Source organism: Calypte anna, chromosome 4B, assembly GCF_003957555.1.
Source record: "Calypte anna isolate BGI_N300 chromosome 4B, bCalAnn1_v1.p, whole genome shotgun sequence".
Taxonomy (NCBI): Eukaryota; Metazoa; Chordata; class Aves; order Apodiformes; family Trochilidae; genus Calypte; species Calypte anna.
Window position 1 is genome coordinate 13,739,274 of NC_044249.1, and position 72,089 is coordinate 13,811,362.

At 40.8% G+C, this 72,089-nt stretch overlaps 1 protein-coding gene across 2 annotated transcripts; it reads left to right on the plus strand.

Annotated features, from left to right (window-relative positions):
* Window positions 1–5,642: 5,642 nt before the first annotated feature.
* On the plus strand, window positions 5,643–31,269 carry HTRA3 (HtrA serine peptidase 3). Of its 2 annotated transcripts, XM_008501878.2 has the most exons (9): window positions 5,643–6,503; window positions 16,061–16,160; window positions 17,813–18,035; window positions 18,736–18,930; window positions 22,369–22,401; window positions 23,065–23,179; window positions 27,527–27,575; window positions 29,346–29,441; window positions 30,323–31,269. In XM_008501878.2, the coding sequence occupies exons 1-9, from the start codon at window positions 6,080–6,082 to the stop codon at window positions 30,486–30,488; spliced, it is 1,401 nt and encodes a 466-aa protein (XP_008500100.2). In that variant the 5' UTR covers window positions 5,643–6,079; the 3' UTR covers window positions 30,489–31,269. The 2 variants fall into 2 exon arrangements, with proteins under 2 accessions (XP_008500100.2, XP_030306702.1); XM_030450842.1 differs by lacking the exon at window positions 18,736–18,930.
* Window positions 31,270–72,089: the final 40,820 nt, after the last annotated feature.

Consider the following 72,089-nt stretch of genomic DNA (forward strand, 5'->3'; position numbering starts at 1 on the left):
CTGGCAACTTGTATGCAGAACCCAGAAAAGAATGGTTTGAACTGAAGGAAATTTCTTTTCATATAGCCCCACACACACATACTGAACTGATACCAGTTGCTCTCACAAGATCTCTCTTTGGAGAGCTAATAGGAGGTAAGAAATAGCACAGCAGTGCTGTTAAAGAACTGCAAATTCAGACATCATAGTCCACCTAATCCTTCTCAGCAGCACAGTGAGCTTGTGTTTTGCAGCTTCAGCCCTGGTAGCTCTTGCCAAATGGCCCTTTACACAGTATCTGTGATCAGTTAATGGAATGGCATGGAAGTCCCTACAGGAGACTGAATCTGAAGCAGGAAATCTGAATACGACAATGAGTTTGATGTTTCTTGTCTTGCTTCTGCACAAAACTAAGGCTTCCAACAAATTATATAAGAAAAGTGAATTTTCCAGAGCAGACACAGTATCTATATTCAACACCGTAACATCAAAGCCAAGTCCCTGCTCTAGACCAGAAGATCAGGAAATTGAACTTGAGTCTTCAACAGAACGAAGTACCAAAATTTTGGTTCTTGGATCTCATGGAGCAGAAAAACAAAGCAGTCTTTTCTTTCCCACTTCCATTCTTCCCTCTTCAAACACATTTTGACCAGATCTACCCGTCTCTTTATACATGAGCTCATAGATCAAACAGCTCTTCCAAAAACAAGTTGTCATGTTTTGTTCCTTGGGGTCCCTTTCTTTTTTATGAATCATTATTTTCTAATTAAAGAAAAAAAAAACAACTATTTTCTTTCTTGTTTCCAAACACCTGCTCAAATATACAGATATCTTTTCACTACAGGACTTATATTGAATCATAAAGCTGGAGATACAATTCCCCCTTCTACAGCTAGAAAAAGGCCTGTTAAGATCATGACAGAATTCAGAGCATATGATTTCTTGGCCAGTTATTATTAACAGTCTGAATTTCCTTCCCTGAAACTTACCAACACAAACTGATATTTTGGCTAGAAATAGAGGAAAGGACAGAGCAGGCTGTGGCATTTCCTTTAGGGCATCCCATCTCTGTGACAAAAGGCTTTCTTCCCTTGCACCAAATGCAATGAGTTCAGAGGAGCTGTGTCTCACATTAGAAAAGAAAAAGCTCTGGATTTTTTTTATTTATTTCAGTAAACTGTGAGAATATTTCTTGAATACATTTTTTGACTCATTAACACTTCCTAAAATCATTTATTGGCATCAGTTTGAACAGAACAGGAGAAGAAAAATGACCCCTGCTTGTCAACTACTGTTAGGGGATGGCAGAAAGTGTTATTTCTAAGGCACAGCTTGCCCTGTTTATGAAGGCAGCCACGAAAATTCTTGTTTGTTTGAACTGATGTGTGTGTGCAAGTCTTACTTCTCCTCCTACCCCTTCTTTTCTTCTGCAATGTCCAGTCTTGAAAAAAAAATTACAGATGTTCTCTTGGATCAGGTTGTGAGACTTGCCATGTCAGGAGTGCAAACAGACTAGCTGTTTAGTTCAGGATATGAGATGCAGACAATCTGATAAATAAACTCTGCTTATTACTCCAGTTTAAAGTGTGCTTTGGATTTCTTTTCAAAATACTCCTACGAGGAACTGAGGATGAATATTAAACATGTGCTCCTAATTTAGAGACCTCAATGCTGAGGTAAGAGTGATCTTTCACTTAACACAATTAGTATATCGAGGTTGTAAAAGTGAATGTTTCTGAACTTCAACCATAATAAAGAAACAACAACAAGAAATTTGAATTACATAGGAATTCACTACCAAGAAACTTGAAAGACCTATGAATATACATCAATTAATTAGAATAATAGGACTTAGAAAAGTGTGTGAATTAGAATACTTTGTTATTTAAACTGAGAAACAGATGTAAAGCAGCTGATACATAACTTCCCAGTTTGGACTGTGAAAAGACAGAGTAGAAAATATTCTTATAGTCAGGCAAATAAGTATGCATGTAAATGGCTATGGTGTCATAAATTTTGGTTTATACATCATCCAAATGGCACTTCTTTTACCAATAGCATATAGATCCCTAGTGCAGCACTAAGGCATCATTTCACTATTAATTCTGTGCAGTAGTGACCACCCTACTTCTCTGTCATGGCTATGGAGACTACACAGACCAGAAAAGACCACAGCTCTGACAATACCTGTGCAGCCAGGCAGAAGCAGGAACAGCTGGGGACTACAAACCTGCCCTGCAGGTACATCAGGAGATGCAAATGAATGGGAAAACCAAGACAATTCATTTCACAAAAAGCCAGCAAGGACAATTGTCCTGTTCTGAGAAAGGAAATAGAGTTTAAAATGCATTAGGTAAATTGTGGAGCAAACTGATACAGTCCTAAGGGTATGGTGGCTACATACTTCACTGTCCTTTGGGACTTGCATAAATCACAATTTGACCCTCAAGAGAGAAGACTGAGACTCACTGAGTCACCAGCAACATTTCCTGCATTGCTTTGAATTTCTCTGGAGGCATCTCCCTTCAAGCTATGCAGTAAGCATCATTTCCACCAGACAGAGGTGATTCAGAACCCACAAAACAGTCATTTTTTCAAGTGATGGAGAACTATTACTGAATGTTTTATCATTTGAATAACTTTTGAATTTTGAATTCACTCAAATTCTAGTGAAAGTTGCCCAACACCTTGTAGCACCAAGCCATCAATGTTCTTGTTGTTCCCAAGTCACCAATACTTCCATTTTTCCCTAAACTGGCTCTCTGCATCACTCTCTTTTTTGTAGAATTATGAAAGAAAAAAATTATTGCAGATACTGAAGTCCCTTATATTTCTTAATTTTATTTTTTATAATAAACAGGAGCCTGATAGGGACCCCTCAGAATGCAATTAATACAGAGTCCTAGCAGTTGTAGGTTTCTTTATCGTCCTGAATTAATGAGATGAAGACTGATAGGCAATTATGAAAGATTTTGTGAAACCCCTTACACTCATCCCAGATTCCAAACTCTTCAGTCAAGATCACTCTATTTATCTGTCCATATTTGTCTTTCTATAACCTGTTGGAAGTCTCCAAGTGTGAATACAGAAAAGATAACTAGGAGGAGTGAAAGATTCTGTCATTTAACAGCAGTAGCTTACAGACTGCTATTTGTAATTTGAAACATTTTCCACAACCTCTTCCTTGTAACTGAGCTCACCATAAATAATGAAATTATTCACATTGCATACACACAGAACTCTTGTTTCTTTCTGACCCATGTTTCAGACCTAGCACTTTTCATTTTTATTCATCTCCTATTTCCTTAAAGGACAAGTTTGTATGAAAATATACTTTCTGCATTTTAGACATTGCTCTATAAGTAAAATTACTTAGTAAATCTTACCTTTCACAAAAGTGACAAGATGTGTTCTACAGAAAAATATTTCAGTTTTTTCACCACAAGAAGTGTATAGTCCTTAGCTATCACGTATACCTTCTTTTTCCATAAGTGAGACTGAAGAGTCTGAAGAATCCAGTCTTGGACCAACTGTGTCCCTACAACAGAGGAAACAACAGAACGCTAACTACACAGGGAATTCTGGCTGCTGCCTAGTGCATTGGAGGACATGAACATGCAATGTTCCTGCAATGCAGGAAGCAGTCCGTATCCTGGTCTGCATCCAAAGAAGCATGGCCATCAGGTCAAGGGAGTTGATTCTCTTCCTCTGCACTCATGAGAGCCCACCTGCAGTGCTGTGTCAAGTTCTAGAGCCTCAGGATGTGGTGATGTTGAAGGAAGTCCAGAGGAGGGCCATAACGATGATCAGAGGGCTGGAGCACCTCTCCTGTGAAGACAGGCTGAGAGAGTTGGGGCTGCTCAGCTTGGAGAAGAGAAGGCTCCAAGGAGACCTTATAGCAGCCTTCCAGTACCATGAAAGAGGATAGATTTAGCTTAGACATTAGGAAGAAATTCTTCACTATGCAGGTGGTGAGACACTGGAATAAGGGAGGTTGTGGATGCCCCCTGCCTGAAAGTGTTCAAGACCAGGTTGGATGAGGCTTGGAGCAGCCTAGTCTCATGGCAGATGTCCCTGCCCACGCAGGGGGAATCTTTAAGGTCCCTTTCAACTCAAACCAGTGTATGATTCTATGATCATAAGTTCCTTTTTGTTTTGTTTTTTTTAATGACCCTACATCCAGATTCAGCTGTTGAGCATGTAGTGCCTACTTAAACCTGCATTTTTGGATCCCATCCAGAGAAAGCCTGAGATAGTACTTCGCAGGACTGCATGAGTTTTATCCCTTGCATGTGAAAGAGTGAAGGGGGAACTGCAGGCAGAAGTCAACATTGGAAATATCATGTGCAATAAGAGTTTCCGAGTTTGGCATAGCATCCGGGTGAGCTACGTCAGAAGTACTTCTCCTTAAAGTCATCTTAACTTTTGGAAGCCAACTCCAGACATACCTAGATTAATTAATTCAAAAACTTCTGACTAGTAGCTAACTCAGATCAAATGTGAGTTTTGTTGAAAAGGATTGTAAAAATGGGCACTCATTCTGCACATTGTGAAGTCTGTGGGGATGAGTAGTTAACAGAGCTTGCCAGCTGCTGTTACACCTAAAAGGGTTACTGAATACTTTGGGATTAATAATAGGTTAAAAAACCAAAACAAACAGCGCCTAGAGTTAAGGCTTTGGCAATGCCTTCAATTAATATTATGTAGATGCTACTAAATTGTTTGTTGAAATAAACAACACTGGGGAGTCCAGTGGATGCCTGTAGCAAGACGAACCTCTTTTAGGGCACAGTGCTTCAAGGTCCAACCAGGTGTTCCAGCAGAGATTCAAGAACAGTGCTCCGAGCCTATAGCCTCAGGGTTGACTAGCCTGGATCAGTGGTGTTGCTCCAAGAACAACTGACCTCTCTGCTGGCTAGCTCAGGACTGAGCTTGGCCTGTGTCTTAGGCCTCACCTTTTATTGGCCCCCTGCTCCTGCTCATGCGCAGTGGGGGCCCACCCTAATCAGGCACAGGTGGGCTTGACACAAGCTCACACCCACTACCTGGCAATTAGTGGCACGTGGTTGCCTCATTTCACTACAGATGCCCTTTGGCTGCTGGAAAGTGGTGCCATGTATGAGGCTGGTGGATACCAGTAGTATGTTCAGCTCCGTGTGTCTCAGCTTCATCATCTGCAAAGACTGATGTCCAAGAGTCCTTGTGTTTAACATCACAAGAGGGGCCCAACCCAGTTAGCCTTTGGGTAGTGTGGACAAATGTCCTCATTAACACTGACAATGTCAATGAAGAGCATGAGGGAAGAAAAAACGCCTTCCAGCTTTCTGCCCCCAGCTCTTACAGAGGTCACAACTGCCCTCTTCACGTAACTTTTCTTACATCTATATATTTGCCTTTTCAGCCCACCTCGCTCACCCATAGCTGCTGGCGCCGAGTGTCCCACCGGACCGGGCTCCCCCGCCGCCTTTCCCCCCTTCGGGCTGCTTTGCCAGCAGGCGGGCGGCACCTGCCCCGTATGAGACCGCCTCGCCCTGCCCGCCCCTAAGGAGTCCGCCCGGCCCGGCCCAGGGCTCCCCTTCGGGCGGGCTCTCCCCAGCCCCTCGGCCCGCCCGCGGGGAGCCGTCCGTCCCCGGCCGGGGTGGGGCCTGGCCGTCGTGGCCGCCACGGAGCTCCGGCGGCGGTCCCGGGCACCTCCCCCATATAATGCTGCCGCTCCGCTCGGCCGTGGCCTCTCAGCTTCTCGCGGCCGACGGGAGACGGCGCTCACCTTTGGCGGCAGCGTGGCCATGACTCGGCGCCTGAGCCCCGCCAGCTAGTGCCGGGAAGCCGCTGAGCTGCCTCGCCTCGGACAGACTGAGCTGGCTTTGACTCCGCGGCTTTATCCTCCAGCCACCTTCCTTCCAGCCGCTGCTCTTCCCCGCTCGGCCTGCATAACCTCTGCTCGGGGGTAGACGACACTTTCCCGACCGTGTGTGCATAAAGCCCGACGACTTTCCTGCCCCTCTCTTCCCCGCAACCGCACCTTCCCCGCCTCCTCCTCTGGCGCCGGGCGGACCCGCAGCCCTTCTCCGCCGTCGTCCCTGCCAGCATCCCGCCGAGGATGCGGCTGTCGCTGCTGAGCCCGTTGCTCCTTCTCTCCTTCGGCTGCAGCTCAGGGGCCGCGGAGCTCTCGGCCTCCCGAGCCAAGTGCCCGACCCGCTGCGATGTCTCCAAGTGCCCCAGCCCCAGCTGTCCCAGCGGATACGTCCCCGACCGCTGCAACTGCTGCCTCATCTGCGCCGCGGGTGAGGGGGACTCCTGCGGCCGCAAGGAAGACCCACCCTGCGGGGACAGCCTCGACTGCCGCTACCCCATGGGCAAGCGCTTCGCTAAGGGGGTCTGTCAGTGCAAGCTCAGCGCCCCGGTATGCGGCAGCGACGGGCGAACCTACGATAACATCTGCCAGCTGAAGGCGGTGAGCCGCAAGGCGCTGCAGCACGGCCTGCCCGGTATCGCCCAGGTCCAGAAGGGAGCCTGCGAATCGGGTAGGAGCATGGTGGGGGCTGCCCATAGGGCAGAGGGCGGCGGGTGGACAGCGCAGGGGCGAGCCGGGGTCCAGCCTGAGGAAAGTCACTGTTTTCAGTGACCTGGGAAGACTGGGTGGCTCCGGGGACTTTTGAGAGGCTACGAGGTCGAGGCACCTCACCCGGCTGCTAGCGATCGCTTTGGTGCGGGGAAGGGGTGGCAGGGCTTTTCTAAACGGCAAAAAACTTATTGATCTGGAGGCGTCGGACAGAGGTTCGGGAAGGTTACCCCTCCGTAGTGAGGGTGTGAATGATTCGACGTCATGCATGTCACTGCTGAGGCACTCCCATGAGCAGGAGGAGATGGCACTTGAGAGCATGGAAGCGAGCTCGGTGGAGGGTGTTGGGCTGGCAGGGCAGGGGTCACCTCCTCAGCTGTTACCCCTTGACCAGCTTGCTCTCCTCCTGCCAGCTGCTGTGTTTGTTTCATAAGGTGGGCACTCACGGCATCACCTGCTCAGGCTGAGCTGCAGAGCCGTGGTGCCAGGACCTGAGCAGGCAGAGCCAGGACCTGGCGATGTTTCAGCTCTAGGGACTTCCCCGGTGGTGGGTGGGAGGTCAGCTGGATTCACCTGACAGGCAGCTCTGGGCAGAAAATGCCTCTGAAAGCCATATAGTTGAAACAATAAAGAAGAGGAACCAACTAGTATATGAAATATATAGATAATCTTTTGCATGTTTTGTTTTCATTCACAGTAATGTTGGTGATCTTGTGGAGTTTAAAGTGGGAGAAACTGCCTGTGAACTATCGATACAGTTTAAAATATTGACACTCAGGGTTAGCAAATGGTCTGTTTGCAGTAATGTACTAAGGCTCAGATATTGTGGTATGCTATGTCAACTTCAGGCTTGATGGTTTAATCTCAGAAAGTTTCATAATCACTTAAGTTGGTAATTATTTTTTTTACTATTAAACTGGACCAATTTATAGAAGTTTCAATGCTGCTAATATCATTTGACATCGTTTCTGATATGTTATTTGAAGGATTTGCTTCTAATGTCTCTCTCTGGAAAGAAGTTATTAATGAAGTAATGGAGTTTTAAATCGTACAGTCCTGTTTTCCATTATGTCAGGTGAACCACTATCCTGTTTATGCACAGACAGGAAACTTTCAAAATTATTGGGGATGGTGCTGGGTGGGGGGGGATGCGCCAGAAGGAAAAGGGCTACAGTTGTAGCCTTTCTGTGAATAGGGAACCTTTCATATATCCTGCTCTTAAGGAGAAGTAATATGTGACCTAGAGAGGGAAGAGGTCAAATGATATTTCTAGAGTTCCTTTAGGAGTATTTTATCAGAGCCAAGAATTGCTCCAGATGCCAGTCTGGAGCTGCAATGATCAGTCTCTCTAGTATTTTGCAGTTGTAAAGTGCCATTTGCCTGTTCCTTTTCACATCAGTATCCATTAGCTCCAGTACTCCTAATACTTGGTTGGAACTGATCCATGTGAAATAATCAGAATGTTTAACCAAGATGAGGATGATAACCTGCATCTAAGGGCTTACTGAGTGCTTGGGGTTCGGTATATATGACATTTTCTTTAGGAGTCTTCCTGAATCTACTGTTAATAGGCTTAGGAATTTGGAGCTATGAGGTAGTGGTAACTGTTTGAGTGTTAACTTTATTTTGGCTTTATTTTTTGTCTCAGAAAACCTCAGCTTAGATAAAGCATCTGGTTCTCTGTTAAGTTTTAATTTTGTTGTTGTTGTTGTTGAATTCTACAGCTGCACAAACTGAAACTCAAAGAATCCGAAGTGCCTTGCCCAAGGTCAGAGTGAGTTGATGGTTGAGCCAGGAATAGAACTCAATTATGATGGGGCTTTGGGGGGGGGGGGGTATGTGCTTTGTTTTTTTTTAATAGTAACATGCAATGGCTGTAATGAGAGGTTTAGAAATAAATCAGCAGTTTAAAATTACTGTCAAGTTTCTCTCTTTTCCCTGTTCTTGAAAGAAATCTGGCCTCAGCTGACTCAGAGTTTGAAGGGCTAAGCTAGTTATAAATTAAAACCAGTTTTACCATACATATATTAAAACAATCTTAGATAACAGTAGCCTTATATAGTGTGACCTAGGCCATTTTCAGAACATGAGATGAGCCTGAGGAGCAGCTTTTGGGAATGTCTGCTCCTGTCCTTTTGCAGTTGCTTATGTTGATACTAAGTTAGGTTCTGGTTCTGATAAAGATAGGTGGAGAAAACTTAGCTGTGGATTCCTGATGACAAGCCTGGTGAATACGAAGTAGTGTAGCAAAGAACAGTAGAGGGTGCAGAAAGGAAGGAAGGAAACAGGTGAATGATAATTCCAAAATTGACAGAATTTAAACTAGTTTTTCCTTGTTGAAGACCTGGATTAGCTTGAAGAACCCCATACCAAATGAAAAATTGGAATACTAAAGGGGTTGTGTACTGCATGGAGATACAGGAACTTTATCATTGATGTTCTTCAGTATGCCTATGCCCTGAAAACTGTTACTCGTATAGTAAGCCTGATGCACCTGAGGAGACCCATGGACTTTTCTGAGATACAAATAGGAGCAGTCTGCAGAACTCCTAGGCAGATTTAAACTATAGTCTACCAGGACGATATTTTCCCCCTCTTCCAACACTAGATACCTTTGCATACAGGGGTTTTCTGAAGCAGATAGTGTTTTCTTGCTTTCTGTCAACCTACTGTGAGAAAGATGAGCTGTTACAGGCTTGTGTGTAAGTAATGGCATAAACGTAGAGAAGACAACCCCCTCTTACAGAGCCCTGTTTCTCACTGCAGCAAACTTAAGTGTGAACAATGCTACATCTCAATCTAAGTGTCTCACTCCTCATTCAAAAGATTCACCAGGTGACCTGTAATCTATACCCAGCCAATTTGTCAGGCCCTTTCTTGCAGAAAGGGCTGTTTATGACCTCTCAGTACATTTGTATTTTCTCACCTAGGATGCAGAAGCAAAAATTTATTTTGTTTTTAAAGGAAGGATGCTATTTTCTCATCACAATAAGAAAAAAAATAGACACTTGATTAGAAAACCTTTGAGGAAGAAGTTCCAGCAAACAAGTACATTTGCAGGGTTCTGCCTGAGAATGTCTGTCCTGTGAATTTTTTCATTGAGTCACTCAGAATGAGGTCATGATCTAAAGCCTTGCCCATGTCAATCAAACCTCTGTAAGATATGAGCCTAAACATTCAATTTCCTAAAATAAACTTTTGAAATACAGTTAATGCAAGAATAGAGTCATTGCACATAGTTCTATGTGGGATGTTTGGAGTGTGTAACTGTACATAACCTTGAAAATACAGAGGAAGAGCAGAGCATATCATTACTTACATGTCTGAGAAGTTATCCCATAAAGAGATACTGAATTCTCCTGCTGGTTTTAGTGTCCTCAAAGCCTTACAGCTGACACCAGCTGCATTTAGGGAAAAGAACTGCAGGGTTTTGGCTGGAAACACAATCTCCAGTCACATTTCTTTACTGTTTGTTTTTCTTATGTCTGAGTTTGTTTTGATTTCCTGCAGGTGAGGATGAATATTATAGAGTATTTGGTAAATATTCAGAGAGTAGTACTTCACTGCTTTGAGTAGCATGGCTAACAGAAAAGAGAAGTTCTCACTGTGTCTTCTGATGAGAGTCACTGGGGAAGGAGGAACAACCAGCATCTGAAGTCAGTGAGGTGTGTGTGATGGGAGGCTTGTGCCAATCTGTCTTCTACTGGCTGTTGTGATTGCTGCACTGCACACAAGAGCCACTTTGGTGTTGGTTCACCAAATTGCTTTCATCTGTGCACGGGAGACATCCATTGTATAAACAAGTTGTCTGAACTATAATGTGCCATTGAACTCACCAAGGCTTTATGGTCAGTGCACAGCTATGCAACTTGATCTTAATGCTGAATTCATCAGAAAAGCTGCCCATGAACCTATGTTTCCAGCAGATATTTCTGTTTTTTAAGCAGAGACATTATAATCTTTTACTTGTCTTTCATTTCTTTCCATGAAAGCGCAGTAGGGACAGTGTTTATCCCTGGTGATCAGATCTGCTAGGTTGCAGTCCTCCCTTAGACATAATAATTTTGCTGAACACACAGATCTTTTCTGAAGCTGCTTTTAAAAGGGGAGCAAGGGACATACTTACCAGAAGGAGTTTCCCAGGCTCACAAAATCTTAATGTGTATAAAATTGTGGATTTTAATACAATGTATTGCCTTTAAGAAAGTATTGAATGTGAGGTGATTTAATACTACAGTGAATAAGCTGGCAGATATTCAGAAACTTTGTCTTCTGCAAATGTAAATGCTTTACTGTCCACAGTGGGAGTGTAGCAATTAATTTCTACTGAATGTTTTTCAGTTCTCTTTGTTCTAGGCTAACTACAAATTAGTTGGAGTTGCTTCTGATTTACAGAAGTGTTAATGAGATTGGAGTGGGTCTATTGTCTCTGAAAAAAAAATAAATACAACACTATTAAATGAACTCATAGCTTGGAGAGGACACTACTATGTAGGAAAAGTCTTAAGCTGATAATGAGGATACTCCTACCTAACAGACACTCAGCTTTAGCCATGAAAATCCAATGTAGTAGAAGCCCATAGAACTGGAAATGTAAGATCTGATGTTACAAAAATGGATGAGCATCTTTAACTCCAGTTTATGCACTTACATCCAAGTCTCTGTTGGAGTGCTCTGTGAGAGGAACTGGAGAGCTTCTGAAGATCTAATGATTTAAATGATTTAAATGATAGGATGGGAGTTCAGATCTGCTGAAAATGTGGTTGATTTTTGGCTGTGGAGCAGATTGAGTAAGAAATATGTGGACAGCTACAGACTCACACAGTACACAGTTGTTTTGGTTTCAAGGTGGTTGCAGCACCTTTGATATTTTTGGTTATACAACAGATAGTTGCATTAAATGATGGCTCTCTTCCAAGATAAATTGGCTTTGATTAGTGTGAGATGATGTTGAACATACACTAATACCATGGAAAATAATGAATGTTATTGAGAGACCTTTGAAAAAATATATGGCAAGTATCAGTAGGTCAATAGGTCAAAGCACACAAAGCTGCTGTAAACTTGGATCTTTTACATTCAGAGTCCAGCAGAGGTCTGAGAGCTGCCTGAAACTCTGAATGACAGCAAGAGGATCTTGGGCTGGGGGTGGGAGAATCAAGAAAGACAAATACATGGTTTTAATTTTAGTAAGAAAAGTAGCAGCAGCTACTGTCTTCCAACTAATGCAAATTACAGGATAGATTGAAGGTCTGACATAAACCCTGACTCTACTACTACAGTTAAAACACTTGTTTTCTGGGTGACAACACAATGTTGTGGGGCCCAAGCTACTTGGCTCGAGTCCAGTTTAAATTTTGACTAAATTGCCTGAACAGTTTGAATTCCAACTACAGTGAAAGAATGGCTTTCCTGAGCTGGAATCAGACCTTGTTCTTTGGAAATTTCACAGGGTTGGAGATTAAACCAATCGTGCCGTACCTTTGGTATTTAGGGTATGCAATCTGTCTTTTCGCAGCTGGAATTGCTGCTGCTATGTGGGTTTTCGTTCGTAAGAGTTGCTTAAGAACCATCATTGCAATATTGTCCTCAATACTGGTGTATATCATGGTGCATGGTGCAGTAGTGTTTCATACAGAGATAAAAAACTTGGTTGGTAATTACACTCCCAGTTTTAATTTGGAAAATTATACCATTCCATCGTATTTTGGGCTGACTCCACCTGATTTTAGTAACAGTAGCATTTCATCTCTCAATCTTTTAGTGGGTGTTGTTAATTTCTCTCATATATTGGTGAGGAGTAACACAAAAACCACAGTAATGAGATTGAGTATGCCTTTTCGGAGGCCGAGAGTTGCTGTTCGGAGAGTGAGAGCTGCTCCTCGTACAGAGAGCACCCCCACTCCTGCCTCCCCAGCCGCTTTTCGCCCCCCCTCACGCAAGGGCACAACTCAGATAAGGCCGGCCAGCATCGCCAGTGTTTCTGCTTCAGCTCCAGTTGCTGTGTCTACTCCCACAGACACTGCTGCTGCTCAGAAAGCAAGCCCTGCTGCTGCCACTGCTGCAGATGCCTCTTAATGTTAAATGTTACTTCAATCTCCAGTTTCTCAGGCTACAATTCCTCTCCCTAAAAGTATATTGATAACTTCTGATGAAAACCAGCAGTTTAAAAATTGCACACTAAACATTACTAATAGTACTATCATTTCAGTTCCCTTAAGTAGGGCTGCATCTGTGAGTAAATGATACTTTGCTGTTAATATTCCAGGTCCACAGTTCAAGCTCCTGTGATGTCTTGTAATGTGATTAAAGGTTCCTATCACTACCAGCTTTCAGAAAATGATTCAAAACAGATTAGTTTCTATGAAGACATCTCAGCTTCATAAGTCAGTTTTCACCAGTATTTACTCTTCAGCAGACACAAATAAGAAGAGCTTGTGTATAATCAGACCTTCAGATACACCTGTCTTATAAAGGTTTCATATGTGTTATTCTTGATCCTCCTTTGTTTCAAGTTTCCACTTATGGTGCAGATTTGGATTCACCTTCAATTTTGAGTATTCTTGTCTTCTGACCCCGGCAGAGAGCTTCTGGACTTTGGCTTCAGACTGAGAAAGGCTTTCAGTATGGTTTGGAAAGAAGTTTCAGTATGATAGGGAAAGAAGACAATCTTTGCTTCAGTTTTACAGTCTCCTCTCTGCATTGCTACATTTTTTTTTTTTTTTTTTTTTTATTCTCTGCATTGTTATGTTAATCCGCTACCTTTTTCAGAGTTTTTCTCTCTGAATGCCCTAAATCTCACCTGGAAAACCACTGCCACTTATGCTTCCTTGGTGGCTCTTCAGGTGTGGTGCAGAACTGAGTTCTTTAACAGGCATCCTTCTCTGCTTTTGCTCATGTGTAATTCTGGGACAATTTGGCATGGGCAGAACAGTTCAGCACTCGGCAGATTCAAAAGAATTTAGTTGCCCTGACTCACATAGAGCTATGCTGATTTACACCAACTGACAGCCTGCAGTCATCATGCTTTTCCTCTGCTCCCCAATTCTATCCTAGTTCATCAGCTGAGGCTCTAGCCAGATGTCTTTCATAGATGTATAGTCATTTCTATTAAGATAAATGTGACAATAATGTGATATCCCATCAGTGAACAGTGATGTGAGTGCAAGGACTCAAAATCATGTTAATAGACCTCAAAGGATACAACTGCATTATCAGGCAAGCTGCTTGTGAACTGAAAGTAAAATAAATCTTCAGTGACCCAGTAAGCAAAATTAGTAACAGTATGTTGTGCTTAAATATGACTGTCTTCTGTTATTCCAGTTTGCAGTGTCTCTTAAACTAGTAAACAAGCATATTTAATTAGAGAGATTTTACAGAGTCCATGAGAATATGCATAACAATAATAGACCAAATCCAGTCCTGCCAAGTTGTGCCTTCAGTTTATACTGCATCATATAAATTGAGCTTGCTAAATGTAAGCATGATTCCTTTCCCCTCAAAAGTAAATCCCATGTCCAGTAACAGGAAAAAGAACTCACAGAGTCCTATGGAGTAATGCCTAATTGTCTTGATCTGGTCTCATCAGTATTTTCTGCCTTGGTACCTAATGTTGGGTCCATTCCATAAGTTCCTGTCTTTGCTTCAAGTATTTGATTACTGTGGTAATGTAAGGCTTTCACATTGTGACTTTGTAGGTCCTGTAACACTTTATTGTGAAAGCTTTCTGAGAGACTGTAGAACTATAACATCTAGTTTATGATGGCTCCTACCTACTTTTCTTGCAGGTACAAGCTAATTTATCTTGGAAGACTTGGGTAACAAGCAGCTGATGAAAGAAAAGTGCATACTTCCAAAAGACAGAATGTATATCTGGACCCACTGTATGTGGGTATAGGAATAGGCAAATCTAGAATCCTTAAAATTATATGTTGACTTGGTATGCAAGAACTACTCTGGAGTTCACCATGAACTGAACTTAAGAGCAAATCATGATAGCGCAAAGCATCATTTGTGAAGAGCTGATACATTTAAGAAATTAGAATTTAGAGCCTCTTCCTCCTGTCTAAAAGGCACAAAAATAATTAAATTTCCTGAAATAAATAGTGTGCTGTTGCATCAGATTTGAAAAAAGCCCAAAATGTTATTGCTGTATCTGATTACAACTCATCTACTCCCTTCTCTACATCCCACTGTTAATTTTAGCCTATCAGGCTGCAGACACCAAAGTTTTCTATTTGAATGTAGTGATATGTTCCCTAGAATATGTTTAGCATAGATGGTGATATGCCCCCATGTGCTTGGGATTGCAGATAAATGCATTCTCTCACAAGCAGTATTATTACTTTGTGATGTTACGATGTTAGAATACAGGATATTGTGACATTAGAAGCCAGGTTGCTTTTTTCTCTCCCTTCAAAGATCTAAGATCTAATTCTACAGAATTAGATTCAGAATTCACAAATGTTTGGTATAGTGCTGTTAAACATAGCATTACATGGGTTGTTTTTTTTTTCAAAGTGCTTAGTATTTGGTAATCTAGTACTATGCCCAGCTGCTTGTGACAGAGTAAATGTGAATTTCTAAACCTTATAGGTGCGAAGGTTATAATTTACAGCAGGTTTATAATGTGCCTACTTCAAAAAAATTCTAACTGATATTCTAAATGCAGTTCCCAAATGCTGCAGAGATATTACTTGGCACTTGTTAGACCACATCTAGAACACTGCATCCAGTTTTGGATTCTTTGCTACAAGAAAGACACTGACAAAGTGGAGTGAGTTCTGGAGAGAGTCATGATGATGGCTGAGGGGGTTGGACATATCTTCTATGAGAAGCTGAGGGAACTGGGTTTGTTCAGCCTGGAGAAGAGAGCTTCAGGAGGTCTCAACAGCCTTTCTGTACTCATGAGGAAGTTATCAGGAAGATGGAGCAAGCTCTTTACAGTAGTGCATAGTGGGAGAACTATGGGAATGAGTTGAAATACGAGTTTCAACAAGAGAGATTCAGATGTAACAAAACCTTTTATCTCATGGAGAACAGTGAAGGAGGGGGGCAAGTTGCCCAGAGAGTTTTTGGAGTCTCCATCCTTGGAGGTTTGCAAGTCCCAGCTGGACAGAACCTTTGAATGATGTGGTTTGCCTTTGTTGCTGACTGGACTTTGAGCAGAACACTGAACTAGAGACCTTCTGAGGTCCCTTCCAGCCTGAATTATCCTGTAGCCCTGTGCATTTTGGAGAATTATTGGTAGCTGTCCTGAGAAAAATACTCCAGACAAGACTTGTAGACTTCTTAGAAAGTATGAGAACTTACAGGCATGTGATGCTGATGTTTTCTGAAAATCAAGCAAAATGCTGGGTAAGTTTTAAATGTTCTTAATAACATTGATTCTTTTTCCAATACTTGTTTGGAAGTTATCCTAGCAGGAAAAACAGATCAATGCAAAGCATATTTGTGTCACCTAATGGGTAAAAAAGTGTATTGTCTTACTAACATATCCAATTCTTTCTGCTAGTATAGGTCACCTGCAGTCCAGCAGCCCAAGATACAAATTCAACTTCATAGCAGATGTGGTGGAAAAGATTGCACCTGCAGTTGTGCACATTGAACTTTTCCTCAGGTAACACTTTCAGTGCTTTGTGTTTTAATTGAATTGTTTAACAAAAGTCTAAAAAGATTTTCTAATGTACTAACTTCTGTTCTGAATTCTTGAAATTCTTAAAAGACTGAAAAACATAACAGCACTGTCATTTAGCCAGAGAGCTACCTATTTAGGTGTTTTGTACACCTAAGTGGGTGTACAAAAAAAATTGTTTTGTTGCTGTTTAGATCTATTTTATTGATCTGTTTATCTTTGGATGTCTCTTCAGCCTTCACTGTATTTTTCTTTTTGGATTATGTTTGTTATCTCAGTTTAAAAAAAAACAAAACGCCAGAAGGTAACCTGGAAAAACATAGCTCCTTGTTGCTTATTCCACTTCCAATAAAAAGTGCTTTTATTTTCATAGGGTGAACATTAAGAGGTAGCATGTTGACCCGATGTAACCTATCTAAACGTACAAATTATATGATACCAAAAAAATGAACTAAATTTGCTGACAAAAGCATACCAATGTTCAGTGTACTGAAGCTGGAGCTGAGGTGGCAAGTTTAACATCAAATGCTCAAAACAGTCTGGGAGGCAGGTTTGACACTGAGTGCTCAAACCTATTTGCTGTCAGAATAAATTACTGCAAATGTAGCAGTACCTGAATACCTTTGTGCTTGGAGCACTCTAATTTTTAATATGTTTTTAAAAATTTTGCAGAATTTTTATAGGCTTTTTTAATATACAAAATCGAGATAATCAGATTTTCTTAGACATAGCTTTGTCCACAGGGTGAGTGGTGTTTTGAGAGAATGTTAAAGTTGAAGATATTTAAGATCTTTGCATTTGTAGTTAAGATTGGTTGTTCTTTTCCTATAAATAAATATTTCTCCAGCAGCCTGCTGGGTGCTAATTGTGATACTGCCTTCAGCCTGGGACTGGCTCCAATCCCTTACTGATGAATAGCCCAGAACTTTCAAACAATTTCCTAATAAGGGCCACATTTTTAAAGAAAGAAGAGTATGAAGACCTTTTCTCATCTACTGCCCAGGCGCTCTTTCTGTTACCCTAAGAAATCTAAGGTCATTATGACAATTGTTCATAAAAAAGTCATAATACATTAAACAGTTTATAAGGTTTTTTAAGTGCCTATATTCCAGCAAATGTGGTTTCCCACCAAGTTTTACCTATTGTTAATGTTTTAATTTTTTTTCTTTCTCATTCCCAGTCTTTTCAGTTTCCAGATATGTTTTTTTTTGCCAGCCTACACTTGGGCTTCATGGGATGTCACCTCTTCCTTTACTGCCCTGTCCAGCTGTAGGGTTGCTGCTTCTTCCCTTTTTCCCATTAGAAGACCAGTCTATTTGTCAGCCCTACTATTTCCTGTCTTTTTTGTACTGTATAGAAGCAGCAGCTGGTGGGATCAGATGGGCTTGTCCTCCTGCCCTTCTTTGTCACCTGTCCTCTTTGCAAGAAAGTCTATGAAGATAGAATTATAAACCAAAGGAAAAGGGTGCTGCAGGTTGCAGCATCTCCCTGGCTGACTAAAGGCAGCCACAAGTTTCAGAAAAGGATCCCTTCTTTTTAATTTTTTTTTAAAGTTATTTCTCAGGGTGAAAGGTGGTAAATTATTTCTTATGTAATCCTCTTTAAGTTCTCTTATGATTCACTTGCTTTTTCTACAGGCATCCTCTCTTTGGTCGAAACATTCCACTTTCCAGTGGATCTGGGTTTATTATGTCTGATTCTGGTTTAATTGTGACCAATGCCCACGTGGTATCAAGCACTAATGCTATATCTGGGAGACAGCAATTGAAAGTTCAGCTACAGAATGGAGATACCTATGAAGCAACTATCAGAGACATTGACAAGAAATCTGACATTGCAACAATAAAGATTCACCCTAAGGTGAGTGGCTTAAAAGATGAATGGATTAACTTGGGAACCTTATTTCAGTTGCTTTGGGCACAGATTAGCATGAATATATGTTTAGGGAATCCTTGGAAATGTAGCTGTGGAAAATAATGTACTGAACAAACCATTTCTGTAGGTCTGGAAATTTTATGTATTTTAGAATTAAATTCCTTTGTCTTCTGTGCTAGGAACTGCTAAAACAAATGGGAAAAGAAAAAAATAAAAAGGCTCATATTCTTCTCTCTTTACCAGAAGACCCAGGCTGTTTGGCTAATACCTCTAGCTTTGTGCCGATACATGGACTTCAAAGTAGTACATGGTATAAGGAAAGTGGAATACTGGTCTGTAGCTGGTTTGTAAGCTGTTTCTAGCAGGAGAAGGGAACAAGCTGATGGGAAATGGGGAAATTGGTTTCAGAATCTTGCTGGTGTTCTTTTCTAGATGAAATTGAAAGGTGCTGCTGCTGGCAATCTCTTCCTGAGGACACTTTGAAGCAGTAACACCCTGCTGTATACTGATTTTACCTGGCAGAAGTCTTTGGTATATGCTGATGCATGGCTCCTTAATTAATGTAATGGAAAACATATGTTCCTTACTTCTTGCTAGTTTTTGATCTTTCCACTCTTGTTATTTTCAGGTATACATTTATGCTTCTCTTTCTTTCTTTCTTTCTTTCTTTCTGTGCTTATTTAAGAAAAAACTACCAGTATTGTTACTGGGACACTCAGCTGATCTGAGGCCAGGAGAATTTGTGGTGGCAATTGGAAGCCCGTTTGCCTTACAGAATACTGTGACAACAGGTATTGTCAGCACTGCTCAGCGAGATGGCAAAGAACTGGGCCTGAGGGACTCAGATATGGATTATGTTCAGACAGATGCTATTATCAATGTAAGTATGAGCTTCGCAGTCATGGGACCTTGAAATCTCCACCTATTCATCAGGGAAGTGTGTGCTCTGAAAGATGAATCTACTGAATAAAAGCAGCTTTGTTTAGAATCAGTGATAGGCTCTTCTTTTCACAAAAGACTATGCAGTGTCTGTGAGTTGTGTCCAGGCATTAGTAGAGAAATGCCCACTTTGAGGCTGCCTGTGAAAATACTGCATGTGACAGACCCTTCTCACTCTGTAGATCTTCTCAGTAATACAGAGTTGCATAGACCAGCAGTAGATGAACACATTCCATTCTCTGCTTGTTCAGCTGATCTGGCCAAGCAAGCTGTGGAATAGAATCATAGAATCATAGAATTGGCTGGGTTGGAAGGGACCTCAGAGATCATCGAGTCCGACCCTTGAACCACCCTTGCGGTTGCTAGACTATGGCACTAAGTGCCACATTCAGTCTCTTTTTAAATATCTCCAGGGATGGAGAATCCACTACTTCAGTGGGCAGCCCATTCCAATGTCTGATCACCCTCTCAGTAAAGAAATTTTTTCTAATATCTAACCTAAACTTCTCCTGGCACAACTTAAGACCATGCCCTCTTGTCTTGTTGAAAGTCATCTGGGAAAAGAGACCAACCCCCACCCGGCTACAACCTCCTTTCAGGTAGTTGTAGAGAGCAATGAGGTCTCCCCTGAGCCGCCTCTTCTTCAGGCTGAACAGCCCCAGCTCCCTCAGCCTCTCCTCAGAGGGTCTGTGCTCGAGTCCTTACACCATCCTGGTTGCCCTCCTTTGGACCCGCTCCAGGACCTCGATATCTTTCTTAAACTGAGGGGCCCAGAACTGGACACAGTACTCGAGGTGTGGCCTCACCAGCGCTGAGTACAGGAGCAGAATCACTTCCTTGGACCTGCTGGCCACGCTGTTCCTGATACAGGCCAGGATGCCATTGGCTTTCTTGGCCACCTGGGCACACTGCTGGCTCATGTTCAGCTTCCTGTCAATTCAGACTCCCAGGTCCCTTTCTGCCTGGCTGCTCTCCAACCACTCTTCCCAGCCTGTAGCGCTGCATGGGGTTGTTGTGGCCAAAGTGCAGGACCTGGCACTTGGTCGTGTTGAACCTCATCCCGTTGGAATCAGCCCAACTCTTCAGTCTGTCCAGGTCCCTCTGCAGAGCCCTCCTGCCTTCCAGTTGATCGACACTCCCCCCCAGCTTAGTGTCATCTGCGAATTTGCTGATGATGGACTCAATCCCCTCATCTAAATCATCAGTAAAGATATTGAACAGAACTGGGCCCAACACTGATCCCTGGGGGACACCATCTCCATGCCTTAGAACCAGATTGAGTAGTCCAGTTGATAATATCTGCTTTGATTTAATGACAAAGTACCCGGATAGGAGCTGAAGAGAGGATTGAGGTTTTTGTTGTTTTCTTGCCTTTACACACCACATGCCACAAATAAAAATCTAGATGTAAAATAACATGACGTTTGACATATAATTTTGAGTTAAGGGTCCTAGCAGGTTGTGTAGAAATACTTAAAAATAATATGCCTTCAGAGCAGCTTGGAGGGATCCCAACAGCTCAAGTCCATAATGATTCTAAAATCACGACTGAGGTAGGAAATTGCTGGAACTTTTACAGTGTAAATCTGTTATACACTGAAAGGAAAATATTTTCAGAATCTATTTGTTGGGCCTCAGTATCAAATTTGACATAAGAAGTCATAACAGTGTTTTACACACATGCTTCACAACTATTTATGATCACAGACTTGTTGAGAGAAATTGTATGGGAAAAAAAAGATAGTTATCTTTGAGCTAAGATATGATATAAAAATGAGCTTTTTCGAAAAAGCTTCTGTATGATCCAGGAGCTGAACCTCTTAAGGCATTTAACAGAAATTACTTTCTTCAATTGTAGAGTAGGAAAAGTTATGCAGAATTGATTACTTGGGAGCACGCAATGCATTGGTGGCAGAGACAGAATTAGACCATGGGGTTGTCGACTTCATGCCTGTATGCATTCCTCAAGATCAAACTGCTTCCTTGTATATATTTAGGCATTCACTGCCCTCAAAAGCTGTTGAGCAAGTTTAGGTAAGGATAGCAGAGTGTATCGGGTAATGCTAGACCAAATGAGATAGTGATAGAGGAGGTAAGGAAAATTACAATGTATTTGAATTGCTTTGCCATCTGAGACCAAAAAGCATGAAGATAATCCTTGGCATAGGAATGCTTTGAGTTTAGCTAATTCAGTAGTTTTCTCCTAAGAATGGGAGGAGTTTGAGAGTTGGTCTATTCAGAGCATTCCTGTGGCTCAGCCAAGACTTCTCTGCAGGAATGTGCATGAAGCTGCCTCCTGAGAAATGCTAGAGCAGCAGGAACATGGGCAGGAGAAAACAGGGCCATACGTTCCTACATGGAGCTATACTGCATGTGCTGAAATTCTTTTATTATCATATTCTTCAAGCAGAGCACAAGTGAGTGTAAGATAATATGCTGAGAAAGGTTGAATACTCACTACCTTGGCTCCTTTGTGTCAGTCAGACACAAAATGAAGTGTGTAGCCTCTGAGCACTGAAAAGGTACAATGTAAGAAAGGGATCTCCATTTACTCAATGTCTGTTTTGTTCTTCTGAGAATCTATAAGGTTTGCCCAGTGCTATCAAAGTGTAAACAGTTTATATGGCTCACATTGCTGTCATGCATTACTTAGCTTTTGTTTATTTTGAGTGGTAAGTTGCTGCTCTTGGCTGGTCAGTACACCTACTTTAAAATTCTGGCCTTGCTCAAAACCAAACTTTTTGAGCCAACAAGAAGATGAACAAGGAACTTCTCCAACTTCTATTTCCTGTAGTCCTGTTGCATGTTTCCTTTGAAGGCTATTAGGTATTTTGCAATTTCAGACTGCTCAGAGGTGCTACATGCCCACCCTAGAGAGAGTTGTATGTCTGTTATTACTAAATCAGTGCTGACTTACTGTGCATCTCAGAGCAATTTGCTGTGATTTAACACCTACAGCTCTGTGCTCTTCTCTGGTGGAGAATGGGACTGACAGCATTAGAAAGCAAAGTGATGCATAAAACTACTGAAGTACTGTGCATGCATCGCACTGAATTATAACCTTAAATGAGCAATTTCAAAACCTTGTTCTCAGAGTTTTTAGAACAATCAAAATACCCTTTTTAACTCTTTAATGGCTCTTCTTGAATGTAGTATTTGGAGTGCTGCTCCTAACTTTCTGAAAAGGAAAAAAAGAAGTGTGAACAGGAAGGGTGAGACCTACCTGCAATCTTTTGTGATCAATATCATATCCTTCAGTACTGCCTAAGAAGACATCTACTCTCTTTCTTTTACTTACAAACAAAATGCTGTTTGAAACTAAAATTGCATTTCCTATAGTGAAGCACCAATTTATTGTTCCTTTATGTCAATTTTACAGTATGGCAACTCTGGAGGACCTCTAGTTAACCTGGTAAGTCCATGGGACTTGGCTTTTTTGTTGTTTTTTTAGTTTTATTTCAAGAGCTAGTTTGAAATACATCAGAGATCAGGTTTTTTAGAAGTTTCATTGGTCATACCAGCTGTCAGTCATTCAAGGTAATAGCAGGCAGCTACCCTGGAGCTAATACAAAATGTGAAAATTAGGTCTCAGTTCAAGCATTTCCCCTGGGAACAGAAGAAATTTTACATGGCAGTGATGAAAATGGGATCTGGTAGGAACAGCTATGCTTGTTCACATTATGAAACCTGGGATGCTCAGCAAAAATGGGACCTGATTAATCTTCATAGCTGATTGTGAAATAGAATGCTTTGAAACAGCACTAGTTTTGCAGATTGGTGAATTGTGTGTGTGGTGGTAGCAGTGATTCCACTGCCTGCCCAGAGGAGGGAATCTTTGCCAAGTGGTGAGATGGACCTTGAATGAACAAACTGTACTGTAATCTCTCTGGCCATCACAGTTAAATGCAGAAGGGACTGTGAATCAGAGCCCAGATCCTCCCTTATAAGTACTGTTTATTTCTTGAGTGATTACAACACTCTAAAATTTCTTACACCAGCTTTTAACATGCAATGCTAGGCAGTGAGCTGAGCCCTGTCACTTAGGAGCAATTAATTGTGTGCTGTCTCTCAATAGGATGGTGAAGTTATTGGGATTAACACCTTGAAGGTCACAGCTGGAATTTCTTTCGCTATTCCTTCAGACCGCATCACTCAGTTTCTTACAGAGTCTCATGACAAACAGAGTAAAGGTAAGGCAAGGAACAGTGACATCTTCCAGTTATTTTCCTGGTGTGTTGGTGGAGTGTCAAAAGGCACAGGTCTGGGATCCTGTTACTGAAAGGAGCAGCATTATTTTACAGTATAGAACACCATAGACTTAGGAGATAGAAAACAGCTTCACAGAAGTGGTAGAGACATTTTATTACTCAAGCCCCCAAAGAATAGACAGTATCTGTATAAATCTGGGAAAAAGGGGCCCTGAGGACAGTGAGGACACAGATGAGTCAGTACAGTCTCAAGTGGTCTTGAGAGCAGCTGGTGACTTGTTCAAGGACTCTTACCCTTCTTTTTCATATATTGTCCATACAAAAAGGACATTAAGGTGTACTCTGGAGAGTAACATAAAAACTTTTAAAACACTTGTCCAGAGATGGACTGTAGTGGGTGCACTACTGAATTGATGATCTTTATTTGCCATGGTCATCTCTGTCAGTGGTATATAATTGGATATTGTGATGGACCCTCAGACCTTGGTAGAAATAAAACTATGTTCTAAGTGCAAAAGAAATACAGGGGCAAGGATGGCAGAGGCAGAAAAGAAGAAAGGCTTCTGCACTGAAGATCATATAAATCTAAATATACCAGGAACTGTCAAGTGCAGTACTCTGGACTTGTTTCATGTTCCTGCCTAATACCTGGAATGCTATACAAAGTGTCATTATGTGTGCTGGACAGCCAAAGGTGATTTAGTCATGCTTCATAAAGGTGAAACCTTCCTTTTTCTTTTGCTTGCCAATTCATCAGTCCACACCTGCTTATCTTGTATCATGACTGTTGGCTGCTCCTTCTCTTGAATCTTTATATGGATTGTGTTTTACTGCAGTCATCCAGTTGCTGATGCCAGGGTTTACCTGCACCATTGCCCTTTCAGTGTTCTCTCAGAGAGTGTTAATTCAGAAACTTGCCTTAGTCAGAGGTTTTAAAGTTATGCACCTGCTCATATGTTTGTTTTCCTGAATTCCCCATATTTTTTTCACTTGTTGATTTGGGAGAGGAAAGTTGACTGGAAGAGTTGTTAATTTGGTGCTGAAAAGTACATTTCAAAGTAGCTGGCATAGTTTTGTTTCAGACAGCAAGTCAAAAAACCTACTTATTCAGCCAGGTTACTAATCTTCGTTGGCTGCTGAGAGAAGCAGGACTAATGCTATTCAGAACCAACTATTCGTCTCAAACCAGGGAGGCAGGATAGATATGGCTGTAGAGGCATAAACCCAAGCCTGGTGCAGAAAGCCTAACATCTGCCAGGGGGTTCCTGGTACCTGGGGCTGGAAAATCAGGGAGGGCTGGAGATGCCACCACTGAAATCAGCCACCTTGCTCCATCAGGCACCTTTGCTTCCAGAGAATGATGAACTCACTGAGTTCAGCTAGAGGGCCTAGCTTTGACTATGGAACCCTAATTAAAAAATAAAATTTAAAAAAAAAAGAGAGATTCAAGTTTATCTTGTGATTGTAACGTAATGTCTGCTTTTTAAAAATACTTAACTGTCCCCTTATCAAAGGAAAGGTTTCAGCGTGACCATTGTTGCTTGGCATAATCTGGCCACAGTCAATTTTAAATTTTTTTTTTTCTTCTCTGAAGTACCTCTTGTACTTCTGCTGCAGGCAGAAGAAATTATTTGAAGCCCTTGATGCACAGAAAAATTTCTAGGAGATATTTTCACCATATTTGGGACTTAGTTTGCATTTTTTAGGCCTCTGGTAATAGCTTTCAGGTTATTTGAACAGACTTTATTTCTTGACAGAAGGAATTTATGTAAGAAGATTTTTTTATATATTTTTACTATGTTTTCTTCTAGTCAATTATGTTTCATTGGTTTCAGTGGGATCCACCCTTATGGTACAATTAGGTCATAGAATTAAGTTTAAGAGTATTACCATTTTGCTCTAAATATCATATTGCCTGAAGATGATAAAATTCCCTTAGGAAACTGCTCTTTCCAAATTGACTGTGGCATATTGGAGATACTAAAATATTGTTCAATAAGTTTGGACATAGTCTTTTAAATCTGAGTTGGTCATATAAATACCAGTTTTTAATCTGGCCTGGTGTTTACAAAAACAAAATGTAGTTTCAGTGTGTCTCTCTACTATGGCCTGCTCCAGCCTGAAGCTGCAATGATTTCACATTTGTTCATTATTTTTCCTACATATTAAGCTTCATTAAACTGCTGCTGGGACTTTACCTTGGTGATCCACTTCTATGATTTATGATCTGACTTTATTCCAGTTCCCTGAATTATTTTTCCTTCTGCCTCATGATTGCAGAAACTGTAGAATGACAGGTTTTGAGACTTTTAATTCACAGAGCAGATGCTGTGTGACAGTGGTAGTTCCAGGTGCCACATACTATTCTGACGATGTAATTACATAACATCAAACTGCAACCTTTGGGATGATAAGACACAAGTGCTTTGCTGTGCATATTCAGTCTCTGCTGATACTTCTAATAAACTGGACAATTAATTATATTCCCTCAAATCATTGTTGATGAGAAGGGTTTTTTCTGTGTGTAAGATGTTAGATTGGGTTAAATTTGAAAGGAATAGACTGACAGAATTTAAGACCTGCAATTTCTTTACCTTCATTCTGACATATGAAATGGCTGGGGGGTGAGAAGGGAAGGAATGTAGACTGCTGAAAAAAGAACCATAGCTCATAGGTGTTACTTGTACTTTATTCAGTAACCTTTTACTGTGACTGTATAAACTGCCCTCTGCAGTGTGTCAGACTTACTCTGGAGAGAGGGCAGAGAGCATTTTCATGCATGATCAGGGGTGAAATAGTACCCCAAATTGCACAAAGATGATGGTGGAATGAGAGCTTTAGTTGTAAAGAAGTCCATATTGCCAGATACTTTTTTGTCCCCAAAGCCTTATTTTTAAATGCATCATTACCCATTAGGGAAATACTTCTCCTTTAGGATAAGCAGCATTTATGCTTTGGTTTTTCATTCTAGCTCAGTCTTCTTGCTGCTTTGTTTCCTCTAGATCAATATCTTTTGTCCCTTCCTTTCAATTTTCTTTCATGTAAATATTCCTAACTCAGCCCCCAAAGTATCCTTTGTGCTTCTGCCTCTTTCTGACTCACAGAGGCACTGACCAGCAGCAAAATGCATACAGGTTAATGCATACAGTCACCAGAGTCTCTCATGTATGTGTGTCATGAAGACAACTTCTTAATTTAACTGTCCAAACTAAAGTGATGAGGATTATTTTCAGGTGGGAAATTTATAAAGTTTGGATGTTTTTTAAAAGTGAAAGCTTAAATTCATTTCGTGTAAGCTAGAGAAGCACTGTGAGAGCACCATGACCATGAGTTCATGGTCATGCCCAAGTGTGACTTTAATTCTGAGTAATTTTATTTCTTCACATCACTCTTACTGCAGCTGATTTTGATGTCGTTAGAAGGTGTAAAATTACTCATAAGGCAGTAAATCCAGTTTAGTAGTTGTTGTTTTCACTGACACTAATGGGAATATTGGACATGTGTATGGTTCAGGAGTAATCCCTTTACTTGGGAGTATTTTTTCTTGGTAAGAAAAAGTATAAGGAGACTCTCTACATCTCCTTTTTAATTTTTTCCCTCACATGAGAACATGGAGGAGCTTAAATAAATTGTGAAGTAGTTATGCTGGAACAAGTAAGGAGAAATGTTTCACACTTACTAACTACAGAAGCACTCACTTCAGGAAGTCATCAAACTGCATTTTTTTCATAAGACAGCTGTGCAGTATCATAGCTACTAAAAGCCAACTGGAGAAACGCAGTGCTGTTCCTAAAGGAGTGAAGTTTCACCACTTAAAATTCTCTAGAGTCCTGGCTAATGTCTATGGAGTTTTTAAAACCTGCTTTTCATTCTTTGGGACAGGAACAATAAGAATCAGTGTGAGTCTTCTGGTTGTCCTTTCTCTGAAATGTGGAAATGTTAATTTCTTTAAATCCCATTTCAACATTTTAATGAAAACATCATATGATTCCATTGCCTTGATCATTTTCAGGTGAAATGGTGGTTTAAAAATTTTCCATTTGCTGAAGCAATGTGATACTAGACCACAGATATTTTCCTGAGTTTCTTAAGGAAGACTTTTATGGAATGTAAATGCCTTTCTCCCTCTGCAGGGAGAGGGATTACCATTCTGTACACCAAGGCTAACCAGAATTAATAAATTACCTCATTGTAGACATCTATGAATTCTGTTTAGTTTTTTAAAAGCTGATACATCCTGTTTGAATTGACAGGTATTTTGGGTCATCAAAGTAGTTATTTTTGCAAGTGTTTGTCTAAATTTCTAAATATCCTCTGTGTTGTTTTCAGATGGAAAGAAACGTTTCATTGGCATCAGAATGCTGACAATAACACCTGCGTGAGTATCTTAGCAAGGTCATCCCTGTGATCATGGGTACAAAGTGTGGTCAGTAGTGGTTCAGAACTCATATCATTCAGCTTTCATTACAAACCTCTAGAAAATGCAGAATTGTGTGTTAACTTCTGTGAAGTCTGCAAACATTTTAATGATTTTGGTGAAATAAATGTTCTCTGGAAAATCATGGTCAGTCATACTCTAAATACAGGCAGTGGTGGATGCTTTGTTGATAGCTGAGGGAAATGAGGAAGAGCCTGAATAGTGGTTTTGGTGCTCGACAAAGATGTCTGGAGTTACGATAGGTTTTAGGTGACATTTAAGCAAGCTGCTGCTTTCAGGTGTCCATGAGTATTGGTGACAGAGCCTGAGTATTGGAGCCTGAGGCTCTGGCAGTAGTTTTATCAGCACCAGTGGAGGCCATATAATGTGGGATTTGGTGCTGTCCCATTAAATGGAAAAAAAGTGGTTTCTGAAGTGGAAAACTAAAGCCTCATGATTCCATGTTAACACAGCCAGAATATGGACACCCTCATCCAGTTCTTTACTGCCTTTTCTTTCTCATGTTGATTTGTGTCTTGCTGTTACCCAGGTATATTCTGGGATAACAAATGAGGGCTCTAATACTTGTGTTTATTTCCAGCAGTAGTCATGTTTCTAATGTGATAGCACTGAAAAATTATCCACAACAGTTTCCAGCTGGGGTTGTAGTAAAGCCATCCTTGTTTATGGAGTTACACTCTTGCAGTCCTCTCCAAAGGATCAGATCTTCAGCTGGAACAAATCAGGATAATGGCATTAGCATCACCACACCATCACCAATAGAGAGAAACTCAGATGTTTCTGTCCATAATTGTGAACACGATGTGAGATTTTACTGCTTTTTGGGGTGTCTAATGAAAAGCAGTATAAGATTTCTCCAGGCTTATTTTCAGGAAAAGACTCCTTCCCTTTGTGTGTTTGCTTTAGTCATGCAATTGTTAGCTTCTTCAGTACAAAATCAAATAAAGTCAACTTGTGTGAAGCCATTTTGGCTTACTTTCCATCTGAGGCACCCCATGTTTCCATGGCAGACAGCAGATAATCCATTATTAGTTTAAAACCCTTTCTTTCTAGGGATGGGTTCTAGAGATGAGTTCTCATCTCAGGTCACACAGACCTAAAATGATGTAATCTCAGAAACGAGAGGATGTTTTTAGATTCTCTATTTTGCAGCTGGTTCCTGTCTTCTTTCTTTAGAAAGAGATGCACAAATAATTCCTTAAAACTTGAGGAATCTGAAGTTTCCTTGTAAACTCTCACAATTCTGATCTGATGATTGAAGTTATCAAAACTATTTTTCTAGATAAAGAAAAATTAAGGAACAAAATCCTTAGCAAATTTCTGTCCCATCACCAGCATTAATTCTCTGGGAGAGGAATGTATCTCGTCCCTGTACAGAACCTAGGACAGAGAGTGCTACTGTCCCAGTGCTCTTCCCAGTGCCTCCAGGCTACTCCTACAAAAAGCAAAAGTCAGATTGCTCCAGAAGATGTTTGAGATCATTAAATACAGAATGCTTTGCACAAGTAGGTAGTTTTGACTCTTAAAATCTGTTACTTGTTTTAATCCAATTTTGAATTCTCTGCATTCTCATCACAAGAACATGGGGCAAATGGTTAATTGTTAATTCAGCTTTGGTGAAAAAACATTGAGAATAAATTAAAATTTTTTTTTTAATGCTGCTGCTTTTGTTGTGGAATCAAATGCTATATAATTATTTTCTTCTTATAGCTTGGTGGAAGAACTTAAACACACTAATGCTGACTTTCCTGATGTCAGAAGTGGAATTTATGTACATGAAGTTGTGCCAAACTCACCTTCTCACAGGTATGCAGAACACACTATCTTCTTCACCATAAATAATTCTAAAAACTAGTAGGTAACATTTCTATTTATATTCAAGTACTTCTTCATACCAGCCTCAGTATGTGTTTAAACAAATACAAGTATTGACTTTAGGTTTTAGAAAAAGTTTAAATTCTACTCACATCTACAGTATTGAAATACTTATATATCAGAATTTGACAATATGAAAAGCCTGCAGTTTTGCAAATTTAAAGAACACCTGAAATACAAGGTAACAAATTTTGTTTTCAAAAAGTATTTTGAATATTAATAAATAGAAACTTGGACTGAGTTAAATAAGAAACAGGATAGCATTCACATAAGGTACTGTCTGAGACAATGCTTTATCTTAGAGGAAGAGGCTGTTTTATAGAAAAGTTGGAAAATAAATACTTCCAAAAATTACTTTTCTGGATTATTAAGAAAATGCAAAGGCAATGAAAGCAGCTATTCTGTTACACTGACACACTTTGCTTGTCTTGAAATTCTGAGAGTGGTTTCATTTCAAATTATTGAGACATACTGGAGAGAAAAGCAATTGGAGTGGAGTAAGTCAGTCATGGGCAGTCTTTTCTGGTTCTCCTTTACTATGCTTTTGTGAAAGACAAAGACAGGCTACTTTAACTATCCCTGTGCTTTTGCTGTTTAGGATGACAATGCCCAATGAAATAATGAGAGACAGATTTTGCATTTAGCAAGTACTACAGATAATTCTTTCACAGGCAGAAGGGTGGAATTTCCTTTGATGGAAACTGAAATGAGTAAAAATCTGTCCCATCAGCCACATGGGATGGTGAAGAGTCTTTGTCCTTTTCCTCTGCATGGAGTGCATACTTGCTGCCTTTTTCTTCTTGCCTTTGCAGAGGAGGGATCCAAGATGGAGATATCATTGTTAAAGTCAATGGACGTCCTTTGATGACTTCCAGTGACCTGCAAGAGGCTGTGATGAATGAATCTCCTCTACTACTTGAAGTTCGAAGAGGAAATGATGACTTGTTATTTAACATTGAGCCTGAAGTTGTCATGTAAATAGAACTGAGAAAGCTCTCATCATAATTACACTCACTTATTCTGGAACACTAGATACCTCCTTTACAGCTACAGTAATTATACTTCCTGTTGACTAATGACAAGGTGGACTAACTTAATTGCCTGAGCCATTTATGTACATAGTAGATAGAATGAATTCAATTATGCCATTTATTAAAGATTTAACTTTCAAAGAAATTTAAGTACGGTGTTCTGGGGAGGGGGAGGAGAAAACCAAGTTTTGGGATCCACTTCCAGTTCCTGCGGGTTCAGAGCAGATTCAGTTCTGCATTTTGAGATACCAAAATGCTACTGGAAGTGAGGTAGCATGCTGAATAGGGAAATTATTCTGAAACTACAGTCACAGCTGCAGCAGAACTAAAGAATTGCAATGCACAATTGAGCTTTTTTTTATGTAACTTTTTCAATGTGAAACTAGTATTGGCAAAGCTTGTATTGGTTCTTAGTGCTCCTATGCTACACATCACTACAGGTAGATTAAATCTGTAAATATGGAAAGGAATAAAATGGTATCAGGCTATAGAGTGTTACACCTAGGTCATGCAATTTTGGAATACAGTAAATGATTCTTATAGAATTAATGCCTTATTATATGTAAATCAAAACGATGTGCTGAACAAAGTTACGTTTGAGAAAGTGCACAGTTTTTTAAGAATTTGATACAAATTAGTTTGGCATTTTACTAGTAAGCTTTGCTGTAAAATTGTTTACTACTACTTTTGGCTTGTACTTCCTATGTTTCTACTGTAAGGAGATTAAAGTTTACACAAATAATGTGTTGGTGTAAACCTCTTCTTCAACAAGACTGTCTTTCCTCCCTTTTCCTGCAGAATGGCTTAGACTCTCCCAAGGGAAAATTTTCTTGCAGAAAATTGGGCCCTGCTGTTATGAAAACCCTTTGCAACCCTACAGTATAATTATTCTGCCCTTATTTAGACTGTTTAGAAATGCTTTGCACACAAGTCATTTATTTACACTGTTGGGTTTTTTTTTCCACATTTATGAGTTGTACTTTGATGTCACTCAGAGCACATCTCATTGGGATCTTGTCCTCAATTGTGCCTCTTTGTGACCAGAAGCAGAGAACAAACACTATTAACCCTGTTTTGCAGCTAGAAAGTGTGAGACTCTATATTAATAAAGCTGGGACAGAAATTCCCAAGAGCTTAATTCAGATCCCTTAGGTACCCTAAGACACAGAACTATCTTATTTCTTAGCAAATATTCTTGGTGTTTCCAAAGAGACAGAGGAGTATCTCGATTTGGAGCATTTTCTACAGTAAGCAGGGCTTTCTAGTCTTGCTTCTTGTGTCTCTGTCTATCTCCTTTTGCATTAGAGGGTATCTTCCTGGCAGCTAGAACCTTCCCTTTAGTTTGCCATCATGCCAAAACTCTCTGGCTGTATCAAGGAAGAAATTTAGGAAGAAATTCTTTAGTGTGAGGATGGTGGGACACTGGCACAGATTGTCCAGGGAAGTTGTGGCTGCACCAGCCCTGGAAGTGCTCAAGGTCAGGCTGGATGGACCTTTGAACAACCTGATCTGATGGGAGGTGTTCCTGCCCATGCAGGGTTGGAACTAGATGACCTTCAAGGTCCCTTCCAAATGAAACCATTCTAACACTCTGTGATCAATTGACTTGATTGTGACAAGCCTTGCACCAGCAGGGTTTTACCATGGGTGTGCTGAATGAGCAGTCTGCTCATCATTGTTGCCTGGCTGTGACTGCAACTATACAGTTGAAAGGAGGATGGGATATGTTCCTCCTAAAAATGAATACTGTTTCTTTCCATCATCACCCTGTTGACCATATATTTAATAATGGTGTGACTGCCATGCTGTCACTAAAAGAGCAGCTGTTTTCACCCCTTCAAAAAAACAAAAAAAAAAGACACTCAGTAGGACCTGTTGAGTATTCCATATTCAGAGGGATCAGCAGAGTGATTAGATTCTCTTACTGGAAGAGAAGCTTTCTGGCCTCCAGATAATACTGTGATGATTTTGAAATACATTGCCTAACAACTCTTACCACACTAACATTGGAAAGAGTTTGAAAGTGACATATCAGCATTAAAACTAAAACAATATACTGTTGCCAGCACTATCCAAGTTCCTTGGACTTGTTATCATAACACTGTATGGAGGGAAGAAGGGCTGTTTTCTTATTCATCACAAACTGTTGTGTTCTACCAACAATTCCTTTTTTTTGAAGCTTTCTCTGAAAGTCCCGTGGAGTTTGTGTATCCTAGAGATTACAAGAGCTGTTGCACTGTGGCAGACTTCACACTGAGGGAAAAAAGGTCAGATGAGGTTCTTTTAGAAAGAAAACATTGTCCCTTGCTTTGGCTATAGGACTGTCTGTGTCATTTCAGCTTAGTATGAACCTTAGCTGCTGAGATTTAAGAACAGACTTTATTAATTGTTGCTCATCTCCCTGACACTGGCCTGAGTTACAAAGTTAATTGCTTGGTCCAAGATAGAGTCAGCATCTCCTGATGCCAGCAGTTAATGTTAAGCTTTTAACACAACCTTGCTATCTTTGTTTCTTGGCCAAGACAAAATAAAAGGCAGTCAGCCTATGAAACAAACGTTCAGGAACCTTTTCTGCTACAAGCGGTTACTGGCTGTGTCTCAGCCGAAAAAAGAAGTAACAAAAGTGTGATCTTGATCTCTCAAGAAGCTGGCAGCTGCAGCTTGTCTAAGTCAAGGTTGGGTCAACAGGATGAATGTGTTTGATATTCATTAGTCTGACCATTCTTTTATTACCACAAAGATTTCTAAAGCCTATTCATTATTTCTGCAAGGCCTAATCAGCAAAATAAGGAAAGAGGGAGCTCAGCAAGGACAATACAAAAGACATGAGCATTGCAGAGTTCATCTGCACTGCAGCCCAGCAAGGTCTGCAGCAGGAGCTGAGCAGCTCTACTGCCAAGGTTTAACACTGGCCCGGCGGTTAAACCGAAACAGACGCTCTCTATTAATAACTCTCTCTCCTCCTTGATGAAGAAGGGAGAGAGAACAAGGGAGAGAGACTTCTCAGTTGGAGATTAAACTACAAGACTTTAATGAAACAGCAATGATAGAGTAAATTAGTGAACACATACAGAAATACAGGAAAAAAAAATGAGAACCACCCTCCTCCCCCTCCTCCCCCAACAACTCTCACGTCAACCGAGGCTGCAGGGTAGCCCTGGGAAAGTCCAGGCTGGACTCCTGGAGTTGGTAGCAGTCGGGAGCTGGAGGCAGGGAAAGAAGCAGGACGAGAGGCAAGAAGGGAAGCAGCTAGCTGAAGCAGGAAGAGGCGCCGGAAGAAGAGAGTGAAATTTGGAAAATCCCTCAAATTATACTGAGTGTGACGTCTATGGGATGGAATACTCCGTTTGATCAGTTCTAACATCTATCTTGTCTGTTCCTCCCCAAAGGAGGGCTCCTGGATGGTAAAATGCTTTCCTCAGAGCTGAGCAGTGTCCTTGGCTCTGCATACCAGTCCCTGGCAGTACCTATAAACATCAAGCGTTATCAGCCCCAAAAGCAGACATTGTCTGAGGGACCTGCTGCCAATCTCAGCAACTACTTAAAGAGGCTCAGCTGAAAGCAAAAGCACAAGACAGAGAATCACCTTTATCCTGGCCCAAACCAGGACATCTACCAGCAAGATAACCCCTGCAGGGCAGCTCCCTCTTGCCTGTCCTGCCTGCCTGTGTCTTCTGGGGGCCTGAGTATGTTAAAAACAACTTTTCATGCTCAGGTCTGAAATAAAACCATGCATAATACAATACCATTCATAAAGAGATGGTGGCTGTTACAGTAAAGCAGAAAACATGAAAGGGAAACTGAATAAAACAGCAAGAAAAAAGATATGTTTTTATCAGAAAATGTTTTAAAGAAAAGAAGATAGGCCTGTTAGTTTATTTTACCTAATTAGATGGGCAGGACACTGAGCCAGATTGCTGTACAGCTGCCTGAAGCAGGTACTTGAAGACTCCTCTCTGCAAGGATGACATCTTGAATATGTCTCTGTCCCCTCAGAGCAGTTTGGGGTAGGAGAGTTGGGTAACATCACAAAACACCAGCAACTCTGTGCAAGAGGAACAGGTAATGGAGAGAGAACCTTTTGTAGTCTGTGTGGCACACACCATATCCCCTTCCCTGAGCACCAGGCAGCAGTTCCTATGGCAGATTATTTGTGCCTATTTGCTCCCCAACTACAAGTGATCTATCACATTTGTACCCCTGATACCAGTTCAAAAATTATGTGACTGGAAAGAGAGGCACTTTCTACTTGCAAAAGTAAGGAAAACAAAGAAGATTCCTTCCTATACAGGGGATCTTGTAGCTCTGTCCAGAACTGGACATGACAAAGCAACACAGTGGATGAAGGAAAGGCTGAGGGTGTTTTCTATCCCAACTTTAGTAAAGTCTTTCACACAGTTCCCCACTGCATTCTCCTAGAGAAACTGGCTGTTCGTGGCTTGGATGAGTGTATGCTTTGCTGGGCAAAAAACTGGCTGGCTGGATGTGCCCAAAATGTTCAGTGTCACTCCAGTCATCAAAAAAGGCAAGAATGACCCAGGAAACTACAGACTGGTCAGTCTGACCTCTGTCCCTGGAAATGTGATGGAGCGAGCCGTTCTGGATGTCATCTCTAAACATATGGAAGAAAAGAAAGTAAATCATTCTTGATTGCTGTTAGCCTCCTATAATGTTATAAGTGGTTGGCTAGATGAGGGCAGAGCATCAGATGTAATCTACCCTGACTTCAAGACTTTTGACACTCTCTCCCATTGCATCCTCATTAAGAAACTCAGAACATGTGGGTTAGATCAGTAGAAAGGCAGATTGAGAGCTGGTTGAGTGACATAGCTCAGAAGCTCATGATCAGTGGTGCAGGGTTGAGTTGTGAGCCTGTGGCCAGAGATGTCCCCCAGGGGTCTTGTTTAACATATTCATCAGTGACCTCGATGAAGGGACAGAGTGTATCCTCAGCAAATTCTCTGATGATACAAAACTGGGAGGGGTGCTGTGCTGGCATCCAGTGTGACCTGGACAGGCTGGAGAGCTGAGCAGAGAGGAACCTAGGGCACAGGTAAGGTCCTGTCCTCAGGCAGAACAACCCTGTGCATCAGTATAGGTTAGGGGCTGATCTGCTGGAAAGCAGTCCTGAGGAAAAGGTACTCTGAGTCTCAGTAAGTTAATCATGAGCCAGCACTATGCCCTTGTGGCCAAGAAGGCCAGTGGCATCCTGGGATGCATTAAGAAGAGTAGGGGCCAAGGTCATCATCACCCTCTATTCTGCCCTTCTGAGGCCACAGCTGGAATACTGCATTCAGTTCTGGCTCCCCAGTTAAAGAGACATGGGGAGTCCAGTGGAAGGCAGCTAAGTAGACTGAATTGTCTTTCTTACCAGGAAAGGTTGAGAGAGTTTGGATAGGTTAGCCTGGAGAAGACTGTAGGGACACCTTATCAATGTGTATAAGTATCTAAATTGACAGGGTAAGGAAAATGGAGCCAGACTATTTTCAGTAGTGCCCAGTGACAGGATGAGGGACAACAGGCACAAAGAGGAACACAGGAAGTTCCATCTGAACATAAGTAAAGTCTCTCCTGTGAGGGTGACAAAGCACTGGAACAGGCTTTCCAGAGAGGTTGTGGAGAGGCTGAGGAGAGACCTTCTCGCTCTACAACTACCTGAAAGGAGACTGTAGTGAGGTGGGTGTTAATCACCTCTCCCAAGTAACAAGTGGTAGAATGAGAGGAAATTGCCTGACCTTGCAGCAGGGAGATTTAGATTGGATATCAGGAAAATTTATTTACTGAAAGAGTGGTTAAGCATTGGAACAGGCTGCCCAGGGAGGGGGTTTAATCACTATCTCTGGAGGTGTTTAAAGGATGTGTAGATGTGGTGCTTGGGTCCATAGTTTAGTTCTGGGCTTGGCAGGGTTACCTTAGCAGATGGACTTGATGATCTTAGAGGTCTTTCAAACTGTGGCTATGATGCTGCACAAAGTTCAGCATCCTGGAGTTCATGCTCCTGGAGTTGTATCTATTGCAGCTCCAGGAATTCTGGTCTGTAGGGATCTGGGGAGGCTTGAAAAGGCATTGAAAATTTGAGTTGTTGGGGAGCTACAGTGGTCACACTGAGAGTCAGTGCACAGCAGCTCTTCTGCAGAGCCTGTTCTCTGCTTGCTGTTCTCTATGTTCTGCACAAGCTGCTCTGCATGACCACTCACCAACCAAAGGTTCCTCCTTTCCACAGACCTCCAACTGCCTCTGCCACAGCAATTCTGTGCAAGGCTCTGCCACATGGCTTCTTCCACAGGGGCTGTTTTGCACTTTGCATTTTGCCCTGCACAGCAGCTTTTCTGTTTGCTCTTCTCAAACAGTTTTGCACCAGCTATTTGGTACCACCACATATCCCAGACAGCTGCCTCACACTCTTTTAATTTTGTTTTGACTGCTTGTTTCCTTTATGAGGCTTTTTTGGTTAGCATAAATCTGGAAGAAAGATTTTCTTCTCAAGCTTTGAAGTCTGGAGCACTGTGCTGAGCATTTCAAGTTCATAGCATAATGCTAGGGCAGTGGGTTTATGGGAAGTTTATTTTACTGCAAGACATTGCAGGATATAGAAAGTGATGCTGCCTCTGTTATAGGCACCCCCAGCCAGGAACTGGCATTCAAAGGCATGAAAGGTTGAGAGCTTACCCCAGAGTGGGTGTGTGTGGATGGTAAGGGTATGCTTCCTATACCCACATATAAGATTGAAGTCTGAGGATGCCTTTGAAGTAGGAGGAAGACAGAAAAAGGGAAAGGAAAGGGGGAGTACCATGTTTATTTTATTTTATACCCCTTATTTACTTGGGTTTCTGTCATCTTCATTTAATTGTACGTGCCTGGGGAAAGCATACAGGTCTATGTTTGGTCACATCCCTCTTCCCACAGTAGCAGATTATTTTTGCAACTTTGGTGTTCTGCAAATAACAGATTTAGTCTCTTAACCAGACCTTCTCAACGCTTGTGCCAGCAGACACAGCTTGGTGGGGATTTGCTGTGGAAGAACTTTTCAGAGCATGCCATGGGTTGTAAACAGGGGCACAAAGAACCATCAGTGGTTAAGGCAGAGTTGCTTAGAAGACCTTTGTGGCTGGCTGGCCCAATTCTCTATCAAACATCTGAGGCAAAGTTATATTGCATTTTTCTAACAAAAATGCTCAAAAACACAACCAGTAAACTAATGTTTGGGGAGCACAGAGCATGGAAACAGGAGTGGAGCATCAGACTGAAACAGTCACAAACAAAAAGAAGAGGAAAATTATATTTATTTTTTCTCTTTTGATTTTTATCCTCCAGGGAGAAAGATCAGACACAGCAGGTCTAACCCCCATCCTCCCCTCCTCTTCCCCTCCCTTTCTGTCAAAAGGTTTCCCCAGACACTGTGAGACTATGTCTATATTAAACAACATTTTCCCCACAAAGATCTCTGGGGAATAACAGAAGCAACTGCTTGCTCCTTCTTCCTTCAACAAACATTGGCCAGTTCTTCACAAACAGCCAACTGAGGCATGGTCAGGAAAAAACAACTTCTTGGAGGAAGAAGTTGCCAAGGAAAATAATTGGGCAGCAGAAGGGGTTTGGTGACGCAGCTGCCCAGCTGCTAAGTTCAATGACTTCTCAATTGCCTCCATCTGAAGTTGTGTTTGAGCTATGAAATGATCTTCTACCTCTGTAACTATAAATAACCAGCAACAATGATTTGCTGCTTGAAATCCCAGAGGCAGCTTGGGAAGAATACCAAAAGCAAACCATAACAACTAATGCGAACACAAGAAGCCTTCAGCTATCCTCTCAGTAAGATCCTAAATGTCAGAAAGAGCGAAACTAAAGGAAGAGTAAAGATACAGTGCTACAGCTTTTGAAGAAGACTTTCTAGAAGTCCACCTCAGGTTTGGTGTTGCACAGACTGCTGGTTGTTTCATCTGAGCTGTCTGGTTAGATGTACTTTGTCAACAAAGGAAAGAAACCCTAGCTTTTTTCTTCTCAGAAAGTAAAGGTTCAAAACAGGCACAGAAACTTGTATCCTAAATATATTTACAATAAACCCTCCTTCCTGCAAAGTGAGACTCAGCTGACCAGAACTGATGTTACATGTTTGTGCTGTACAAATCCCAAGCTAGGTGCAATGGCTTTAAGCCTACAATGTTAAGATGGTTTCAAGATAATGAAGGTTTTGCCTTTGCTTACTAGCTAAATTTCAATGCTAATTTTGAATGAGAGAAAAAATTCTCAACTTTGTCTCCTGTCCAGCAGAGTTAATTCATAAAGTTCTGGGGTGATGGGAGAAATTAACTCTGAATGTAACAACAAGTGCTGTTTCATGGTGTGTCTAGGTTTATCTAAAAGTGCATGGGGTTGGATTTTCAACTGAAGGTAACAAAATGATGGATCCTGCCTCACTCAGGTGTCAAGCTCACTACACCACGATCTGCCTACCACAGCCAGCTACCTAAAGTTATCTTAGGTAGATCAGAGTTGGAAACACATTATTACACTTTCCTTTCTAGCTGTTTTACCTTTAAAGTTGTTTCTTTCCATTCTATAAAACCAAATGCAAGGAATATAGGAAGATATACCTAAAACATCACATTTTTTGCTACATCTTTTTAAAAAATATGTACATAAAAATACCTGAGCTTGAAAGTCCATCATGTTGGTAGTATTTGTGGTTAGACACCACTGCTGTTTCTCATGGCAAGTTATGCATCCTGAAAACTCTACATCCCACTGGAAAACTAGCTACTGCTTACATTAGGGGCATAAAGCTGCCAGCTGTGCCTCTATAGAAAGACTTCAACAATGAAAATGTGTTACTCCTTCAGGATTAAATATTGCCATTCTGGTGTACCAAAATATTTCCATTCTGGCCCATAAGTCTTAGAATGAAATCCTCTATCTAGGGATAAACAGGTTAAGGGAGCACTGATGTTTTTTGAAAAGCCATTTATAGCTTCTCAGTGGTTTGGGATGTTGGATATTATGTGAAGAGGAGAAATCAGTGGAGAAATCAGAAATCTCAGGTAGTGAGGATAGTTGCAATGATAAATACATACTGTTGTGCCACATTTTTTTCCTGAAAGGTCTGCATATATGTTCCATGATTTGGTGGGGTTTGTTCAGTAAACTTCATGAGTGTTTCTTGGATTTTATAAGAAATATTTGTCTGATTCCTTGCTAATCAGTATTACTAGTGTTATTGATATGAGGCTAAACAATCACAAACAAAAACTAAAGGTGGTGTGAAAGCTTAGGGAGCTGCTTTAGTTTTGGTTGCATTTATTTTTCTTTTTTTTTTTTGCTTCACATCTGTAACAGCAGCTGCAGAAAGACACATGAGTAAATCCTGTCAAAATGAAAAAGATCAGCCTCTGAAAGCAGCCTGGTAAACTCCTGCAAATCACCACCCCCCCTTTAGGATAAAACAAGCTTTTCTACAGCTTAGTTATACCACTGAAGCTATTTCATATTTGTGTTGAAAAGAAAAATAGTGATCTTCAGACTTTTTATGCTGGCAGAAATTACAGAGATTTGCCTTAACTCAGAACAATATTGGCAACACTTACTTTTTTAACTATTCTTACTCCAAATAATGGTAGGTAATTTAAAAAAATCAGTATTTTCCCAAGAGAAATGTAAACCTTGACAAAGATAATTGTTTAAAGGGGTGGTATTTTCTTAATGCAACATTTTTTGTTGCTTAGGACTGAGGCAATTTGACCCCACAGAGTCAATGGCTAATGCACTCAACCTTAGTGGCATGGACTCAGGCTCTGGTATGAAAGACTAAGGCAAAGAGGCGTTATAACACATAGTTTAAATAAAGTTATTTCCTCAGCTGGAAAAGCCCTTCCATGGACTTTGGGTATGTTTCCATATCCCTGCAGGCTGCAGGTCAGGCACAATTTGTTTCTGGTTGTAACTGTGAAGACTGTTAGACTGCAACTCTTGCTATTAATTGCAACAGCTCAGGAGAAGTCACCTCCCTCAGCTTCCTGAGAGCACAATTCTTCCTTCTCAGCCTCCATCTGACCAGGTTTCGGAACATACTTCTGCAGATGATAAATCAGCACATAATTTCCTTTCCTACAGAAAACTTACTCCTGTTTAATGGTATCTACATTCTTCCTCTAACACAAAAGTTGGCTACAATTACCATCCTGCTCAGGTCAATGAAGTTTGGTGGGCAAATGCAAAGAGATGCTTAAGACTCAGATGGTCATTGAGGTACGTAGGAGATGTGCAGTCAAAAAACCTTAGATTTTGAACAAAGAGAATTGTTGTCATATTCTAACTATGCATGTGTATGGGTTTATTGTCACAGACGCTCCCTTTGATTTCACAGCCCATGCTCTTTTTTTTCTTTTTCTTTTTCTTTTTCTTTTTCTTTTTCTTTTTCTTTTTCTTTTCTTTTTCTTTTTCTTTTTCTTTTTCTTTTTCTTTTTCTTTTTCTTTTTCTTTTTCTTTTTCTTTTTCTTTTCTTTTTCTTTTCTTTTTCTTTTTCTTTTTCTTTTTCTTTTTCTTTTCTTTTTCTTTTTTTTCTTTTTCTTTTCTTTTTCTTTTTCTTTTTCCTTTTTCTTTTTCTTTTTCTTTTTCTTTTTCTTTTCCCTTTTCTTTTTCCCTTTCTTTTTCCTTTTCTTTTTCTTTTTCTTTTTCTTTTTTCTTTTCTTTTCTTTTCTTTTTCTTTTTCTTTTTCTTTTTCTTTTTCTTTTTCTTTTTCTTTTTCTTTTCTTTTTCTTTTTCTTTTTCTTTTCTTTTCTTTTCCTTCTTCTTCTTTTTCTTCTTCTTTTTCTTCTTCTTTTCCTTTTCTTTTCCTTTTTTTCTTTTTCTTTCCTTTTTCTTCTTATTTTCTTTTTTGTTGTTGTTTTTTGTTTTGTTTTGTTTTGTTGTTGTTTTGGTTTTTTTTTTTGTTTGTTGTTTTTTTTTTTTTTTTTTTTTTTTTTTTTTTGTTGTTGTTTTCCAGAATAAAAGCACCATCATGCTTCCTCTGTTAGCACTAAGGAAGAAAAGGAGAAAGGTAACCACAGCCTGAAGCATGACCCAGTTCTTCCTGGGGTTAGGAGTGGCTGGATGATAAAGAGGTTTATTTAACTGACTGGGCCTGTATGCAGTCCCATTCCCGTGGCACTTGAGGTCCAGATTCTCCAGAAGCTGTTGGTGGTATGCCATGAATACCTTATAGATTACATGATTCTCTGTGTGTGGCTCATGAGTACTATATTTCCTAGAGGCTGACCATAAGACAAAATTTACATGTGTGTGGCAATTTCTAACACCACAGTACTGGTTTGTTTCCTGATTTAAGGAAGAAGAAGTCAGAATGTAAACATATTTTTTTGACCAAAGATTTCCCACATCTCTGTTCATCTCAACAGTTCCATTCACAATGACACATTTTGATATTAATTTATCTCCCCAAAACCGCAGCAATAGCTCAGCCAGAAAGAAAATCATTTACATCACAGAGTACACAGAGAACTGGATTGAAGGTAGGGCAAGAGGAGCCCTAAATTATATAGTGCAGAAATTTGTTATCAAGTAGATGTTCAATTCAGATATCTGTATATTAGGTAAAGAAATCTTACCAAGAGCTGGCAAGCAAAGTACCACTACCACAATCATACATTGCAGTCCTTTTTTTCAGATAATTAATGCCAGCAACATATTAATAATAAGGAAAAGAAAAAAAGGGGGAGTTTTGGTCTGTAGTAAGAAACTTAAGCTAAAATTGTACTGTTTTGAGAATCTGCTCCATGTTTAGGTTTTGAGTTTATTCAATAGAAGAGCTGCATGACATTAAATCTTACTGCTTAATGATGTGCAGCAGAAGTCTTTATGCTGTTAGTACCAAAATTACTTCGACTCATTTTCACTGATAATTCCTCAACTTTATTTGTGCCAACATTAACAAATAGGAAGTCATGTTGGTAGTAATGTACTACAAGGGGTAGGTTTGTTTTACACTGAAACTCACCTCTAAAAACAGAAAAGAAAAACCCAGTCAGTTTGCTATTTACATATCTTTTGCATGTGGGTGTACAGAGACTAAGACTAGAAAAGAGGGTCATAGAGGCACAGGGGGTGTTTTGGATGAAACCCAAGATCTAATCCCATGGCTGTAGCAGTGGTACTTTGAAAAATCATTTTCCAGCTGCTATGCTAAATGTTTCTAAAAACAGAGGAGAGGTTTACAATCTGTTACAACAATGAATCAACATAACTGCTCATTTCCATGTTGAGTCTCAAGAGCCTTGGTAAACACTGTGTTGGCTTATTTGAAACAGAAGAATGATGGACAATGTAATGCAACAAAAAAACTGAAAGAGAAACCAGGTAGATTAATTATCCATTAAAATAATACTCATCCACTCTTCAGAGTCCCAGTCACCAGTGCTGTGTCTGCTTAACAAATAAACCATCCGTGGGCCCAGCAGAAACAGAGGGCCTGATCCTAAAATTTGTGAAGCCAAACATATGCTTGAACTTAAGCATGTGATTAATACATCGGTGCACACCAAAACCTGGTCCCTACTGGAATTCTCATGATGCGAATGTTAAAACATCTCCAAATCTCTTCAAGTGAGGGATCACAATATGCCAGCCCAACAGGTATTTCATCTGTCATTGGTAGCAGCTCCATAGCAGTCCTGATCCTATGAGCAAGGATGATGCAGGGCACCAGCCTCATTAGCTCCAGGTTGTAGATCCCATCAAACACACACAATGCACTCACCTGTGCTCATTTTGAAGGCACATATGCAATCTGTATATGTACAGCATACCAGAAAGGGAAGTGAATGTAAGTAAGAATGTAAGTATTGTGGAAGTACTCATCAAGAAAATGCAAAAATTAAAGATGGATTCTGTGGCTAGCAAAGGTTTAAAAATCTGGAAGCTTGAAAAGAGTTCTTCTTATCCTCAATAACTCAAAAATACTGGTGGAAGTATTGGCAATTATGCTTTAAACATGGTTTTACAGATATTTAACTCTGTGATACAGAGGTGTTACATGTGGCAGTAAATTCATGTGATACTGCTGATGTTTTCCAGTTTAACAGTAGCTCAGGATGAAGTTAGACAGCTGTACCTAGAGCTAGGGGCTGGGTTTTTTTCTTTTTTTCTTTCCTTTTTCTTATTTCTGGGAGGTTCAGATACTGTTTCAAAAACTTTCTAAACTGTCTAACAGTACATGAATGGCTTCAAGTGAGGCTGGAAGATCTCTGACATTTTTAAGGGCTTCTAATTAATGAACATGTAACTAAGCATCAAAGGGTAGATTTTTATGAGATTTTAAAGTCAGACTAATAACTTTGCAGCTGATAAAATGAACTGAAATTGGAAATGATAAATGCCTGGGAAAAAAGGATGATTTTGAATGGTTTTTGGGCAGACCACAAGAATGAGAGTCATGTGGCAGTAAGAAGGCAAGGGAGGAGATGGCTGTGGTAAATAAACTCTGACTTTAGTAAAGATAGAAGGCTTTGTGCAAAGTATTTGAAAAGTAGGGTGTTTGTAGTTCAAATCTATTCCAGTCTGTGAACTAGTTACTAAACTCCTCTGCTTCAGTTCCTGCATCAGTAGTAGATATAACTGGTAGCAATTCCAACTCTGAAATCTCAGGCAAATAAGAATATACTATCAAATTGCAAACACTATTTACTATGAGATTTAAAAAAATGAGGCTCAATGAGCCTGTGTGATCTGCAAAAAGGCAGATGTCTAAGTGGATGTTGCCTCCCTCTGATGTTCAGTCCCTTCACTGAAACCTCAGTTCATGACTAAGTGTCATAGATGTGCTTATAGATGTCTGAAGCCAGTGACTCAGCAGGGTGAAGGCAGTGTGTCCCGTTAATAACATCTAACTCGAACAGACTTTCAGCTGACACTTTAAATTTCAATTTTTTTTTTTTTTAATGGTTTGGTCTTGATAAGTTACCATCCATTCTCCAGCATGTTCTGTTTTCCTGGCAAAAATTATTACTTTGTGTTTCCCCATTATCGGAAAGAGTATTTTTTTCTTCTCCTATGAGATATATTTTCTTTGTATATCAAATTTCAACTAGAAAATTCTGGTAGGGTATTAAGATTCTTATAATTTAAAGACAGAATAATAAAAGTTAAATGGTCTACAGATTTAGAGCAGATGGAGGGAAATGAAATTCAAAATGAAGCTTGCTTCTAATGGGAAACACTGGGAACTGTGACCTGCTGCTCTCCTCATTATTGAACTAACCTTTCTGCATCATTGCTTAGACTCATAGGCTTATTAATTTGATGTGTTGTCATCAAAGACAAAATAAAAAGGTAGCAAGTAAGGGCAGGTATTTGAAGTCCATGCTATTACTGCTCTCTAGTAGCTGTATGCAGTACTTGACAGATGATGCATCTCCCAAGCTGCATTCAACCAGGTTGAAGTCAGCCCATGGCCAGTACCTAACTGGTCTGACTGATGTGGAGTAATGTGTTGTTGTGCAAAATATTGTGCAAAATAATGACAGCAGATATTTTTGTGAAAAGTCTGGGGTTTTGGAAACAGTTTCCATTATCAGACCACTGCAAAGTAACTCAGCATTTGAACTATAAGCAACAGGAAAGATCTCCGTAAGTCTTCACACATTAACAATATCCTTGATTCTAGAAGGTCTGAAACATCTGGGAGCTGTTGAAGTTTTTTTGCTATAAAAGCCAACTGAGGGTTTTAAGGTACACTGGAAGGGGCTGACTAGAAGTCACCTATCAGCCTCCTCGTAAATCTGTTAGAAATCAGAATATGCATAGACTGCCTGGTATGCTCTATTTTTATGCATGGAATAATAAAGCAGCAGGTGACTTTAATAAAAGCAAGTGATTTGTGCTCATTATACAGTATAAACTTACCAGGCAGCTATTTTGATACTGGCAAGACTTCTGAGCAAGCCAGTTTTGAGGACAAAAATAGAAGACAAGGTTTATTCCATTTTCTTTGATTTTTCAAGATGCAAGAAAACATCCAAACACCCAATGTTTCCAATACTAAAGCATTCAGAAGACCCATGAGGGATCATAGGGAGCTGTATGTTATGTGCTTCACCACTTAGGTTAGGTCATCAAATTAAATAAGCTCTTGCTGTATGATCCTTGTCTTTGCACTCTCACCTATCTGTTTTAGCCAAACTCTTTTCCTAATAGTTGCATCAGACAAGCTTGGGGAAATGTCAGAGAGGGAGGATTTATGAAGAGAAAACTCTGATAAATTCTAACCTTCTAACAAGAGTGCCTACACTCTTATTACCTATATACAAGAGTTGTTCCTTAGCTTATCATGTAATTCAGCTAAATAAGAAACCCTTGTTACAGCATGGAAAATAGTAATTTCCTCTTTTTTTTTTTTTTTTTTTTTTTTGGTGGGAAAAAATCACCATCTTATAAATACTGATGAACTCTATTTTCAGTGGCAACACTGAGAAGCAGTATGAAGCAAGTCAAGAATAAATCCAGACACAACTCAGTCACTACCATCTTTGTTGCAAATACAAACAAGGTACTAGTCTTTGTGATTACAATAACAAGCTGCTGAGGACTAAACCAAGAACAACAAAGTCGTTTTGCATTTGTCATGGAACAGCTACAATTTTATGTGAAGGAGTGACCTGGATTTGACCCAATGGGCCAGCTGGAAAATATACAGCCAGGATCTGTAGGATTTGTATAAATTACTACATTGACTCCCTCTGAAGAAATTAAGCTAAAAGTGTTCAGATCTCTTTGAAACATTGCAAATATCAGATTGCAAATACATCAAACCAAATGGAGGACACCCTAGTCCAGTCTGACATTATTCTATCCTATGCTGTCCTATCCTATTCTGTGTATGGCTCCATATAAACAGCCTAGGTGTCATCTTCTTGCTTTTTCCTTAGGCTAATGAAGGGATATCTCAATAATCAAAATCATTACCTTTCTATTCAAAATACCAGACCCAGTGTAAAACTGGAATTGCAATAGCAAAATCTGGTCCTAGTCTCTAATGCTGTGAGAGTTTTTCAGTCTATGCCAGATGTATAAATACATTTTCAGTACTGATGCTGAAGCAAGATAAAATTTGAATCAATGCAAAAGCCATTTTCAGAACATTTGTTATGGAGCTTGATATGCTGATAGGAAGACTCATCTTCAGCAATTGCCCTTTGTCTCTTATAGCCTGGTGACTCATTTTTTGGTACACCATGAATTTACTCTTATGACATCTCTTGCAACAGAATCTTACTGTTATGACATATCTTGCAACAGAATTTATTGTTTGAACAGGATTTGAATATGAAATAGATGTATCTTTTTAACTCTAAAAATAGTGGCAACTGTTTCTTTGCAACAGATGTTTTGTTTGCCTGGGAGAATCATCTGTAAGCAGCATTTGTAAGAATGCCTTTTTAAATGAGGCTTCCTGCATCTTTGGCTGAAAAATGAAAAAATAGCCCATAGCATCTTATTGTTGCCTTGGATATTGAGGCTGTACTTCTGCAATTAGATCAGCTCTTTTTCCAGTTACTTTTCTAAATCCATTTATGGTGATGCAGAAGGTAGTATGACCAATAATGGAAGATTATGAAGCCTGACATGCAATAGCTTTAATCCAATCCTCAATAGTTTAATTAATTTCTATCCTTTAGCAATGAGTTATCAGATCTCAAAAAAATAACCTTTAAAATCCTACTTTCCAGTTCTAAATGAAGTAGACACAGTTCTGATAAGGCCATCATTAGGATTTTAATTTCTGGGGCATAAATAAATTCAAACTCCCTTTTTGAATACTAGACCTCTAACTGCTCTGTGTTCCACAGTGAATCAAGTCTCTTTTCCTACTGGGAACTTGGACCTCTTCAGAGCAACAACTGCCTTCATGCACAGCCTGAAGCTTACAGTCAGAGCCCAGTTCTACTGGACTCTAAGTGCATTGGCTCACATGGTTGCTCTGACTTTGCCGAAGTTTGTGGTTTGATAGATTTCCCAAAAGCTTTGAGAATTTAGTCTGAGATATCCTGTGAGCCTGGCATATGGGTTAATGCACAAGCAAGAGTGTAGGAATACACTTTTTTTTTTCCCCTACTTCTCCCTCATCAATAGTAAAAGACTTCATCTGTGAAATTTTCTAACACAGAGCAGCATGCAACAGTGGAGTCCTAGAGGCTGAAGTCAATGAATGTAAGCAGCTATGGATGAAGCGGTTCTGCGGTCAGTCCTGTGGCCTCAGATCCATCCCAGCTTCCCTGGTGTCCTGAGGATGCCCTCATCGCAGTGTGAGCTCTGGATTGGTGCCTGCCAATCACCTGGGCTGCAGGCAGCAATAGGTTCCTCTGGAAGAGCCAGGGGCTGCAGTTACCTCACTTTTGTACTTCCTGGAAGGTGAACATTAGAGAAAGGTTTTTATGTTTCTTTGTTCTTCCCATGGCTTTTATTTCTTCCATTCTAAATAGGAGACAAATTTAGCTCCATTCAGCTGACCTCCAGTCTCCCAACAAACCCATTTCATGCATCGAAATAAAGCTGTTAGCAAACTGAAATGGCAGCAAGGATGGGAAAACCTGGAATTTCTTGCTTAATGTCCTATGAGTGTGCTGTGATCTGTACTCCAAGGGAAAAAACAAAGACCTGACTGACTGGATGGTGAGGACTCACATCGCCTCTCCCAGTGGCGATGCCGACAGTTGACCTCAGACCACGGCGAGAGAGACGGCGGCAGCAGCGAGCTCTGGGCCTTTCAAAACTCGCCATAGTTTGAGACAGGGGGCGATTCCCGGAGCCGGCGAAGCCCAAAGGCGAGCAGGGAGACCCGAAAAGAGTTCGAAATCGGCAGCCACCGCTGGAGAGCCGAGGGTCTGAGGTGGCCGGGGGCGTGCTGGGCACGTGCCGCGGAACCGCGGGAAATTTAAAGGCGTCTCCCACAGGAGAGCGGGTCCGAGGTCCCAGTCTCCCGATGAAACACCGAGAGGTGTCCCCCACTGGGTCCAAAGCCACAGTCAAAAGAGCTGTGGCGACCCAGATGGATCCACTGCAGACACGTTCAGCCGTCCAGGGGAGGTTGGGCTCCGTGGGATGTCTGAGGCTGACGCTCTTAGAGGAGGACAACAAAGCCAAGAGCTGTGTGCCGTCACCAGGTAATGATCTGAACCCTGTGGGCTGAGCTTGAGGAGGAAGGAGAGAGATTAAGGACTGTATGGGAATGTGAATGGGAACTAGATTGGTGGAGCCACACCCTGCCATCCTTAGGGAAAAGGCAGCAGGTGGAGGCTCCATGAGAGGTAGAGGATCCCCTGTCCTCTTGTCACTGGGCAGAAGGAAGGGAATGAGGAGAGGATGGGGCAAAGTGGAAGCAGATCTCTGCTTGGGGCAGCAGTCCCCTCCAAAATTCCCCTGCCTTCCCAGATGCCCTTGCAGAACCTGTATGGGGCTCTGGTGATAGAGGACCAGAGAAAGAGGGATGCTGATGAAGCCCCATCCAGAGACTTGCCAAAGGAGCCAGCTCCATGCAGTAAAACTGCTTTTGTGAAGAGCATGAGGAGGGTGATAGTTACAGGAGATTCTATTAGGGGAAGTGAGGGTCCCATCTGCTGGCTTACCCAGGGATTTTTGCTGGGTTTTCCCTGGGGCCTGGGTTAGGGATCTAACCAGGAAACTTCCTGGTTTGATACAGCCCTCAGATTACTACCGCCTTCTTTTGATCTTTCAGGTAGGCAGTGATGAGGAAGAGAGAAGTCTGAGGGTAATGAAGAACGATTTCAGGGCCTTGGGATGACTGGTCAAGGGACCACAAATTTTATTCTCCTGTGTGTCTCCACACCTGGGGAATGATGAATGGGTTAAAAAGAAGACCAAACATATCAACACCTGGCTCCAAAAATGGTGCTACCAGCAGAAATGAGGCAGAAGTGTGCCCAGGTGTCCAAGAAGGCCACCAGCATCCTGGCCCATATCAGGAATAGTGTGGCCAGCAGGAGAAGGGAAGTGACGGTGCTCCTGTACTCAGCACTGGTGAGGCTGCATCTCCAGTACCGTGTTCAGTTCTGGGCTCCTTGTTACCAGAAGGACATTGAGATGCTGGAATGTGTCCAGAGAAGAGCTACCATGCTGGTGAGGAGCCTTGAGAATAAATCATATGAGGAGCAGCTGAGGAAAAAGGGCATATTTAATTGGGAGATGAGGCTGAGGTGAGATCTCATTGCCCTCCACAACTGCCTTGAAGGAGGTTGTAGAGGTTGTGTGGGTTGCAACAGGAGAAGTTTATATTAGATATTAGCAAGAATAATTGGTAGCTACTTGGGAGAAGAGACTGACACCTACCCCTCACCCCCCTGGCTCCAACCTCCTTTCAGGGAGTTGTAGAGAGTGATGAGGTCTCCCCTGAGCCTCGTCTTCTCCAGACTGAACACCCCCAGCTCCCTCAGCCATTCCTCACAGGACTTGTGCTGGATCCTTTCACAGCCTTCTGGCTCTTCTCTAATCAATGTATCACGTAAATCAATGTAAAGTGCTCTCAGAAAGAGGTTGTCTACACACATCCTTTCTTCATTGTGGGTCACTCCAGGCAATAATGATCTCCCTTTCTTACACAGAGGCAAAATAGTAAGGCAGGGGAAAAAAACCTGACCCAACTGTAAGCAGCTCAGAGGGATAAGGGTAGTGCAAACATGGTTCCATAAGATGGAAACTGCAACTAAAACATCTGGCATGCAGAGAAATAGGATATTTTGGCACCATCAGAACCTCTATCAAATCCTAGCCATGTAAGGATGCACTGTTCATTATTTATAGCATCAGCTTAAGAGAGGGTATGGAAATTATACCAGGAACCTCATTAGTATCAGCATGAGATCCATGACCAATCTCTCTGATCTAGTGATTGCATTCATTCCATAGCACAGATATAGCCAGCAGCCAGGGAGAAATCTTTGGTGCCATTCAGCATTATTATGGAGGAAATATGGAAATGGGGATCAGCTATGTTACTGACCAGGCAAGACTTTTCAGGGGCTGTTCCCTGTCCACTGGAGTCAGAGACACACTGACATTCCACCTGCCTCCTTCTCTGGTGGAATTTTTCTTCAGAAAATAAGCCATCAAGAAGGGGCAAGTTCCAAAAGATAAAGCTTTAAAAGTCTGTGTTTTCTTCAGAAGAGAGTACTATAAACTGAAGCAGTTAGGGAGTGACATGCCATCAGCAGATGTGCAAGTTACCTACTGCAAGCATTCAGTGGGGAAAAATCTGACATGAAATGGTTTTAATTGTAAACTTCTTATCACTTTGAGAACTTTTCAGTCTTGCAGGAGCTTCTTTTCTTTAAGTAGGTCACCTGATAGTGAGCCTGATAGTGAGATGGCTGAGTATTTGTTTAAACCAAGATAATGCCGATTACTAGTATTGCCCATCTAATACAATTACCACTGTAGGTGTCACAGCTCTGACTTAGCTCTGTTTTCGGACAGTCTCATTTTGAGTGCTTGATATGCTCAGGGGTATGGGTTTTGCTTCAAAAAATCCCTATGCAGGTCAAAGCAACTGGTGTGTCTGTCACACTACGTCTTGCTTAAGGAAAAGCTGGAAGAGGCTTGGTTTTCGAAGTATTTGAAGTACTTTTATGTATAATTGAGGGCTTTGGTTTTTTGCATGTTTGCTGACTGTATCACCAGAGAACTGCAGAGTGGACAGTCACTTGAGGAGTCTCCTTCTGTATAAAGAGCAGAGTTGTAAAAATGTTATTGAAAAGAAAAATCATGGCTTGAAATATAGAATTTTCCCTGTGTGGTGCTACTGCATTTGATTGTCTGCATTTGATAACATATCCAGATTTTTAAACTCCTATGTAATCTGAATTTAATCTGCTAGATTTATATCAGGTGGATGAGTGGAAAAAGACTTGCAACAGCAGTGCAAGTTCAAATTCTGCGTTCCTGTGGGAGTCTGTTAATTTTCCAAGGTTACATTTCACTTTCTAACTGAACAACTGCAATAGAAGTTAACAGTCTGAGAATTGTAAGTATTTAGCCTTAGATTAATTGGATTTAAAGTTTTTTGTTTGTTTGTTTTGTTTGGGTTTTGTTTTTGCTTTTTTTAAATTAAGGTTTGTCTGGCATTCTGTATTGGCCTTAATTGTTTCATTTGCTAAATTCATTATTGACAGTAAAGTGAGCAATACAGCACACATGGAATGCAGCCATGTCAGCAATTCAAATATCTGATTAAACTTGTCTCTCCAGTTTGGTGCAGTAATTACTAATTACTTTACCTCTCAGTTTTTCTCCTCTGTGGATTAAGTACCCAGGAAACTTATCCTGTCAGCTTCACTCATATCTGGAGGTACCTTATGTTAAACCAATGCATTCATCCAAATTTTTTGCCTCAAGCTAAATGTCAGTTGAGTAAATTCTGTTGTCTTATAATTTGGTTATTACAGGAAAAGCTGAGGTGTGTAGGCCTTGGATATGCTATTTTCAGATAGGACTTTTATACTTTTGGGGGTTTTTTTGTTGTTTTTTTTTCATTTTCATAACATTCTTATCTACCCTTCACAACTGTTCCCTTGGAGTCCTCTTTCCCTTTTAGCCCTAATTGAGGGCTAATTATATTTATTCTCTACTTAGAGGGTGACAGAGCACTGTTACAAGCTGGTAAGAGAGATTTTGAAGTCTCCTCTGGATATATTCAAAACCTGCCTGGATGCACTCATGTGCAACCTGCTCTAAGTGAACCTGCTTTAGCTGGGGGAAGCTGGATTAGGTGATCTTCAGAGGTCCCTTCCAACCCCTATCATTCTCTGAGTCTATGATTCTAATAACATCTACTATACTATATTTACATCTGAACTGACACACTGAAATGTATTATTCTTAATTCTTTTCCCTTATTGTTAAAAATTAGGTGGGGTAACATCACATTTTCAAATGACCAAATGGTGTAATTTTTCTTATTGCGAGTGCAGAGCTCCTTCTGCATCATTTATCTACAATCTTGTTTCCTCTCCTGGACATTATTCCATTTGCAGACAAACTTGAGGATTCCTAGTAGGCATTTTAACTGAGAAATTACCTGGAATATGCATTTGTCTGTAATTATGAAAGAATGTCTCTTACTTCCTGATATGCTATTATATTTCCTTTATGCTGCTTCCTTTAAAATTAGGCTTCTGTAATCAGAAACTTGCAAACCCCAAAGACCTTTTTAACTTATTCTCTTGTAAACTGCCAGTAAGTGATTGAAATTGTCATCTTGTGTTTTCTGGGCCACAACTGTTGAAAAAGGAATGCTTTATGCTCAAACAAGCCCTTAAATAATGGTAGACGATTGCACAGGTTTTGGTCACAGCACTTGAAGTGTGGCAGACAGACATTAAACATCCTGTGCCTCCCATTTGTATAAACATTGGTTTGGAAATCATGAGATTCAGTAGTCTTCAAAAGCCTCAGGAACCACCTGGCTACTGTTAAAAATTAGATGTACAAGCCTAGCTTTGGGACAGAAGTGACTGCTTGGCAGATGTGGGTTCAGGACCATGCCCAGGCTATTGCTACAGCCTGAGCTGGCATGACAGCTGGCAGACAAAGGGAATACCCTTCACACATCACTTGACAAAGGCAGAGAGAGGTGATCACAACATCAGAAGGACCAATAACAAGGATCCACAGCTGTATGTTTATACTTTTCAGTTCCTTAATGTAGCTGGAATGCAGAACCACAGAAGAGAGATTTCTGCTTTCCTAGAAAAATTATGCTTCCTAAAACAAATGCTTCTAAGGCCTCTGTGTCACATATTTAAGATTAAGGATATTCACTATGCTTTGTACCTGTACCTAAGTCAGAAAAAGCACCATTCCCCACTGATTCTGTGGGAAATGAGAGTTTCCTAAGATAGATACTGATAGCTGAGGTATGAGTATCTCCCTATGTAACTTAGAATCATAGAATCATAGAATTGGCTGGGTTGGAAGGGACCTCAGAGATCATCGAGTCCAACCCTTTTACCACCGTTGCGGTTGCTAGACTATGGCACTGAGTGCCACATCCAGGCTCTTTTTAAATATCTCCAGGGATGGAGAATCCACTACTTCAGTGGGCAGCCCATTCCAATGCTGGATCACTCTCTCCGTAAAGAAATTCTTTCTAATATCTAACCTAAATTTCCCCTGGCACAACTTAAGACCATGCCCTCTTGTCTTGTTGAAAGTCGTCTGGCAAAAGAGCCCAACCCCCACCTGGCTACACCCTCCTTTCAGGTAGCTGTAGAGAGCGATGAGGTCTCCCCTGAGCCTCCTCTTCTCCAGGCTGAACAGCCCCAGCTCCCTCAGCCTCTCCTCAGAGGGTCTGTGCTTGAGTCCCTTCACCAGCCTGGTTGCCCTCCTTTGGACCTCCTCCAGGACCTCGATATCCTTCCTGAACTGGGGGGCCCAGAACTGGACACAGTACTCGAGGTGTGGCCTCACCAGCGCTGAGTACAGGAGCAGAATCACTTCCTTGGACCTGCTGGCCACGCTGTTCCTGATACAGGCCAGAATGCCATTGGCTTTCTTGGCCACTTGGGCACACTGCTGGCTCATGTTCAGCTTCCTGTCAATCCAGACTCCCAGGTCCCTTTCTGCCTGGCTGCTCTCCAGCCACTCTGTCCCCAGCCTGTAGCGCTGCATGGGGTTGTTGTGGCCAAAGTGCAGGACCCGGCACTTGGCCGTGTTAAACCTCATCCCATTGGAATCAGCCCAACTCTCCAGTCTGTCCAGGTCCCTCTGCAGAGCCCTCCTGCCTTCCAGTTGATTGACACTCCCCCCCCAGCTTAGTGTCATCTGCGAATTTGCTGATGATGGACTCAATCTCCTCATCTAAATCATCAATGAAGATATTGAACAGAACTGGGCCCAACACTGATCCCTGGGGGACACCACTAGTGACCGGCTGCCAACTGGATGCAGCCCCATTCAGCACCACTCTCTGGGCCCGGCTCTCCAGCCAGTTCTTAACCCAGCACAGGGTGCTCTTGTCCAAGCCGCGGGCTGATAGTTTTTTCAGGAGAATGCTATGGGGGACGGTGTCAAAGGCCTTGCTGAAGTCCAGGTAGACCACATCCACAGCCTTCCCCTCATCCACCAGGCAGTCACCTGATCATAAAAGGAGATCAGGTTGGTCAGGCATGACCTGCCCTTCCTAAACCCATGCTGGCTGGGTCTGATCCCTTGCCCATCCTGCAGGTGCTGTGTGATTGCACTGAGGATGATCTGTTCCATGACCCTGCCAGGCACTGAGGTCAGGCTGACGGGCCTGTAGTTTCCTGGGTCCTCTTTCCAGCCCTTTTTGTGGATTGGCGTGACATTCGCCAATTTCCAATCATCTGGGATGTCCCCAGTGAGCCAGGACTGTTGGTAGATGATAGAGAGAGGCTTGGCAAGCTCTTCTGCCAGCTCCTTCATTACCCTTGGGTGGATCCCATCTGGTCCCATAGACTTGTGGGGATCCAAGCATCTCAGTAGGTCACTGACTGTGTCCTTCAGGATTACAGGGGGGCTGTTTAGATTCATGTCACTTTCTATGAGCTCCAGAAGCCATCCGTCTTCAGGGTAACCTGTCTTTCTGCTGAAAACTGAGGTAAAGAAGGTGTTAAATACCTCAGCCTTTTCTTCATCTTTGACAACTATATTCCCACCCGTGTCCAGTAAAGGATGAATGTTTTCCTTGCCCCTTCTTTTGCTGCTGATGTATCTGTAGAAGGACTTTTTGTTATCCTTCACAGAGGTGGCAAGATTCTGTTCACATTTTGCCTTTGTCTCTCTGATTTTCTTTTGACATGACTTAACAATATTCCTTAATTCCTCCTCAGTAGTTAGCCCTTTTTTCCACAATTGGTAGGCCCTCCTCTTAACCCTAATTTCTTTCAGAGTCTCCCAATTCAGCCAGGCCGGTCGTCTTCCCCACCAGCTCGCCTTTCGGCACACTGGGACAGCCTGCTCCTGTGCTTTCAAAACTTGCTCCTTGAAGAACGACAATCCCTCTTGAACCCCTCTGTTTTCAAGGTCTGTTTCCCAGGGTATACTCTGAACAAGTCTTCTGAATAGGCCAAAATCTGCCCTCCGGAAGCCCAGCGTAGAGGTCTTATTGACGACCCTCCTTGTATCCCTGAATATTGAAAACTTTATTATTTCATGGTCACTAAGTCCCAGGCGTCCACCGACCACCACATCTCCCACCAGCTCCTCTCTGTTAGTGAAAAGAAGATCAAGGGAGGCTCCATCCCTGGTGGGCTCATTTACTAGCTGGAGCAGGAAATTATCCTCTATACACTCCAGGAATCTCCTAGACTGCTTCCTCTCTGTGGTGTGGAGTTCCCAGCAGATGTCTGGTAGATTAAAGTCGCCCACAAGAACAAGGGATGATGATTTGGAGACATCTGCCAGCTGCCTGTAGAATAATTCATCATCCTCATCATCTTGATTGGGTGGTCTGTAACAGACTCCCATCATGATATCAGCCTTGTTGACCTTCCCCTTGATTCTGATCCACAGGCACTCCACCTTATTATTACAGACTTCAATTTCTACACTGTCAAGAGACTCCCTAACATATAGGGCTACCCCTTCGCCTCTCCTACCCTGCCTGTCCCTTCTGAAGAGGCTATAGCCATTCATGGTAGCACTCCAGTCATGGGAGTCATCCCACCACGTTTCTGTGATAGCGACTACATCATAGCTTTCCTGATGCATGATGGCTTCCAGCTCCTCTTGTTTGTTGCCCATGCTGCGTGCGTTGGTATACATGCACTTTAGCTGGGCTGCTGGTTTGTCTCGTACCTTGGGTAGACCACCCTTAGGCTCCTTTCTGGAGAGCCCAGTTTCAACCCCATCCCCCTTCAAACTTGTTGTTGGGTACCCATTCAAGTGTGTTTAGGGAGAGAGCAGCAGCATGCTTTAACTTTGGTGTCCAGAAATATGAGTTAGGATTATGAAAGAATTTTAAATATTATGTAGGAATTTCCACAGAGATAATGAAAGCCAAGGAGAGGATTTGATAAAGTAGGTAGGGGAGAAAATGTTATTAGGCAAATTGGAAATCTGGGGTAATGTGAAAAGGAAAGGTCTGAAGAATAGAAGAGTGTCTGGCAAATGTTATAACTGAAAATATTCTGGCCAGCTTTGGGTAGAGAAGAGCCAAAAACCCAGAGCAGGCTCTGGTAAGGACCTCCCAGAAAAAAAAAGAGCTGGAATGGAAAAAACTTGTGAAGCACTTTCCAACTGTCCCAAATTCCTTTGTCAGTAATGCAAAAGGCTCTTTATGGATTGCCTTGGATGGGGCTGGGGGTGGTGAGGTAGTGTCTAAGCTTTAGCATGCACCTAGCAGCTCTCCTGCCTGTGCAAGCTGGACTGGAGAAAAGATGAGTCCCTGATATTCCTGCAGAGAAAAAGAAGTTCTATTTAATTGCTGAGTTTTTCCCAGTTTGCCTATCAGTACTAAGCCATTGTGAGAACACTCATCTCATTGTCTCCAGAAAAGGCATTACCAGCTGAGCAGCTGTGGTGTTCCAGTGAAACATCTAAAATTAAATCACATGAAGCTGTCTAATTTCTTATTTTGCCATTCCAGTAAGCCTGCTTTCTTGTTCAAAAACATCTTTAATGTCCTCAGCTTTTCATGACCTACATTCCATTCATTAGATAGTCTCACCCTGCCCCCCACCAGTGACAGACACCCGAGGGCAAAATGTTAATAATGTTTTCCCAGAAATGGAGATGATGCATATCTGAGTCAGGGGCAGAGAAACCAAAGGGTGTATAAACAGTACAAGCACTGAAAGATGAAAATTATGCAAGAGAACCTGATAGAATTTATCTTACCACAGTATTTTTGTCGGTATAATCAGCATCAAAGTAGTGTTATTTGCCTTCCAAAGTCTTGAAGGTGAAATGATTATTTTTCACCATTTTAAAGATATTGTTCAATTAGGCATCTTTTTGTTTGAAAATTCCCAGTTGTGTAAATTGATCTGGACATTTTTAACATTACACCTCATATGTGGGATGATGCAATGCTAATTTTTTTACCTGGATACTTATTAATGACCATTATTAGCATGACATAGGAATGTTTTCATTATGTATTAGATATATATTATTGAAACATGTCTCAAAGTGTTACTACTGAAATTGTGAAAGAGGGGCACAGAGATTTAAAGACATCCAGAACAACAACCAATGCAGTAGCTTGAAGCTGATGACAGTCAGAATATATGTTGCTCCCTTAAATGTCTAAACCTCTTTTTGCCTTGATCCATTTGATTAGGATGTCATACTTTGGAATGTTTAGCTTTCTTGATAGCATGAGATTAGAGATCTCAGTGATTATGAGATGAGTGATTATGTAGTCCTTTAAATTATTTTCTCAGCAAACTGAGAAATTCTCAGCAAACTGGAGAATTTGAGCTTTAGGTTGCATCTGCACTTTTGCATGAAATAATATTCCTAAAAAAACTTCCTTTAGTTTATACGGTTTCTCTATGAGGATCAGTCTACATACACCCTTTTAATATCTACCCCCTATGCATCTGCAGAGGATTCTTGAAGAAAAAATGCTAGATTATACAACCAGAGCTGTTTCTTCCTTTGGGGTGGTGCCTTCCATTCATCCTTAAATTGCATGGTTTCTTTGGTTAGGTTGACTCATGGTCACAATTGTAGAGACTTCATTCTTGGAGGTTTTCAGCACTAAGCTGGGCAAAATGAAAGGTGGCTCAATCCAGCTTTGGTGACCATCCTGTTTTCAGTGGGAGGTTGGATAAGAGGGCCTCCAGAGGTCCTTTCCAGTTAACATTTCTATGATTCTATGATGTGGTTGAGGGAATCTGAAATAATAAAATTAATTTTTGTGACAGGGCATTTGTAACACTTAGGACAGTAATTGGAAAATATGGATGAATCCAGTGTAATAGTTTTTGTCCTTGCAGTCCTAGTCACATTAAGAAGAAGTGATTGTGCATTGAACTACTTCACCCTCTTGTATTAGCAAGTTACTCAGACTTCAGCAGAATATTCTGGATGGTTTCAGTAGCTGGATGGAAAAGTGTTTAATCAGAATTGCAAAGTGGCAGCGCTCCAGCCAGCAGTTTGCTGTGACTGTGGTACAGAGGGCCTTTATGCCTCCATTTCTGTGTCAAAAAAAGAAAAAAATCTGTGTTTAGGTTCAGTAATATGCTTTGTAAATATTTTGCTTGTCACATTAATAAATTCTTTTTTCTGTTTTGAGGGTAAGTCTGTGAGCTGTGGATTTTCTGGGTAGGCCATGTAAACTGAGATACCAAATTTTATTACAGACACAGACAAGAAATTTGATGCTGTGAACCTGTCCCATAGGTCTCTGACTTGGTTTCCTAAGAGGACTATGATGCCTTTAGATACCAGTAGTTTTAGTTCATTGACCCTCTGAGTGCAAAGAAGCTCCCTTTGAACTGCAAGGGGGAAATTAGACAACTTGGAAAATACATAATGCATCTATTAAGCAAGGAGAAGATTAATGCTAACCAATAGGAAAAACTAAGAATGGGACTTTTAATGTTATGAATACTATCCCTCTCCAGAGCATAGCCTCTGGATTCAAGCCTATGGAATGGTGTATCCATCCATTTTAGAGCTAGGCTCTTCTGTGGCTAGGCATTTACATCTGGTTTTTGAAAGAATAATGCTTGTGCTTTTCCTTAAAAATATGACTCCTGCAGATGAAAGCAGTTTTATGTCAGAGGCTTATGCTTTAAGTACTTAGGAGGGAAAGAGCTGGTCCAGACAGGAGATGTGTTCACACCAGATGCCGGTGCCCTGCCTGCCCTCCTGAGCTATGGTGTGGGGAACTGGAGCTCTCCCTCTCCACGGTGCCAAAAAGAATCCAAGGTGCAGCAGGGAACAGAGCCAGAAGATGTACACAGCTTGTGGATGGAGTGGAGGTGGGAGTCCTGGGTTTTAGTCTGTTTTAGCACTACTGAAATTTGCACTGGAAGTTCTTTGAACAGAATATGGGAAGAAAAGTTTTACTCCACATACAAACAATATTCTCTTTTTTTCAGGATTAGGATTCTCTTGAGATTAGGAATCTGTCTCAATTAGGTACTTGGACCACTTTGGGCACAACTGGAGAAATGGTTTGTTCCTGTATCTCAGATGATCACATGGCAGGCAGCATCTAGCCTGAGACATTTGGTCATGCCTTTATTCCACCAAAATACTCTCTTCATGGTCTAAGTTCCTCACTGGCTGTAGCTTTCAGTGGTTTGCTTAAACCAACACTTTAAAACAAGGGCTTAATCCAGATCACCTCAGTCTAGCCTACAGCCTTACACCAAAGCCACAGCTCCTTAAGCATGGAACTGCTTCCCTAAGCAGTCTGTAGGCTCTTAGGTTTGTGGACAATTTCCTCCTCTGATTTCTGAGACTTCTTTCATTTCAGGAAGGTAGAAAGGCTTTTCTAAGCAAATCCCAAGACAACAGTGCTTCATCAGAATCCTAGCAAGCAGTTGAAACCTTTCTGTTAAGCCTTGAAGTATGAAACCTTGCAGAGTAAAGACAAAATATAAACTTTCTGAGTTTAATATGAGCTTCAGATGTTTCACTGTAGACAAGAGGAGGAATTTAATTTTATGTGTTCACTGAATCAAAAGGAAAGAAGGTAAAACTGTACAAAGTTAGAGGCCAAGCCAAACAGTGGAAAAAACACTGAGAAACTTCCTGAGCTCAGCTGGAGGTGAAATAATACCTTAGGTTTTTCCAACCCAAAAGTTTTTGTTTAGTATACAAAACTCACAAAAAAAGGTATCCAGATTTGTTTGTAATATTCTACTTAGGTTTCACAGAAAAAATGATTGAACATTGAACTTGACTCTGGGCAGCATGAATTCTGCTACACGGGATAAAATCGCTAATTACAGGAAGGGACATAAAGATATTTGGTGTGATGAGAAAAATAACACACAAGGAACAATACATAACTTACAGAATTACATTTGTTGGCACATAGACAATATTTTAAAATGTAACAGGTAAATTTCAAGACCAAAATTGAGCACTGAAAGGCTAGAAAATAATTCTTAAGCATTTTTTTCTACTGATATCTTGTAGCATTTTCCATAGGCTCACTGCATCATCACAGTACCAAATGAACTAACAAAGGTCTATTCAATGTTGATCTTCACTGACTTGTGAATTTCAGACTATGTACTGTTCAAATTCTTGAATTATTTTGTTTTAGATAGAGATTACTTTCATTATAAGCTAGGTGACTGGATTGTGTGAATGTTCTTTGTCAGGTTCAGAGCAACATCAGTCAGATCTGAGCATGCTTCAGCAAAAAGTCACCAGAATTCAAACTGCTTTGGAAAAGAGGTTTTTAGGCACTTCATCTGGTGATGATGCAGCCATAGGGACAGTTAAATCCACCAGAGGAACAATAATCAATTTTTGGGCATAGAGGGCAATGTTATCTTGAACGACAGTACCCATTTCTGACTATACCTGATTTTCTATTTCTTTTCTTGTTAAAAAAAAAAATAGAGGTATTTCATCATATGTCATTGCTGAACTCAGCAGGGTGCTGTCAAGCTGTTAAATATTTTATAGCAAAAATAAATTGACATAATAGACATAATCTATTATAAAATAGAGATCAGCTGTGAAGGAGAAAAATGAGCATACATCACAAATGGGTTTCACAGCTACTATCTGGCAACAGCAAATGATGAGATTTAGGAAGCTGGGTATCCATTACAGGCTAAAATAGTATGGGATGACTCCCAGCTTGCCACTTGTTGTCTCGCCTTCTCTAGTGTGTTCCTATGACTGCATTGATTCTCCTGTGCTTCTTTTTCCATGTAATCTTGCCATCCCCAGTTCCTATTCTCCAGCAAAGGCTTAAAACTTTGTTCACTCACTTTCAGAGTGTCATTCCTTTTGCTGGTCAGTCTTTGTCCTCTATATCTCCTATTTCTCCTCTCTGTTTCATCACATACGAATTCATGTTTCATTTTCATTGCCTAGTTTTCTGTACCAAAATGTCTGTGCCCCAAAAAGGAGGGGATCTTGGAGAGAGAGATCTCAGATTTCTTGGACTGTTGGGTTTTCAGAATGTGAAATATGGTAAGATTAAGACTTTAATGAGGACAGAATTGGTACTGAATAGATTTTAAAACAGAAGTTGTTTCTACTGATCCCATTTAATCTCTGATTTCATAGAAGTTTGTCTTGTAAAACTTTGTCTAGATTTGGTAGAAAACAGTGAAAGCTGCTCCCTGATAGAAAGCTTTATTTTCACTGTGTTTTCAAGAGATGTTATAATATAGGGTTTCTAGTTTCCTTGAGAAAAAGTCTGTACACTTTTTAGCATTCCCAAAAGTGTTCATTTTCCCAGTTTTGTTCTTGGGGAAAGATGAACAGTTTCATAATTTTGGCTGATACTTGTCATGGTTTAACCCCAGCTGTCAATTAAGCCCCATGCATCCGCTCACTCCCTTCCACCCCAGCTCCTGGTGGGATGAGGGAGAGAACTGAAAGGGTAAAAGTGAGAAAACTCATGGGTTGAGATACAGTTAATTAACTAAATGTTCCTAAAAAGCAAAGCAAAGCAATGAATTCATCCCCTTCTCCTGCTCGACAGGCAGAGGTTCAGACATCTCCAGGACAGAAGGGCTCCATCACATGTAATGGTTACTTGGGAAGACAAACTTCATCACTCCAAATATTCCTACCTTCCCCCTATTCCTATTTCTTCTTCCCCCAGCTGTATATGCTGAGCATAATGACATATGGTGTGAAATGTCTCTTTGATTAGCTGGGGACATCTGTCTGAGCTATGTCCCCTCCTGAGTCCTTGTGCACCTCCAGCCTGCTTGTTTGTGGGATGTGGTGAGAGGCAGCAAAGGCCTTGGCTATGTGAGCACTGCTCAGCTGTGACACAAATATCTCTGCATTATCAGTAGTTTCCAGCACAAATCCTAATCAGAGCCTTTACTACTATGAAAAAAATATGAAAAATGTCTAAAAAAAATTGAAAGAACTCTATCCCAGACAAATTCAGCACAACTTACCAGTAAAATTTAGCATAAGGTTAAACTTTCTGAGCAATATGCAAAATTGCATCCCAAAAGGTTCAGGTCTGACAGAGCTGTAAGCTATTAAATACAGTCTTGCAAGTGGAGGTGTCAATAAAGTTCAATAGTATGTAGCATTACCAACTTCACCTATAGGATATCTTCAATCTACTGTTAGGTCTGTAAGTTAGATCATACTAAAAAGAATACTACACCAATAACAAACATGTCTTTTATCAAACCTGAAATGTCACAGAAAGCTTTACAGCTTTAAGCTGATATATGGATGTAGGTTCTGATCTGGCAATACATCCAAGCAGAGGCACAAGTCAACGTTTTTCAGTTGTGGTGTTAGTATTCCCACAACAGCTTATTGGCAAAGTTTCACCACCTTGATCTACTAAATAAAATTTCTGTGGGAGTTCTTGAGCTCTGCAGTTCATGCCCTGAAATCTCTGCTCAGCCATTATATGGACTAACTCCCACTGAAGTAAGGTTTCCCTAAGAGAGTGTTGAGCAATAACTGAATAAGGATCTCCATGTTTAGAAACATTTTTACTGTAATTCTATCCATATAGTGTGGTTTCTGTGATGTTTTTATGATAAGGGAGAGCAGGATCAGGGTGCACATAAGGAGGTGGGAGTAAGAGAGCAGTGTTGTAATTAACATTGAGCAGACCTAAATTCTTTCCCAGTTGCTGTAAAGCAGCTGTTAAGCTGATGAAAACAAAAAAGAAAAAGCACAACTGTTACAGACAAATAGGTCTGCTAATGTTTTCCAAAGTTTATGTTGAAACTGTAGTGGGCAAGCAAATAGAGAATGGAGTGATAAGTCAGGGATCAAAATGGGGTTTTGTTAGCAGATAAAGCTGGTAGACAAACTGATGAAAGGATGGACTTTGATTTCTGTCTCTCCCTCCCCTCCTTCTCTCCTTGTCCTCTTTCTTTTTCTCACTTCATTCTTGAAACCTAGAATTACCATTAAAAAAAAAGAGATGAAACAAACAGAATTTAAGCCTTGAAATAATCATATTGTAACCCAGGTCTCATAACTGCCATGCCTTCCTCTTGATACTTCATGATCAACCAAGATTCCTTCCCACCTTTCATTGTCATAGGTCTAAAGGAGCCATGTAAAGCTGTTTCTTTTTCTGACTTCAGCTAATTCCCAACCCCTTCTTGAATTCCTATATTTTTCTCTCATGCACCTTTTCTTTTTCCATCTTATGTTGTTCCATAATTTTTTCGGTTGTTTTATAAGAATTTATTTTGCCCGCCTAAGACTCCTATGATACTCTGGTTACCTTTATCAGAGACAGATGTAACACCTAGTATAAGGTCAAAGCAGAAGTATCAGTTTGTCAGATCAAATTGTGTCTGCTGAGATCTTGTGCTTGAGATACCCCAGAGTGAGATGGCAGCTAAGGGTTAGCAACTGAGACTGTTGCTTTTATTTGCCTCTTGCCACTGGGGTGGTTTTTTTTCTGCAGAGCCAGAGTTAGAAAATGGAAGAACTCTCCAGCCCCAAGCTTTGTTGATAATTGTTTTATTCCTTAAAGAAGAAGCCATTTACTCTGTTTAGCACTGCCTAAAAGACTGTCAGATAGTGTGCTTATTATCTTGTGCAACAAAACTCACAGGAACTGAAGGAAGAAAGAATGAAGAATTCTATTAAGTAGAAAGGTTTGCTTGATAACTTATTCTTATCCTTTTTTGTATTTTTATCATCTTTAAGAAATTGCAAGAGATTTCTAATTGCAAGGGACTAGCAGGCTGCTATCTGAGCTTTTACTAGAAAGCTTCATATCACCAAGATCATGCAAGTGTATTTGGAACCCTCCTTCATATCAGTGGTACAAAAAGCAAGTGCTAGTTCCTTTTCCTTCCTAAGACTGTAAGAAAATTTCCACCCTTTAGGGAAGAAGCACTTATATATAGCTCCCTTGTCCTGTTGATTAAATGGAAATAATTTCTGCCCCTGCATTGCGCTTGATGTTCTTCAGAGGGATGAAGAGCTGTTTGCCCCACTGCAGAGAGGAGGCTTTTCTTTATTTGGATTCAAAGTTCCTGCAAGTAGGAATCAGATTTTCAATTGTCTCCACTCCTGTTACCAGTAAAGAGAAAGGTGCAAAGAAATCAAGCAGAGATTAATTTTTGGTGTGGAGAAGCTTAACCACTTCTCTCACTGATTGTTACAGACTATTTGAGAGAACACACACTATTTTAAAATGAACTTTTGAAAAAGAGGAGGATTTACTCCTTAGAGTACCATGTGGCTGTATTGAATAAATCAATGATAACCATACTAAACTGATTACCCCTCAGAATAGCAACTTTCCTTAAGGTATTTAGAAGACAAATGCTGATATAAATGAACTATGTTTCTAATAATGCGGATGAATGGAGCCCAGGGTTATGAATTCTTGAGGAAAATCAATAAAAGCAATATCATGCTGGCTTCCTGGCATAATGATAAAGTAGGTCTGTACTGCTGTACAAAAAAAGGCATATGAGTATTCCTGAAATCTAGAGTCATCCCTGCAACCTGGCAAACTGATTTCCTCTGTTCTTGCTGTGTTGGGAATGCTGGTTCTTAACACTCCTTAGACTTTGCCTTCTCCTCAGAAATGACATCTCTGGAAAATGGAGTGGCAGGATTAATATGCAAAAGGAATTCAGAATATTTGCTGAATCTGGACTTTATAATAGCATGGCATGGAATCTCATTTCAGAACTTAATTAAAGATGACTTGGACAGCTACACTTTAAAGTAGACTGGCAGGCAGACAAGGGACCATAAATCAAGGTTAATGATAATGGCAGTGTACAAGTTTGGAAGAGAAGATGAACATAAAGAGTATTGCAAGAACTGGTGCTAGGCCCAGCTTTACTGAAAGACATAATAAATAATGTTAATGGAAATTAAAGAACACTGAAGTCAAAAGAGTTGCCAAAATCTGCAGGAGATGGAGAAGAAATCTTCCCTCAACTGTCTGAGTAGTACTTGCTTAGAACATTTTAGTTTTCTACATTTTCCTGAAAGAAAAATTAAGATAAATGTACCTCAAAAAAAGAAGTGACTAAGGCTAAGAGAAAGGATGCACTCTCTAGAAGTACCTTTCTATCAGTTTGGAAAATGACCAGACAAACATAGTAGGTAGACGACTGAAGTACTTTTAAGATTAATACATACTACTGAATCTGAAAAAAGGTTAAATTATGTTTCCCATTGGATTTGCTTTGGACAGAGATGTACAGCTGAAGGAAGATGTTTTGATATCCTAGTGTCCATAAAGAGGTTTTAACAGAGTCCAAGAAGTAAAAATCATCTTTAAATGGTTTCAGAGTCAAGTGTTTTAGTGCTTCTTATGTAAAGGTAAGTATTTCTTAAAACTAATTTTCTTTATACTCTGAAATAATTTTCAAGAAAAGATGAAAATCAAATAACATCACGCTTGTGTTTCTTTTGTTGTTGATTTGATTATTTTTAATTATATTTATAAAACAAGGAGAGCACACTGTGGAGTGTGTTCCTATGCTACTTACGCCATGGGCAAATTAGAAATGATGAAGTGAAATATGAATGGAGCCTCTAAAGACACACTCTAAGGGCTTGCTCATGGAAAAATGAAATGAGACAGCAAAAGTAATGAAATCAACACTGGTGTAGTGTTGGGTCCTTTCCCTGAAAGATGCAAACACACTTCTTCAAAATTTTTACTGCTATTTAGCGAACTGTAACATTACTATTTTACGAGTATCCATGGTAATCTCGACAAGACACTTAAACAGCCTGCCACCAGGACTTGGAAACCCCAAGCATATCTTGCAAAATTAATTTTTAAACTAAAAAAGGACCATCCTTTGCCTAGTGGAATATTTTCTGACTCCAAGGGAAGTTGGCTGTGTGGAAGGGGTGTACAAAGTCCATTGTCCCAATGGTTCATTGTTTTATATCCCTTTCCTGGGACACATATTTTAATATTCCTTAGGGCTAAGAAAGCCTTTGGAAATACGGCATTACAAGGCTGCTGGTCAAAGTGCTCTGCCCAGCTGCGACTGAATGTCAAGACTGCAACTGCAAAATCTTTGCTGCGGGTTTCCCATGAAGAACCTTGCTTTGTAGCTATGCTGTAAAACTTTAATATATTAAAGAGATCCAAGGATATTCACTCTCTTCTGATGTAACTGATGTGCTGGACCTTTCTGCATTGTCAGTACTGGAGTGATGTGTCTGATGATGACTGAGTACATAAATGTGGTGAAAATGGAGTCATCAAGAGCCACGATTTTGAAGTTAGGGACCCTGTGTCACAGACTTTGTATTGGAGATTCATTGGTCTGGAAATTCACTGGCAAGAATAGTCACACAGTCAGTAAGAGCTCCAGACCTGCTTTCAGGAAGTGGGGGTGAAGGATAGCTATTTCTGAGGGCTACCTCCTTGCACTGTATCAACTGTATTATTAATCCTGAAAAATGTCATTGTCTGGAAATTATTTGCTTTGAATATATTCAGGAGTTATGGACTCTGTTTTCACCTGCTCCAGAGCAATTCCCTGCACTGCAAGTTGTCCATTACACAACACAGATTTCCTGCCTAGGGTTAGAAAAGTCTTTTGCTTCTTGCAGCTCCGTTTGGATTTTTATTGACTAGCAGACTATTATGTCACTTGCTCTGTAAAAATACACAAGCAATGAATAACATGTCAGAGATAAAAAGGAAAGGCCAAGGTCTGCAAAGGAGAATAAGGTACTTGAATACAAAAGATAGATCCTTGAACTTTTCATGTCTTTCAAAGAAATTGTATCCCCAGCAGTGCAGGTTTTTAGATGTTTACACCTCTGCTGTTGGAAATATGATTTCCTTCAATATCCTGCTAGCAGATCAGTATCTAGGTCTTCTCAGGGATCCTAGGATCCACAGGTTTTGTCTATCTTCCTCACAAATGTTCCTGTCCTCTGGGGCAAGGTCTCAGGACATGGAAGCAGAACAATCTCCTTTGGAGGAGGAGGTGAAATCTCTATCTTTTACAAACACAGTGATTTAGACACTCCCTGGGTGGAAATTCTTTCTAGTGTCTGGCCTGACCCAGATGTTTTTCCTGAGATCTGTGTAATTCATGTAGGTCAGTGAAAGCCTCTTCCATCTCTAGCTTCTCAGTCCTTGGTGAACACCTTCTGTAGCAGTGTATGTCCATGGCTAAGTGCCTGTCAGTCAGTCGGAGAGGGTTCACACCTTCTGTTGATAGACAGGCTGGCCTAGGTGCTCTTGAGGTTTCTGATGGGTTGTTGACTGTCCATGAGCTGTTGAATAATAACGGAGTTGGAGAGGAAAGTGGTGTGAAAACTGATGTCATTGGAAAGGCACTGTGCCCAGTGTGGCAGCAACACAAATCCAGCTCCCCTACCTGGGTGAGTGCCCTTGATCCTGTGGATGCTTGGCAGTGAGTGGAATCTGCATCTTTGCTTAAGGTGATTTGTCAGAAAAAGTTCTGAGCTAAGCGGGGGGCCTAGTTCTAGGCAAAAGTTTTCCTGGATAAGAGAATCAAATCCCATACATTTGCAGGACTGTGGCAAACAATCTATAGGCCAATGACTGTAGGAACAGCAAGCAAGAGATCTGATCTAGGTTCTCTAAAATTCTGGTAAGTTTCAGAATCCCAAGGACTGAGCAGGAGTCCCTAACCACCAGTCTAGGGGTGATGCCTAAACTGAGTTAGAGCATCCATACAACAGGTTGTGCTGCAGAAAACAACTAAGTCTGTGAGGAGGCACAGCAGGTTCATGGATTTAATGATCAGGGTAGATTTGGATTAGATTAGATATCAGGAAGAGATTCTTACTTGTGGAGGTGGTGAGGCACCGGCACATTTTTGCCAGGGAAGTGGATGCTCCCTCCTTGGAAGTGTCAAGGCTGGGGTGCCAGCCCAGCTGGTGAGCTTTGAGCAACCTGGTCTGGTGGCAGGTGTCCCCTGCCCATGCAGGAGGGGTTGAAAACTGAATAATCTTTAGGTCCTTCCAAGCCAAACCTTTCTAAGGTTTCTATGAAAATGAATGCCCGGGAATGAAAATTAATGGAAACGTCATAGAAAGCTTTCCTGGTTCTGAACTAGGTGTAACCATTGGCTGTGTCTAGGCCAGTGCAAGGTGGATGTTTAGAAAACTACACAGGCTTAGATAGCACTTGATAGCTTCAAAATGCTGCAGGCAGCCTTTCCATGCCTTCAGGGTGGGTTGAAAGTGAGGCTGAAATGATGGGAATTGAACAGGAATCTTTGGGTGGCTGGGTCTGCTTGTCACCACCTCTTAGCAAGATAGGAGCTGTGTCAGGGCTGTCCCTGCCCTTCAAGTTTTGCATTTTAGACAATGTGTTCTCATCTCAGATCTTCAGATATCCCTAATGTTTCCTTGTCATTGCTAATGAAAAATGTCTCTGCCTTTTTTCTGTTAAAGATCTGCTGCTGAGCTCAAACTGAATCTTTGCTTTTTCTAAACACTTGCTAATATCTAGCTGGACTGCTGTTGGAGTAAAATATCAATTTACTTTTCTTTAAGTAACACTGTTCAAAATAATGGTCTCTGCCAAAATGTAATTCCATCTAATGCTTGAACTAGACCTTCATGAAATAAGATGCTGAGAAAGATTTATGAGTCACCAAGGCTCAAAGCTAATGTGCTGATAGCTGTGGAATTTCAGATACTCAAATAGAAGTGCTCACAGAATGCGGGAAGAATTTCCTAATTTGCCAAAATCCCTTAGAAAAGAAACTCTCCAACCAACAGGTAACAGAAGGTTTAAACTACATGTGCATGCTTGATTTATTTTTTTACATTTTTAAATAGTTCTTAAAACCAGTAAAAAATATTTATGGAAAGGTACTTTGGAGGATGGAGCAAGCAAGGAATAGTGAGATGGACCTTTCTGACTGCTCTGCCCCTGGAAATTCCTTCTGGGCACCTGCACCTGATGCCAGCTGCCCTGCAGAAAAGCTGCTGACACATCCCAAGTGCTCTGGGAAGTGTCTTATTGACTCACATTTGATTAGGACTTTCCTCAGCTTCTAAGCACAACATATATAGTGTAACAGACCAACTCCTGCCTTGAATACTCATTTGGAATATTCAGTGATATTAAGTAAATGTTTTTCCTAGGTAAGGCTGCAACATCAATTTTGTTATTAAAAATAGCAGAGGATTTGATGCAATGGAAAGCTGATTTATGAATATGTCACATGGCAGGTCCAACTTTCAGGTTTTTTGGTTCACTTAATGTTATTTCAAGACATTAAATGAATTATATTCATTTAAATTTTTTTTTTGCAGGAAAGATAGATGCAATCTACTTTTATATGTTTCATCCTTAAAGTAAGTGTTCAGAAAAGGAACAAAAAGCTATTTGAGGAGACAGGCAGTGCTAATAATCATGTAGCTGGGATTGCTTAGAAGTGCTATTATTTTTCCAGTATATATATGCTGGCCTCATGCTGGTTTGGACACAGTGATGAATCTATATTAATAAAAAAGCTTTTTGCTAGTGTAATTTCTTCTCTGGACAAAACCAACAATGCAAGTGCAAGCACACATATGTAAGCCCAGCTCTGTTTATACCATCAGCTGGCACAGTTGAAGCAGGACTGCCTTTTGTCTAGGTGAGCTCAAGTCTTCATCTCTTCAGAATACATCAAAATGACATCATTATGAGTATTTAGAGATCTGACCATTTTTTTGTCAACATTAGAAATCACTTTACTGTCCTCTGAATGTGGGGAATAGTCTTTAGGCCAACACATTTATAAAGAGATGTCATGCTTCCAAAATAAGTATTGGAGATATTCTAACTTTTTGTGGTGCCTTTCAAAAGCTGGTTGTGCCAAACAAGACAGTTGTTTGATGTTGGCAGTCTGACAGGAGCACTTGGAAATGTGGTGTTTGTGATTTGATTTGATTTGCTGGATAACACAAGCATCACCATGCTTTGATGAATCCATGATTTTTTAGTTCTTCAGGGGAAAGACAACAACATCAAACTTCAGCCAAGAAACCTCTGTTCTATTTCAGTTGCAGACAGCTATCCAACTATAGAATAATGAAAGCCCAGGACTTAAAACTCCGTATGAATTTCTGTCCCCTCAGGGTATAAAAAAAATCCCAAAACAGTATTTGGACTGGCTAGTTCCCACTTGGACTGTTGGTGAGTACCATCCTATGAGAGAGCATTATAAACCCAGTAATACTTCTGTATTAGTACATGGAGTTAATATAGAAACAGAAGCAACGATTTCATGTCCAAAATAGTAAAGATTACAGTGGAGAGATGGGGCACAGAGACATCTTAGAAGACTCAGCTCATTGCCTGTCCACCCATGGCATTATTAGCAACTCAGATGATCCACTAAGGGTTAAGAGATGGTGCTTATGAATGCATCTATTAGTGAAGAAATACATGCTCTAAAGCAGTGAGAATTTTACTCTTAATAGAGTAATGATCTTATTTCTGTGCTCAGAAGTGAACAAAAGCCAACTAATTGCTTTTTGATTTGTGGTGTTGGAGAAGAAAAAAGGCAGTACTTTTCAAGGTCTGACCCAAAGTTCATTGAACTCTGTGGATGCTTCTCTGTTGTTATTCATGGTCTTTTCCCCAGCCTCTTAGTCCATCTGTGCAATGCCTGGGCTTCAATGATTCATTATATTGCTCAGATTTCACACTGACATGGAATGAATGTGTGATATCAGTTTGAGGAGAGTAAAAATCACTAGAGAATTGTTCCAAACCCATTTGAGAAAACCTGTCATAAAATGAGATATTTTCAGCCCTTCTTAATGCCAATCAGTACGAGTCATTCCAAGAAGAGGCAGTAGAGTTAGGAAGATTTCCACTGTATGTTTTCAGGAATTTGCTGCAACAAATGAAAAATCAGTCTTTCCTAGGAGGAGAAGGAGCTTACATCCCTGGGTGTGTGAACTTGGATGAGCTCTATAAAACAAATATCTTCCAAGGGATCAGCAACATCAGATGCTGTTTGAACACTGATAAAATAAATACACCAGGCACAGGCAGTTCATACACAGGCTAGAGGAAATTTTACACTCTGTAGAACAAATGTCCTTGAAAGTGAGAATTCAGCATTCAGTGTAAGCTTGTTGTTCCAAGGAAGTTGACACTTTTGTTTTCCCTTGTTCCTTTTCTTTTCCTTGTTATTGCCTTCTATTTAGAAGGTCTTTGATATTTCCTAGATGACTTTTTTCATTTTCTTGCTATTTTTAAGAGGTATGTTGCTGCTTAAATATTGCTATGTGAAATGGTCTCCTACAACATGAAACTTCTCTTCATTGCCAATTAATTTTAAAAATAGTTCTATATTTAAATGTTGTCTAGTATAGAATCATTAAACCATTAATGTAGAATCATTAAACCATTAATGTGTAACCATTAAACCATTTTCATTAAAGGCCCTGACATGTG

Coding starts and splice junctions, on each gene's coding strand:
- HTRA3 (XM_008501878.2), top strand. CDS start 6,080: ATGCGGCTGTCGCTGCTGAGCCCGTTGCTCCTTCTCTCCTTCGGCTGC. Junction 18,931..22,368: donor AGACAGATGCTATTATCAAT/GTAAGTATGAGC, acceptor TCAATTTTACAG/TATGGCAACTCTGGAGGACC. Junction 23,180..27,526: donor TCATGACAAACAGAGTAAAG/GTAAGGCAAGGA, acceptor TGTTGTTTTCAG/ATGGAAAGAAACGTTTCATT.